At 40.1% G+C, this 67837-nt stretch overlaps 3 protein-coding genes and 3 long non-coding RNA genes across 7 annotated transcripts in view; 1 reads left to right on the top strand and 5 right to left on the bottom strand.

Moving 5' to 3' along the window:
• The window catches only part of LOC148100584 (uncharacterized), a 2920-nt gene extending 2156 nt beyond the window's left edge, over window positions 1-764 (bottom strand). Inside the window, exons 1-3 of the long non-coding RNA XR_015719786.1 lie at window positions 637-764; window positions 268-461; window positions 84-155 (exon numbers count right to left, since the gene is read on the bottom strand). This is a non-coding gene — a long non-coding RNA (uncharacterized LOC148100584). The remainder of the gene's footprint in view (window positions 1-83; window positions 156-267; window positions 462-636) is intronic.
• Window positions 765-2378: 1614 nt separating this feature from the next.
• LOC148100583 (uncharacterized) lies at window positions 2379-5731 on the bottom strand. Its single transcript, XR_015719747.1, has 4 exons — window positions 5372-5731; window positions 4337-4431; window positions 2503-4226; window positions 2379-2406 (listed from the first exon to the last, which is right to left on the bottom strand). It is a non-coding gene; the product is annotated as an uncharacterized LOC148100583 (long non-coding RNA).
• Window positions 5732-7091: 1360 nt separating this feature from the next.
• On the bottom strand, window positions 7092-19282 carry LOC118453413 (uncharacterized). Its single transcript, XR_015719746.1, has 6 exons — window positions 19242-19282; window positions 18774-18916; window positions 9750-9886; window positions 9158-9621; window positions 8095-9051; window positions 7092-7899 (listed from the first exon to the last, which is right to left on the bottom strand). It is a non-coding gene; the product is annotated as an uncharacterized LOC118453413 (long non-coding RNA).
• Window positions 19283-29145: 9863 nt separating this feature from the next.
• On the bottom strand, window positions 29146-32001 carry LOC148100582 (uncharacterized). Its single transcript, XM_087847834.1, has 4 exons — window positions 31269-32001; window positions 30586-30783; window positions 30207-30417; window positions 29146-29407 (listed from the first exon to the last, which is right to left on the bottom strand). Exons 1-4 carry the CDS (start codon window positions 31999-32001, stop codon window positions 29146-29148), a joined length of 1404 nt encoding a protein of 467 aa, XP_087703960.1.
• A 9045-nt stretch (window positions 32002-41046) lies between these two features.
• Window positions 41047-43305, bottom strand: LOC148100581 (uncharacterized). Its single transcript, XM_087847973.1, has 4 exons — window positions 42573-43305; window positions 41889-42086; window positions 41564-41774; window positions 41047-41296 (listed from the first exon to the last, which is right to left on the bottom strand). The coding sequence occupies exons 1-4, from the start codon at window positions 43303-43305 to the stop codon at window positions 41047-41049; spliced, it is 1392 nt and encodes a 463-aa protein (XP_087704099.1).
• Window positions 43306-58983: 15678 nt separating this feature from the next.
• arl4aa (ARF like GTPase 4Aa) lies at window positions 58984-62755 on the top strand. 2 transcript variants are annotated; one of them, XM_006791832.2, is made up of 2 exons: window positions 58984-59057; window positions 61334-62755. In XM_006791832.2, the coding sequence occupies exon 2, from the start codon at window positions 61436-61438 to the stop codon at window positions 62036-62038; it is 603 nt and encodes a 200-aa protein (XP_006791895.1). In that variant the 5' UTR covers window positions 58984-59057; window positions 61334-61435; the 3' UTR covers window positions 62039-62755. The 2 variants fall into 2 exon arrangements, with proteins under 2 accessions (XP_006791895.1, XP_006791894.1); XM_006791831.3 differs by lacking the exon at window positions 58984-59057 and adding an exon at window positions 59545-59770.
• The last annotated feature ends 5082 nt before the right edge of the window (window positions 62756-67837 follow it).

The raw sequence follows: 67837 nt of genomic DNA, 5'->3' as shown, positions 1-67837 counted from the left end.
GTGTCTAACACCCTCACTATCAACATCCAAACAACTCTGCTGTGTTCTTGTTGCAATAATAACAACAGCAGAAAATTAGTCACCTGCTCATCATCTTTAAGGGACGACGATGCCATGGGCACATCAGCTTGAGAACAGTCAGGGTGCTCTGAAACCTTGTGCAAGCAAACACAAAAGTACATTAACATCCATTCAACACAGATACGTTGAGACTATACAATACAGTTACGTAGCTACACTACGGTAAATGTAAATATAAATATGTACCTTTACTCTCCATGGCCAGTCAGAGTCACCGTAATTGTAATGTTATTTCTTCCACCAGCTTGATGTCCTTTATGGCAAATAAACAGAGATGAGGCTGTCCATTTACTGTGATTGTCCTCATTTTGCTGTTTGGGCTCACGTGATCGTGATTCACCAGTCTGGCCAAGGAGCCATCCTCTCTGGCTGCATCAATGCTGAAACAACAAAAAATGTAAGACACAAAATTACACAAGCTTTATAAAAAGGCCGAACAATTTGATTACATTTTTAATTATATGGATTTGTAACAAACTAGCAGTTTGTCTTAATGTGGTCGTCATAACTTTTGCAAAAAGTAGGCTGAAAAATGAATTAGTCTAATTTACATACCATAATTGTTTTCCATTGTACCGGAATTCAAAAAGAAAAACCTTTAAGGCGTCATGGTACAATCTTGTTCTCTTTTCATATTCCTTCTTGGTTACAACGTCTCCGCGATATTCCAGAAGGAAGTCTCCTTTGTTATACAGTGGGGCAAAAAAGTATTTAGTCAGCCACCGATTGTGCAAGTTCCCCCACTTAAAATGATGACAGAGGTCAGTAATTTGCACCAGAGGTACACTTCAACTGTGAGAGACAGAATGTGAAAAAAAAATCCATGAATTCACATGGTAGGATTTGTAAAGAATTTATTCGTAAATCAGGGTGGAAAATAAGTATTTGGTCACCTCAAACAAGGAAAATCCCTGGCTCTCACAGACCTGTAACGTCTTCTGTAAGAAGCTTTTCTGTCCCCCACTCGTTACCTGTATGAATGGCACCTGTTTGACCTCATCATCTGTATAAAAGACACCTGTCCACAGCCTCAACCAGTCAGACTCCAAACTCCGCCATGGCCAAGACCAAAGAGCTTTCGAAGGACACCAGGAAAAGAATTGTAGATCTGCACCAGACTGGGAAGAGTGAATCTACAATAGGCAAGCAGCTTGGTGTGAAAAAATCAACTGTGGGAGCAATCATCAGAAAATGGAAGACATACAAGACCACTGATAATCTCCCTCGATCTGGGGCTCCACGCAAGATCTCATCCCGTGGGGTCAAAATGATCATGAGAACGGTGAGCAAAGATCCCAGAACCACACGGGGGGACCTGGTGAATGACCTGCAGAGAGCTGGGACCAAAGTAACAAAGGTCACCATCAGTAACACACTACAATGGCAGGGAATCAAATCCCGCAGTGCCAGACGTGTTCCCCTGCTGAAGCCAGTGCATGTCCAGGCCCGTCTGAAGTTTGCTAGAGAGCACATGGATGATACAGCAGAGGATTGGGAGAATGTCATGTGGTCAGATGAAACCAAAGTAGAACTTTTTGGTATAAACTCAACTCGTCGTGTTTGGAGGAAGAAGAATACTGAGTTGCATCCCAAGAACACCATACCTACTGTGAAGCATGGGGGTGGAAACATCATGCTATGGGGCTGTTTTTCTGCCAAGGGGACAGGACGACTGATCCGTGTTAAGGACAGAATGAATGGGGCCAAGTATCATGAGATTTTGAGCCAAAACCTCCTTCCATCAGTGAGAACTTTGAAGATGAAACGAGGCTGGGTCTTCCAACATGACAATGATCCAAAACACACCGCCCGGGCAACAAAGGAGTGGCTCCGTAAGAAGCATTTGAAAGTCCTGGAGTGGCCTAGCCAGTCTCCAGACCTCAACCCCATAGAAAATCTGTGGCGGGAGTTGAAAGTCCGTGTTGCTCGGCGACAGTCCCAAAACATCACTGCTCTTGAGAAGATCTGCATGGAGGAATGGGCCAAAATACCAGCTACTGTGTGTGCAAACCTGGTAAAGACCTATAGTAAACGTTTGACCTCTGTTATTGCCAACAAAGGTTATGTTACAAAGTATTGAGTTGTATTTTTGTTATTGACCAAATACTTATTTTCCACCCTGATTTACGAATAAATTCTTTACAAATCCTACCATGTGAATTCATGGATTTTTTTTTTCACATTCTGTCTCTCACAGTTGAAGTGTACCTCTGGTGCAAATTACTGACCTCTGTCATCATTTTAAGTGGGGGAACTTGCACAATCGGTGGCTGACTAAATACTTTTTTGCCCCACTGTAGTTGCACCTACTAAACATTCCTTGACCTTACAAAGAAAATAGAAAATGTCAACATTGGTCTACTGCAATGGTTAAACTTATGACTGTGCCAGAAATCCTCAACAAGTATCCTAGTACCTCACCTTTTACTGAATTTATGAATTTCACTTCAAATCCATCTTTGTCCTGCCCCAAAGATGCAAATTTTACTGCTTCATCTTTCGGTTTAATTTTTGCTCTCGGGGGCCGCATTGCAATACACTGTCTCAGAAAAAGAAAAAAAAAAGTACAATTTATGTAATATTTCAGGAAAATAGTTTACAGTAAAAACGGATCCTTTACAGGTGTTCTAACCCTAACCCTAAGCTTAAATTATGTATCATAACTCTGGTTTTACTTGGCCTATAAACACATTTTAAAAAACTGTTATATACGCATCTTGCTGATACACCGTAAATTGGCCATATAATCCGCACTCCAGAGAGTTAAATGTTAGCTACCTCGGTTATCTGAAATGTCTCATTAATAACGTGTCACCTATATTTCAGCGTTGCTTAAAATTTGGAGGCAGTGGGATAAATAAATAATAACATCAGTATTTTCAAATACTACAGTTAAACTGAACTAAAAAGGTGTGCGTTAGACTAGGTATTTAACCTTGACTAATTAAATACACAACCATGTGTCATCAAAAAAAGCTAGCTTTAGCATGAGAATTACATTGAAATACAAAACTTAATCAAGGAATATACACCAAAGAAAAACCTCAACAAAACTAAATCTGACTGGTTGCTGGGCTACAAAGCTGGCAAAATTCTAAAGTTTAAAGTTACCTGTTGGCTTCTCCACACCAGCAAAGTGTTGCTACTCCTCAACTCGAAGTCACAAAGTGAGGGGGGAGGGGTGAAAAACAGCTCATTGGCTAAAAAGTGGTCAGGTGATGAGAGTTCTGACTTTTTTTTTTGATGGAATTTCAGTGAAACATTTACAGTGACAAAGGACCGAGTTTTATTGCATTTGTTTATTTACAGGAAATTCCTCTTTTAAAAAGTATTTAGTTATTTATTTGAAGCAAAGGCAAAACATGTTTCCTCACACACCACCAGCCAAGGTCCACCACTGAAGCAATGGTTTTACACTTGCATCTGCATATGTTAAACAAATCTGAGATTCAACCAACAACATAGTGTGACATATTTTAGATCCTTATGTTAAACCAGCATGTATCAAGATCTGGCTTTCTTCTGAAAAATGTATTTAATTATTATAATTTTGTTCTGATTTTTTTGTTTGAAGATACAGAAGGTGCATCCTGAAACCAATGAATTTATCACGAGCAATTATGGACAGTTTGAGAAACCAAACATTGTTTTGTTTAGCAGTAAAGAATAAATCAGATCATATGCTATGACTAAAAAAAATCTGAAACTAATAAATTCTATGGTAATTATACGGTGTAAAATTGGCTCTGTTTACAATATAGAACTGTTCAAACTTATAGCAGCTGCTGTATGAAGGCATTAACAGCTCCTCACCTAGTTACTCTCAGAGACTCCCATCTTACTCTCATCTTCAGAAGCATAGTCCAGGGTTATATAGATGGCTGCGGTTCAGTACCAGCAGCCATCTGGGTTTGGAGGAGAGAGACAGAGACACAGAACTACCAAAAGTATATTTTTTTATGTGATTGACTGTTGTTGTAATTCAAGCCCTGAGTGTAGAGCAGGTAAGATATAAAGTTGCATCCTAAATTCCATGCTTATGCAGAGTGTTTACTTTATGACTTTTTCACCTGGTCATTTCTTGATGAACGGATGGTCTTTTAGGGTTGACCAAGCTGGTACCCTGGCCACCTTGACTCTGTTCTCTGCAAGATGTTGCAAAAAACAAAATCATATGGAGACAATATTGGACACAAAAAATATATAACAATTTAGTTAAATGTAACATTAACTCATAAGTCTTGCTAAAGTAAACCTTTTATTCTGATTCATCACAGCAGCAGTTCAGTTGGATGATGTCAGCAACTGCAGCAAGTGTCTTGCTGACTGAATAATTTCATCTTGCATAATCTGAAACACACACATAAAGACAGAAACAATTTATAAATTAACGTTCGATAAAATCATTTATTAGATACCAATATGAATATGTCTACCATAAAACTTATACAACTTATATAAGATGGGTATGTATACAAGTATACATATCCATCTTGTACATGTTTTTTAATATTATTATTATTATTATTATTATCCTACCCAATTACATGTTTCTTTTAATCAGAGTATGCTGTTTTAATGACTTTACAATATCATTTACATTGTGTTCCTTACATTTTCCCTAATTGTATGTTATATTAATTCTGTATTTCCATTTTAATATTTCTAATGTTTGCCTTGTTTTCTTCACTGTATGGTCTGCCTCTGTCTTGCCTGTATGGATGCATTTACACCTAAATGTCCCAAACAAAGGATGTTTTAATTCACCACTATTCCAGTGAAACATGAGTCTCCCATGTTCCTGCTACCGGTCTTGAGTTTTTGTTCACCAAAGCACACACCAACTTCATACTGACGGACAGATCACTGCCCTTTTGCCGCCTTGTCTGACCGTGTTTTGTGGCTTTGGTTCACTTCACCTCACTCTTCCCCATTCTTGTCATTAAATCAGGCCGTTCTGCAACCATGGCAGCCATTCACTCTATGGCTTTATTCATGGTGTATTTTACCCCTTCACCAAAGGCCGTTCTCATTTCCAACATTATATTTGCAGTGTTCGTCTATCTATCAATAACTGCGGAGTATTTTTTTTAACGAGTATCCTATTTTCTAAAGCACAGTATGTAAAGGGTAGCTCGGTTAGCAGGATGCTAGCATGTAGCGCTTAGTGAGACACGCCTCAGACGAGTTGAGCAAAGACCCCGTCTGTGTACTTTATACGTGAGCAACGGATTTAAATAAAATTAACGTTTCAAAAGACAAACTTGAAGATAAAAAACAATATACTTACCGGAGAATCGCCAGGGATTGCCGCTTCCATCTTGCTGCTCCTAAATTCAAAACTGCCTCTGCAGACAGGCAGGGGAGGCGTGGAAATTGTCTTTGAGTTAGTCAAACGTTTACCTTAGTTCGAGTAGATGATGAAATAAAATAAAAATAAATGGGATTTTAAGTAGGACTAAGCGCTCTGTAATGATCTCTATTTAGGAGAAAAACTTAATCACTCACCTTTAAACAGGTCTCTTTTATGAGACACACTGCTGACTAACGGTGTCATGTGCGTAATTTAATTGGCTGAGAGCCGCTCGACTCGATCTAGTGCTGATTGCTCTGGCTTGGGTCATTCAAGTTCATCACTTTTGCGGTTGAATTTTTGCAGGTGAATTTTTTGCAGGTGAATTTTTTTGCAGGGAAATTTGGAGGATAAAAATTCAGTGTTATAAATTCAATGTCTAAAAATACTTGAATTCTGATGATACTATATTTCTTCCATAGTTATAAGCATTATGAACACGCAGAACAAAACCTTAAAGAAACATGCCATTTTCTTGCATTAGTTATTAGTTATAACGACAAACTTGACAGAGTAAATGCAAAACAGTGTGGGAATGATACCTCAGTTTTTCTGGGGGCTGGGAGAATTTGTGTTGTTGATTGTTGGGGAGAGAATTAGGTAAGTAAATACAGATTGTGGAATATGTTATTTGTATTCCAGGACATACTTCTGTCCCTATATTATCAATTATAATATGAATTACTATGGGTGGCACAGTAGTGTGGTGGTTAGAACTGTTGTCTCACAGCCAGAAGGGTTCTGGTTTAAAGCCTTGGCTGAGTTTGCATTTTTAATTGTGCATGTGTGCGTTTTCTCCAGGTACTCCAGCTTCCTCCCAATGACCTAAACCATGTATGTTAGGTTGAATAGATATGATAATTTGATAATAGTTATTGAGTGAGTAGTTGTTTGGCTGTGTGTTATAGACAGGGGTGCACATAACTGGTACGCAGGCACACATGCGTGACAAAAATTAGGAATGCGTAGTGACACTTTGCGTACTTGACTGTCTCATTTAACCTTACATGTCTTGCTTGTCACCAGCCAAATGTCCAAAAAACAACAGACATTAAGCAGCTTCTTTGGTGTGCCGCCACTAGCTAAGAAACACCAACCGGAGCCAGAGAAAAGACTTTTTTCAGAAAAGTGGCTCCAAGATGTGCCGTGGCTTGAAGCTAACAATGAGCGCACTGAAATGTGGTGCAAGATTTGCCACTCGCATCCACATCTAACAGGTGTGTTTTTTAAAGGCTCAAAGAATTTTAACCATCCTTTATTTGACAAACATGAAAAAAGTAAGGTGTCACGGTTCTGGGTCATTTTGACCCAGCATTTTGAGTTTTTATGTTTTGGTTTAATTTTGGATTGTATTCTGATTCTTGTGCTTTGTTGGTTATTAGTAGAATTCTATGTTTCTGTTTATTCTTGTTAAGGGATTGGTTCTTAGGTTTTGTGTCTCATGTTTAATGTAGGTTTTGTTCTGGTGCCCTCGTGATTCCTGTAGGTTTAGTTTAGTGTCTAGTCTGGGTCTTTGTGTAGTTGCTTCTTGTTTCCTGTTTTATTGTGAAAGTCCATGTCTTATGTGAATGTATTCAGTTTAGCTTCTCTTGTCTCGTCTCGTCAATTACTTCCAGCTGTGTTCCCCACCTGTGTATAATCTCCCGGTGTTCTTCTGTGTGTATTTAAGTCGTGTCCTCTCGTGTGCAGGTTGCTGGTCTGTCTGTGTTTCAACCGTGTGTTCATCTGTTCACCTTCCTTCATGTTTGTGTTTATGTTTGCTGTTCAGTAGTGATGGGCAGATGAAGCTTCGTGAAGCACTGAAGCTTTTCATCCAACTGGTTCACCCCAGCGCAAAGCGTCTTGAAGCTTCATTTGCTCTAGTAGGACATCTACTGGACGTAAAAATATTAGTTGGCATGAATTTGAAGAGTGTGGCATTTTGCACACAGCCTGTAAATGTCAACAACAAAAGGAGTGTGTAAAACATCTATATTGTAGTGATGGCAGTATACTGTGTATATTTATACTGGCAGTATGGAAAATGATTATTTGGAAATGCTTAAAATGGAAATGATCATTTAAGTGAGGTGAGGTGTGGTTGGGGTGTGGACAGTGGTTGTGCTTTTGTAACGTTGAGGTATGGACAGTGATTAGTGTTTAGGGGACACATCATTGGTTTTTATTTAAAAACAACAGTTTCTCCAATGTGGCAGGTTGTAGGCGATTTCCTTTTTTGGACAATATTTCCCCTGCTTTTGAAAACACTCGCTCACAGGGCACAGATGAGGCAGGGGTACACAGGTATGTCATTGCTAACTTATATAAGTGAGGATAGACATATTTTTGTCTCTCCCAGTATTTAAGGGGTCCTCCAGCCTTCCAATATTTGGCTCCATCATGGACCTCAATATTCACGTCTGCTGTCACATTTTGTGTCTGTGTCTGCCTGACACTTTCATCCAGGCGACGGCACAGGTTGTTACCTAAACAATAAGGAGAGTTTTATGTGATACTAACAATTCAATTTTCAATTCATTGTTATTTATATAGCGCCAAATCACAACAACAGTAGCCTCAAGGCGCTTTATATTGTACAGTAGATTGTTGGGTTTTCCTCTGTATCTATTATTGTACAATCAGTTTATATAAATGCAACTCAAATGCAATAACAATCGTACCGTGGGAAACAGCCTCAACAGTTTGTGACATTGATGGCTGTGGTGGTAGTGCGGAGGAAGAGGAGGTGGTGGAGGCCCTCATTACGGAAGCACATTCTGCTTTCAGTCTTTTTTCTGCTTCGCTAGCTGTTGCAGGGCTGAGTTTTCTGAACCTTGGGTCAGCAGTGTTGTAAGGAACATAATGCTCATGGTTTGTATTTTATCCAGCTTCTCTCTCAATAGCATCCTCAGCTTCTGAGCCAGAGAAGACCCAATGGATGGTGATTTCTCCATTTGTTCATTGAGGCAATGAACAAGCATAGTGAGCAAAGGTATGACCTTTGACCCAGACACTCTCTTTTTTTCCTGAGAGAGCTCAGTGGTTGCATCGTTAAATGGTGCTAGGACAACCAGACACGCGTTTCCGCAGGTCCTTCCTCCCTGCAGCTGTCAGACTGTACAATCAGAACTGCTCCCAACAAACATAGATGTTTACATCAGCGCTGTATCTTGCACTATTTTATCAACCGATTCACACTATAACCAGGGTTGCCTCTTATCTGTATTTAATTTTATTTAATTTAACAACAGTATGGTACTCAGTTTTTGGTAACCATTGTCCTTCATGTAAATATGTAAAAATTGTGTGTGTTTCTGTTCTGTGTCTTGTGTACTGTTTGTTTGTATATGTGTTTTCTTGCTGCTATTACACCCAAATCTTCCCTTGTGGGACAATTAAAGGATTATTCTATTCTCTTCTATTCTATTCTATTCTATTCACTCTGAAATTATACCAAATTCCTCAGATGAAATAGGTGGGATGTCTGTTGTGAGACTTGCCAAAGCAGCACCCACTGGCTCCCTTTGCTCGAACAGTCTTTGCAGCATATTATAAGTGCTGTTCCAGCGGGTTTCCACCTCCTGTATTAGTTTGAGTTGAGGCTTCCTTAGTTGTTCCTGCACCACTGAAAGCCTCTCCTTACAAAATACAATTAAAAAAAGCATACATTAGATTGTCAAGGGAGCAGAACTATACACTTAAGTAGCATTAAAGAAACTGTAATTAAGCCGCTTAAGAACTTACCTTTGCAGTGGTACTGCTCCTGAAATATCCCACAATCTTCCTGGACTTGGCTCGGATGTCAGAGAGCTCAGTGGTGAAGAAGGCCCTTGACTTAAGTTCAGGGTATGAGCTATGCATATGGCATGTTTAAGTCTTAGCTCCCTTGCACAAGCCCCCATATTGGCAGCCCCATCTGTTCCTAGGCATGTGACTTTGTCAGTAATTGTCCATTCTGTCATGAGTGAGCCTTTCACTTGTGCAATATTTTCTGCAGTGTGTGCATTAGGAAAATATTGCACTCCTAAAAAAACGGTGTTTAATGTGTTGGACTCATCAACAAAATGGCAGGTGACTGCAAGATAGGCCTCTGTGTTGATGGAGGTCCACATATCTGATGTCAGACTCACAGCTGCTGCCTTGTCAATGCTAGCCTTAGCTTTCTCATTCATCTCCTGGTACCTGGCCTCCACCATGACTTTCAGGGCCTAAAGGAAAGAAAAAACATTTTGTTTAAAAGTACGACGTGGCTGTGAAGCAGTGTGTAGGGTAGCTACACAGTCCTGCCTGTTCACATTTTATTCTGTAAAAACTAAATTTTCACTGCTTTTATGACCTTTTTAGTGGGGAGAACATAGCTAGGATTTAATGATTTAACAAATCTTTTGAATCCTTTGTCCTCCACAATGCTAAATGGTTTGGAGTCCTCAATCACCATGCTAACCAGGTCGTCATCTATTTGAGATTGTTCTCCTGAGGAAAGACAAAAACAAAGCACAAATATAAATATCACACACGCAACTTATTACAGTTGTGTAAAATTGCTCTATCGCGATAGCGCATGTTGATGATTTCTTCAAGCTGCGCCTGTTTTGGTCGAAAGCATCGCAGTGGCTACAACAATTATCATCTGCAAATTATGCCAGGCGACAGTCATAGCAAATAGATGAAGCACTTTTGAAATATGGGGAAAGCCAAAAACTGCGCTTCCTCCACTTCCGTAATATTGATTCATTAATGTTGAATTCTCTCGCAGCTGCTCTATTCCCATGTTGTTGCAGTATATTAATAACTAACCTCGTATTGTGGATGAATAATCTCAGTTGTTCTCCTGACTGAAGTTTGGCCCGTGTATAGCATCCTGCTATGCGATTGCATTTGTCCCTGACCACCAGAATCCCTCACGTTAACTTTTATCGAGTGGAAAAAAAGTTGGCGTTCATCCTCCAGCTTCACTGTGCTAATGTTATACTAACATAGCTGTGTCGCTAGCAATCGCGTAGCACAACATTATATACCAGGTAGTCCAACTTCAGTAACCCTGCAAACGCCACTGCTGTTTAATTTTCTGTCTTCATTTATGTTGGAAGTGGTGCAGAGCTGTATGTTTTAATTAGTTTCAAAAATCTCTCAGTCAGAACATGGTATTTCATGTTTAGGTGTAAACTAGCGAGCTAACTTCCAACTCCGTTAAATTTAATAAATTCTGTTTTCATGGATGCATGGATGTTAAACTTAATTGTTGCACCCAATAAAGCAGCAACGCTGATGATTTAATTAAAGATGAAAGAATTTAGACCGTTTTTTACTCTTAGTGTTCGTTTGACTTTGGGACCTGAAGTGGACGCAGTTTTGGACCCTGCGAAGCTCCTCACTATGGCAGCCGTAATGCTCTGACAATCCATCAAGCAGTGCGGCTTACCAAAGTTGTACTAAAACATTTTTAACAGATTTCTGCACACCAATATTGGTTCGAGGTCAGTAAGCACAACCAGAATTCATAAATAAGGCACACTCTCAATTTTTGAGAAAATTAAAGGATTTTAAGTGTGCCTTATAGTGTGGAAAATACGTTATACAGAAGAAAAGAATATATCGTGATATATATCGTTATCGCACATGCTTCAAATTATATCGCCCAGCCCTAATTGTATTGCACCATCAGTATTATGAAAATACATCTTCTGTAGAAATTTACATACCTTGTTGGGAGATATAAGATCAAAATGTTCCCACACAGAGGAGAACATCCTCCTCTTCTAAGCTGGCTCCATTCTCTCCTGACTTTCTCTCCTCACTCTCCTAAACCTCTAAACTCTCTCCAAACTCTCACTAACCACAACTCTCCATCAAACACCCACATTTTGAATGAAGTCTGAGGGGTTTATATCGCTGTCATAGCTCGCAGCAAAGTTCGAACCACTTCCTGAACCAGTCACATGGTACAGCCGGGCAGTGAGGCTTCGGACGTCATCATTTTCAGCTTAGCCATAAATGAAGCAAGTCTCGTTACGCGCATCGCGGAAACGCCCCCTCCATTACTCGACATGACTTTGGAAATGTCTTTGTAACCCTTCCCAAATGGATAGATGTCAATGACTTTGTTTCTCATATTGTTTCTTTAGATTGCAAAGTGATGCATTGGCTTTTTGAAATTTTTTAGCCTACTTCACTTTGTCAGACAGGTTCTGTTTTAGGAATTTCTTCATTCAGCAGGTCTGTAATAATCAGGTCTGAGTGTGGCTAGTGAAACTGAACTCAGCTTTACAAAAACTGTTAATTGATGATTTAACAAGAGGAGCAGAGCGGGGGGGCTAGGAGGAGAAGTTGGCCGTCCGACTGGGGTCTGGAATGTGGGGCCTCCCTGCTGCTGCGGAGTCGGGGAGGTCTGTTTCTCCCCACCCCAGGGAAAAGGGTAACACCACCTGGGTCTGGGTGCAGTTTCCCCCTCCAGGGGTAAGAGTACCTAGACCCAGGGCTTAGAGTACGCTTGGGGAGTGTGATTGTGTGTAGTGTCTCTCTATGTCTGTCTCCACGTTGGGTGAGTGTTGAGTAATTACATATGAGAGCATGAGGGTAAATGGTAAATGGACTGGTTCTTATATAGCGCTTTTCTGCTCTGTCCGAGCACTCAAAGCGCTTTATACAGCTAATTCATTCACCCAATCACACCCATTCACACAAGCACTTCTAAGCTTAAGTGCTAAGTATCTAACATTCATACACAGTCACACTCCGATGGATGCATCGGAGAGCAACATGGGGTTAGTATCTTGCCCAAGGATATTTGGCATGCAGACTGGAGCAGCCTAGGATTGAACCACCGACCTTCTGGTTAGTGGCTGATCCGCTCTGCCACCTGAGCTACAGCCACCCCAAGGTGGCTGTAGCAGGGGTACAGGGTGGGAATGGATGTTTGTATCTGTGTGTGCCTGGATGTCTGTGTCCATATGTCAGGTCGGGTATCAGATGCCACCTCTCTTGGAACATCCCAGGTTCTCCAAGGTATGGAGGCCCATCTCCCCCACCACTTCCCCTACCAGTGGCAGACGCCCTCAGACATCGGTGCGTTGGTGGTTCTTTGTGTCCGGGGATGGGCGTCCAGGTACACACTGGCTCACTCCTTGGTGGCTGCTTATTGGAGCCTGGGGTTCACTCGGACCACTTCGGGGGTCGGGTGCCCTCGGCCTCGGGCTCGGTCAATCTGGCACAGCTGGCTGCCGGCGATGCTCACGGGCACGTCACTGAAGAACCCCCCCCTGGCTTCTTCTCCGCGGCTGCTGATTGACCCCTCATCTGGGACTCTCGTCAGCTCTTTCTGGGATAGTGGCGCGGCTGCCCCTCTGTTGGTCTTCCTTGGTCTCTTGTGTTCTGAGGGCCTCTGAATGTCTGGAGTTTTGATCTCCTCCATACCTGCTTCATGCCCTGGTGGACGGGGCTGTGGCTCCCCACACCCTCTAGCAGATCATTACATGAAAGAACCTTTTAAATACAAGCGCGTTCATGCTCACAGGTGTATACACGGGTGCTCACACACACAAACTACACCCTTTTTGGCTCCTACCTCAAAGCACACTGTGCGCTGTCGATCTTACGTGCTGCACAATAATTTTTAATATTTAGTATTTACAGTTATATTCCCATATATCATCGTGATGTTGTTTATTCTATTGCTCTCGTTTTCTTCTGCTTGTTTTCTTTTTTTATTCTCAACAGGTGAAATTGAAAAGTATCTACTGTTATCTATTGTTAGCTAGTTTATTGTGATAGTGTTTTTTCATTATGTTGCTCTTTGTTGTTTGTTTTCTTTTCTGGTTTTTTTATCTCCATACAGGTGATCCAGGTGTTTTGTTTGTTTTTCTTTTTTTTTTCTTCCCCGCGGCAGCCGGGGAGAACAGAGCCACGCGGTTTTCCTACCATAGTAGGTTTTTTTTGTTGAGGATAAGTTAAACCTGACCACTCCTGTAAGATCAGCAAACTGTGGAATAAATTTTTTGTTACATCTTTTAACATCGGAGTCCCGTGGAGTTCTTTTTCCTCTTCAAACTAACGTACACGAGTGAAGCACAGGAAAACTGGTCTCACGGCTATACAGAATTCAATAAACAAAACTAAACAGAACCCAGGGACCATAGAATAAACCTTGGGAATAACAGGTGGACGTAGCATAATACAGAATGCCAAAAACGCACAAAACCCAAAACATTAGGTCAAAAGACCCAGGGCCATGACAGATGGATCTTTGTACTTACACCATGGATAGTGGCTCCAATGGCTCACTTTCTATTTTCTCTTTCACATGACTGTAATCTCCTGTGAGTAAAACAGTGTCAAAAAGCCATCCCATATGGAAAAGATATATATAAATCTTATACAGCTTGTATCTGTCTTGTGTGAAACTTGTATGAAAAGCATACAAGAGTGAAAACAGATATAAGATCCCTTGAAAAACTATATAAATGAAACTTGTATGTTTTGGATACTTACTAAAACTTTCATGGGTAAATCATATAAGCCTTATATGATTCACTATATGAAGTAGGCCACATCTGATGCAAGTTTTTCCTATTTCTTTTCCATATGGGATAGCATGGGAGGCATTGGGAAAGGTGACACGGGAGCACTGGATAGAGGGGCAAATATGTTTCTAGCACATGAAGAGAGAGGCTGCAAGCTACACGCTGAAGCAAAGAGCATCTAAGTAATACTAGATACTTATTAGTCTTAACAGTTTAGAAACTAAACATGCGGTTGTGAAATATTGCAGCCTAAGAAGACATTCTGGTACCAGAGAGGAGGAAGCCAACTCTTAAGAAGTCCTCACTGATGAATAGATTAATCACAGGTGCATTGTTCCATGAGTTATAATAATTTAGACTGCCTCTTTAACAAAGGAATGCTCTCCAGAGATTGGAGATAATCAAACAGTACACAAAAACACACAATCACGACAACGTTTATAATATAAAGGATTCTAAGAGCAAAATATGAAAAAATAAATGTTTAAAAATTAACCATCAAACAGTCAAGAGCAAATAAACCATAACTACAGTATCTATTAAGTGCTTGATCAAGTAGTTTAGTCATCTTAGTATCACTGAAAGTGGTGTTTTAATTTTAACAGAGGAGTTGTAAGGATTTATCTATAGCCCTGTTGTGAAACACAATTTTTAACAAAAACTATAACAATGGGTACCTTCCAACTGTCAGCCAGTCAGAACACAGAACTTTGCTTTGTAACACACAATCTTTAAAAAAAAAAAAAAAAAAAACCTTAATTAAAGGGACCTTCCGGCTGTTAGCCAATCAGAAGCCTTAAAAAAAAAAAAATACACATTGTGTGAATATTCATGAGCAGGTGCAGTACCCAAATCGATCTCCAGGGGCGCTGTGTTGATACACAGATTATACACAAAAGTTGAGTAATTGTGAAAAGTAAGGACTTTTTTTTGTTTTCACTGAAACTTAGAATTTAGGCTTTTGACACTTATACAAGCACCCTCCAATCGATTTTTCTTTCCATGAATTTGAGGACATCGGCCGATGTCCTCACAATTCCAAATGTCTTCTTGCAAAATGTCCTTACAAACCACCTCAGCGCGCGCACGCATGCGCACACAAAATAGAAAAAGCAAACACTAAGCTTAAAAAGCTTAATATACATTGAAGGGTTTATCATTGGTATAGAAGACTGTTTTGCTTGTATGACATTAGAACAGGGGTAGGCAACTCCAGGCCTCAGGTGCCAGTGCCCTGCAGGTTTTAGATATCACCCTGGGTCAACACACCTGAATCAAATGATTAGTTCATTACCAGGCATCTGGAGGACATCAAGACATGTTGAGGTGGTGATTTAGCCATTTAAATCAACTGTGTTGGATCAACATACATCTGAAACCTGCAGGACACCGGCACTTGAGGCCTGGAGTTGCTCACCCCTGCATTAGAAGAAAATAAGAAAAAAAAAAAAAAAAGGGTTAAAATCCATGTACATGATAATAAACCATGCACACCACAATATTTGTGGCACCCTGAGTATTTTAAGCATCAAAAACAAGTCTCAGAATTCTTGTTGAAGTTCTTTAAATGTGTTTTTGCCCCCCCGAAATCACCTTTTTTTGCTTTTGTTGTGACAATATTTTGTATCATAGCACAGAGCGAAAAGCTCATTTGCTCCCACCTGCTGTGGTGTTGAGGTGATATTTAGTTTTGCCAGTAGGTGGCAGTGGCGGCTGAGCTAAATGGGTGACTGGCAGAATAATCCCTTACAAAAATACCTGCAGGCCAGTTATTGTAATGGAAGCTGTCAGTAACACAGAACTGCTGTTTTGCTGTGTTTCAGCGCAATAAACCTCAATGTGCACCTGGATGAACCTTGTCTTCCTTCAGTGTATAACATCGTGTGCACCACATCGTTTTAACCGTGTGTCGTTTCTTTGCACTGACAAAGCAGCTTCTGTCCTCAACTGTCATCTTACCCTGATCCAGTTCAACAATTTGGTCGCTAACCAACTTCAATGCTGATGTTGTTTCTTGTTGGCTCGTTTTTGTTTTTCCATTTCTCTAGTCATTTCAGAGAAGAGCAAAAAATAACTGACCTTTTCGTGTGATTTCTAAATATTCCGTCAGAGCAACATTAATGTGATAACAGGTTAAGAGCGCCTAAAATGTCTTATTTGCTGATGTCAATATAAACCATTACAGAGAGCCACACAATATACCAGTACACTTCTCTAAAAGGAAACTTGACCTCAAAAGAGGATTTTCTGCCATTTCCTCGTGTTACATTTTAGTACACTAAAGTAGTCATCTCAGGCACTGAAATAAAGCCCTAGTCTAGGGTGACCAACCGTCCACTTTTCCCCGGACATGTCCATTTTTCACGTTGTGTCCGGGGGGATTTTCGAGATGGATGAAAACGTCCAGGTTTTCCTACAGGCCTACAGAGGACCCATATGTGCAATGTCATCCCCTTCTGGGATGTTGTAAGTGGTTGTTCCACGCTCACAGACCGGACCGAGCGTGGAGCGGCGCACTGAAAAGATGCCAAAGCGCAAGTGTATCTTTTCAAACAAACTGCAAAAGAAATTTCCCTCGTACCATCCCGGTCGGAACAAATGGGAGGTGTAGTGCACTGTGTGCACAGCTGGCACATAACGTTTGTGTGTCTAACAAAGGTGCCGGAAATCTTGTTGCTTACATGGACACAGAAAAACATAAAAAGGCTGTGCGAGGCGAAAATTCATCTAGTAAGTTGACTGAGTTCTTTGTTACACCTGGGAAAACGAGGATGCTGTTGTTCTGCAGCAGAAGGTGCACTAACGTTTCATGCTATGAAGCATCACAATAGCTACATACTACATACTAACAGGGAAAATATTCCCTGTTAGTATGACTCATACTTTGACTGGAAACAAAATGAATGCAAACAAAATTAATTGAGGTTAGAAACGCCAAATGAGACAGCAGAAACCATTGCAAAATACCTCACTGGTACCTCATTATAATTTTTCTTATACTGATTATTTCTGTAACATTATTTAATTCCAGAGGTTTTTAAGTTATCTGTTTTGCACTTGTTGACTTGTAAAAGCCTATATGACATTTTTTATTTCACCATTCATTAACCGCACAAAGAAGGCATGTTTTAAATTTAAACAGTATTATTAAAATTCTTCATGACTCGGCCAAATGTCCTCTTTTTTGGAAATCAAAATATGGTCACCCTATCCTAGTCTAAACTCGTAATCTGACTGTTCAATAACCCCACTGCTGTAACTGCTGCACATTTTTTTCCAGTACCATTGACTTTGACATGTCTGCATCCCAAAGCATTTTTGCCTGCTTACCTTTAGATTGCCAACAATTCACCCCTTCCTGCATCCAGCCACATTCTCAAAAAAGTCCCTGCAAAGACAGGTTCGGCCAGATGTAGCTATTGTGGTCACTGAAAATGTTAGAGCGCTATACAAGAAGCTGCAGATCCTTTAGTTGACAGAGGTCTTTCAGACACAGCAAGTCTGTCTTTGGTTCCTCACAGTGAAATCTACAGGAGACCACACAGAAAACTCCCATTTTAGACTGCTGATAATCAGCTGTGGTAGTGCGGGAGCAGCTAGAAAACAAAAAAACAACAACAACAAAAAACAAACCACCCAGGATAGTACCCCTATTAAATAACTCACAGTGAATCAGAGAACACGGTGAAATGAAATGAGAAAATGAACTCACAGGATTTTTCCTCAGTTTTCTTAACATCTTGTATGGCAGGGGTAGGCAACTCCAGACCTCGAAGGCCGGTGTCCTGCAGGTTTTAGATATCACCCTGAGTCAAAACAGCTGAATCAAATGATTAGTTCATTACCAGGCCTCTGGAGAACTTTAAGACATGTTGAGGAGGTCTTTTAGCCATTCGAATAGCTGTTGGATCAAGGACACATCTAAAATCTGCAGGACACCGGCCCTTGAGGCCTGGAGTTGTTCACCCCTGGGTTAAATGTCTATGCCTGCTTAGCAGTGATTGTTACATGCTGAAGGATTTGTGAGAGATATTTTATAAAACATACTTTTATTTTTTTTACTTTTTATTTATTTATTTACAGTATGACCGCGGTGAATAGTAATTTTGGCCAGTAAATTAGACAATCGTGATGTATTTAATGAGACTGGTTATTGAATATAACTGTGTCTTCATCCTTGGGACCCATAACACATCCAGCCTAAAAGAAACAAAACAACGAAGTACAGTCCTTACTTAAGCTCTCTGTACTATATGTAACCCAGGTCCCACGTAGCTATGGTAAAGCTAGAGTATATAGTACAATGAGACTGGGCCTGGGTTCGTAGTGCTACTAATAATGATACCTGATACCCTCTAATTGAATTAATAAGGACCACCACAACTGTATTTTATACAAATTAAATCTCTCACCGGGTATTTATTTAGACAGCAAAGAAATCAATAAAATAAACAGTTACTTTTATAAAATGAATTGAATTCAAATAAACAAACAAAAATACTGTAAAAGTGACTACATGGGTTTTCACTAAAAGATTATCAACACAAAATACCTCGTTCTTAGGTGCCAACTGTTATTTCAGTTACAACAGCTCACACCTTTAACAGGGATGAATTTCAACCTCTGATAATAACTTTGCTTACAACTACACACTTACTCAATTTAAACCAAATTTGTAAAAGTGGGCCCACACACACACTGTCCACACTACACCGGTAGCACAGTGCTTGTTGCAGGCCTGATTCGAAGTTCGGGTGCAGTGAGGCCTAAAACTGATGGCCGCTTCACTCAAACTGAGCCATAAACAAAATACGTGCACTTTAGTTCCAGTTAGTACTCACGAGTCCAATGAGTTTGTTAGTGGGGCAATCAGAAACGGGCAGTTAGTTCACCAGTAGTGAAGACAGTCAGGGGTGAGAAAACAGCAGGGTCCATCCGGGCAGAAACCTCTCTCTCCCTCTCCTTTCAGAGCGTCCCTCGGCTTCTAAACATATTAAAACACTTGAGCTACAATACCAAATGCTATCACATAACGATTTAGCATTAGCATGCTTTGACTAAAAATCACAGAGCTAAACATACAGCATGGCATCACAGCACATAACGCGGTAAGCTGCGCTAATTAGCAAGCCGCTAGTTAGCATCACATATCACGCCATTTTACCACTATAACAAATAGTTACAGTACAAATGTCAAGGCACACAGTCTCATTTATCTCTTGCAGATCACAAATAAGTAATATCAGGACTACGGGTAGTCGACCTCAATGATACACTTAGATGCAAAATCTACACCACGTTTGCCTTACAACATCTCTCTCTTCGGACTTAACTTCTGTGTCCGCTCCCACAGATTCACACAAACCTTACCACTCGTCCCGCCCCCATAACAGAGAACAGTGACATTGACTGGCTCGTCAGCACAAACAACCAATGACAATACAACATTGAGGTAACTGACATTAGATGGGTAAATAAAATTAGGTTACACCACGACATATTGATTCTGCACAGAAAATGAACTCTAAATCATGAAACCCTTTTATTTATTGGACTCTTAACTGTAAATGAAATTACATTTGTACCAAAGCATATAATTTTTAAACCTTTTATCAACTATTTATATTTTAACCATTTTTTTTATAACAGCAGACTTTTTCTTTATAGTGCAAGCCCGAATAATTGCAGACAGGGCTACATATAGAACCTGTTTAGTTTTGACCTGTTACGTGTCTGCAGGCTGCATGTTTTCTTTCCCTCTCCTTTTGTTTGCCGTTCCCTTAGGTCACAGACTGCAGGCTGATGTCAATCTGGGGCCGTCCAACTAATTAGAGGAGGGAGACCCTGATTGGACAATCCAGGAGTGCACACCTTGATATGGAGACTCACCTGTGGCTGGGCGTGGCCTTTGAATTATTTGGTACATGTGTGAAGTGTCTCTGCTGTCCTTCTTTTGTTTGATAATTGTGGTGGGAGTAAAGTGGACTAGGTAATTTTGGGGACCGCATACACTTACTCACGTAGAGTCTTTTTGTTAGCAACACTAGGTAAGTAGGTTGGTGCCACCCATGTCATTTTGAGCTTGTTTTGAGTTGAGGTTTAGGGTCTTTCCCTCTTGTTTTTGCTTTTCTAGGATAATAGCTCAGCTAAGTTTTGGATTTGTCTTTTTGGTGTTTTTTTTTTTTTTTTTTGGCACAACCTAACTGTCCCTTTCTTCCCCACATTTGTTGTTTGAATTTGGGTTATTTATTTTGTGAGAGCGTTGCCATTAAACCTTTTTCATAACACCTGTACCGAGTTTCCGGAGTTGTTGTGTTATCCCCTCCTGCCCTCGAGGAGACGTAACATGACCAAAACGTCCCAGGGAAGTCTTGCACTCAAAGTCAACTATTCAAGTTTGTAATATCAAATAACTCCATTACAACATGGCTTTAGTCCTGATGCTGAGGAGATTACAATTTAAAGAATTTACATTACAGAAACTGTTAAGACACAGTATGGTCTATAAATGTCTTGGAAATAGTTTTTATTTTAGCGTCTGAACAGAACCATGGTGTAATTAAACAGTGTGAGTGATGACTTTCAGCTTTAGTTTTATGTGTTTTAATGCTCCACTGGTGGAGGACATTTACACTTTGTCCGTTTATGTGATGTTGCTGTTTTCAGTTCCTTCAGTCTAAGAAGGTTAGAAATTCTTTAACTTACAGAAGTCCAGTTGTTCATCCACCTGGATGACTGAGAACCTACACACACCTTTCTTTACTTTTACCACAATTTGTACACTCCATTTAGAAATAATTCTCATGCAAAGGGCTCTATTGGCATATTCAAGGACAACCCACAAGATTTTTTTCAATATACAATACACTGTTAAACATTTTATTTATCCATCCATCCATTCGCTTCCGCTTATCCTTTTCAGGGTCGCGGGGGACGCTGGAGCTTATCCCAGCTGTCATAGGGCGAGAGGCGGGGTACACCCTGGACAGGTCACCAGTCTGTCGCAGGGCCAACACACAGGGACAGACAACCATTCGCACTCACATTCATTCGCACATTCACACCTAGTGACAATTTGGATTTTCCAATTAACCTATCCCCACAAGCTGCATGTCTTTGGACGGTGGGAGGAAGCCGGCGTGCCCGGAGGGAACCCACGCAAACACGGGGAGAACATGCAAACTCCACACAGAAAGATCCCGGCCTGATGGTGGAATTGAACTCAGGACCTTCTTGCTGTGCGGCAACAGTGCTAACCACCGTGCCACTGTGCTGCCCCTTTATTTATAGCTAGTAATAACTAAATGCCTCTTTGATTATGCACTTTAATCTTGCTGTGGACCAATGAGACAAAAAGTTGAACTTGGAAGGTTTGCAATTCAGTAAAATTGACAAGTGAAGAATTTAAAGAGTCACTTGCAGCAATGACAATTAATATAACTTTTGCATATATCCAGAGACTCAAAAGAGCTACAGATTCATAACCCCTGAACTAGCGGCTTATAAATTTAAATAAAATAAAATATTATAAATGAAGTGGGGAAAAGCACCGCATGCACTCATTTGCATAAATTCCTGATGCTGAGATTTTAACCATAAACCAAGCCTTTAAGGCACAGTGATTCACAGTTTTAGTCAACCAAGCCAACACGAATGCAATAAAATAATTTTAGTTCAACTATAACCATATATGTACTTATTAAATTACTAATTACACAAAACAAGTTTAACAGCAACAAATATAAATCCTAAATATATGTTGTCAATGGTATGGTAACTTTTATTGTCCCCGATGGGAAATTGATTTGCAATATGTACATACAGAGAGATTGGAACATGTTATAGGCATCAAGGATCCTGCCCTTTATTGGTTTAAATCAGGGGTCCCCAATCCCAGTCCACGAGGGCCGGTGTCCCTGCAGGTTTTAGATGTGTCCCCGGTCCATCACAGCTAATTGAAATGGATAAATTACCTTCTCAACATGTCTTGAATTTCTCCAGAACACTGGTAATGAACTAATCATGCGATTCAGGTGTGTTGACCCAGGGTGAGATCTAAAACCTGCAGGGACACCGACCCTCGTGGACTGGGATTGGGGACCCCTGGTTTAAATCCTACCTCTCGGGTAGGACTTTCTCTGTCATGATGGGCTGCTATTCGTCCGCCGCTGCCCCTGTTTGCTGTGGAGTACCACAGGGGTTTGTGCTGGGCCCTTGCCTCTGTAGCACCAAACCTCTGGAATAGTCTTCCTGCTACCATTCATGCCTCTGACTCCATTTAATCCTTTTAAGCACGCTTGAAAATTATCTATTCAACCTGGCTTTTCTGAATTCTCACCGCTCATTAATTGCTGTATCGTATGCTGATTTCTCCCTATCTCTACTTACTAATGTTTTTGTTTGTTTCTCTATTTTACCTTGTTTTAATGACTTACTGTTCAGTGTAATCCATCCATCCATCTTCTTCCACTTTATCCATGGCCGGGTCACGGGGGCAGCAGCCCAAGCAGAGAAGCCCAGAACGCCCTCTCCCCAGCCACCTCCTCCAGCTTAACCGGGGGAACACCAAGGCGTTCCCAGGCCAGCCGAGAGATATAATCTCTCCAGCATGTCCTGGGTCTGACCCGGGGCCTCCTCGCGGTGGGACATGCCCGGAACACCTCACCCAGGAGGCATCCTTGTCAGATGCCCGAACCACCTCAGCTGTCTCCTTTCGATGCGGAGGAGCAGCGGCTCTACTCTGAGCCCCTCCCGGATGGCTGAACTTCTCACCCTATCTCTAAGGGAGAGGCCAGCCACCCTTCGGAGGAAGCTCATTCCCCCGCTTGTATCCGCGATCTCGTTCTTTTGGTCACTACCCACAGCTTGTGGCCATAGGTGAGCGTAGGGACGTAGATCGACCGGTAAATTGAGAGCTTCGCTTTTACAATCAGTTCCCTCTTCACCACGATGGATCCGTCTGTCGATCTCCGGCTCCCTTCTCCCATCACTTGCGAGCAAGACCCTGAGATACTTGAACTCTTCCACTTGGGGCAGGAGCTCATCCCCGACCTGGAGTGAACACTCCGCCCTTTTCCGGCTGAGAACCATGGACTCAGATTTGAAGGTGCTGATCCTCATTCCCGCTGCTTCACACTCAGCTGCGAACCGTTCCAGTGCGAGCTGCAGGCCATCAGCCGATGAAGCCAACAGGACCACATCATCCGCAAAAAGCAGAGATGAGATTCAGAGGCCACCAAAGTGAAAGCCCTCCGCCACTTGGCTGCACCTAGAAATCCTGTCCATAAAAATTATAAACAGAATCGGTGACAAAGGGAAGCCCTGGAGGAGCCCATCACCCACCGGGAACGAGTCCGACTTATTGCCGGCAATGCGAACCAAGCTCTTGCAACGGTTGTACAGGGATCGAATGGCCCGTAGCAATGGGTTCAGTGTAATCATTTACCGTTATTCCTTACTGTGAAGCACTTTGTTGTACCCCTCTGCCTGACCAAAACTAATAGCCAGGTCAACTACCCCATGTTTGTGGCCTCCTTTGCAACTCTGCCATTCCATTCGCCCTTACTCCATAGTGCACTGGAATCCATAAAAACATAACTGTAAGTCCCATCATGTGTATTCTGAAAAGTGTTTGCTGAACCTCTGCTAGAACATCTGCTCTACCTTCTGAGTGACTACACTGTAAACTGACCAATGACGATGTTGAGTCTGAACAAATGACTGCTTTTAATGTCCTCATGTCTTCTACCCACTGAACAGCTAATAGTATTGTGTGCATTTCTGCAGTGTATACGGAAAGTCCATCATTGATCTTTTTCCCCATTTCAACCACAAACTCCGGGATCACAACTGCTACACCAGTTTGACTGGCTGCATTCTTTGATGCATCTGTATATATTTGAACATATCAATGTAAGCCTGTACTGTATGAGTTTGAAATAAATGCCCTATCCTTATTCTTCTTGTCCAATAATGTGAAATCTACTGTGGCTTCAGGAATTATCCATAGAGGTATTGCTGGTAATGGCACTCTTTGACTGAGGTCTACCTGATCCATTTCAAATTAACCAACCCAGTGTATATGGCCCTCAAAGACTTCCTATCTGCTCCCCAGTCCCTCCCAACTAAACACCTCATTATATTTAAATCTTTTTTACATTTATCCAACACTTTCTGAATGTGTACACCCCATGTTACCCTTTCATCAAACCACAAAACTTACATTTACTCACTCTAATTCTTGACATCCTCACCAACTCTTTCCAAAAAATCATTGTCTTGTCCTTATCAACTGAGAATTTTAAACCCGACTTATATCACCACTCTTCAACTTTTCCAATAGAGATTGAAAATGTGACGTCATTCAAGGGAAAAACCGCAAAGAATTCTGGGAACTCGTGGCAAGAGGTACTAGCGCACGCAGGCTTTCAATTGAAATCAGTTACACAGCGATAAAAAGAAACACAAAAAACTGTCAAGAAGCTGTTGTATTATTAACTGCAATAGCCGGTCGCATGACAGCCACGGGAAGCCGACGGGTAAAGAGATCGTTTTTTTTTATCGGATTACGTCGTTGAAGAGAAATTATTCGAGCCATGTTTCTGAAGTAAAAAGAGGCGACAGATCGCCTGGATTGCAGCCATTCAAAGACCAAATATAACGTCCCAGAACACTCCAGCTCACAGGTTAGTCTGCTCCAAGCATTTCCACAAAGGTCAGTGTTTTGTAGTAGTTAATACGTCATTTTTCATAACATAATTGGTGATATAGGTTACAAGCAAGTCTGGCGCTGAACAGAAATTGTGGCGCTATGCTATCACTAATTGCCCAGTACGATTACAGCATACAATATTATTGTCACTGCTACATTTCTGTAATGCGAACCAGAAATTATTTCCACTACTAATTAATTACCGTTGAGCTCAAAGGTCCTATTAATAAACGGTTAACGAATGTGTATTTATGAAGACGATTTGTGAGACTGGTAAACTTATGATAGGTACGATGGTCTTTCGTTCTACACGGTGCATTTTATGGTCCTGTACCCATCCGTCGGTAAACTGTTCCTGGGCTTGTTGCAGTGACCTGAAGTTACTGAACTTCATGAGTGTATGCACTCACTCCAAGAACCGTATAATTATAAATATGATCGTGGTGAAAGTTGGGCAGCACGCTAACGTATTTTGTCCACTCTGTGTGCTCGTAAGGGTATAACCCTTTCACTCCTTTGATTTTTTCCTCGTATCTTTTCTTTGCCTTTTCATCAAGTCTGTCTTTGTACGGACCGGAATTGTTCTCCTACGTTTTGTACATAACTTTTTTGGGGGGCAAAGAAAAAGCAAGAAGGTATTGGAACCGGAGAATGAACGTTTTGCGGTGCTGCAAATGCTTGCATTTGATGCGGTACTTGGATTGTTTTGCCACGAGTTACCGGCATGCAATGCGCGAAAGTCACGTGGTCTGTCAATCTCTATTGCTCCCTGCAGTTTCTTTACAATATACTCTACATTTTCCCTCTCTTCCATATTGCTCCATCATTAGCAAAAAGCAAAAGCCCTATCCCACCCTCTATATCAGGGGTGTCCAAACTCCGGCCCACGGGCCAACTGCGGCCCGCGATCCATTTTTAATTGGCCCGCAAGTAATTTTATAAATAGAATCGAATATGGCCCGCACTTCAACTTTTGCTTGAGTGTATTGCACTTCTTAGTTTTAACACCAGGGGGAGCTACTGTCGATCAAGGCAGCTGCTCCACCACAAAGGACAATCACAGAAGAAATTTACCCCAAGTTACTAAACATGGCAGAACCAAAGAAGCGAAAGGTAGAAAGTGAATGCAGAAAATTTCAGACATGGTGGGAGAGTGAATATTTCTTCAAAGAATTCAAGGGGAGGTGTGTCTGTTTGATCTGCACTGAGATTATGGCAGTTATGAAAGAGTATAATGACCGACGTCATTATGAAACCAAACATCAGGCCTATGCATCCTACACTGGTGCTGAGCGAGAGCAGAAAGTAAAGCAAAGGGTAGCTCTCCTGCGGGGTCAGCAACAGTAATTTTTTCGTGCTCAAAAGGTCCAGGAAAAGGCTACAATAGCCAGCTGTGAGGTCGCCCAACTCATCGCAAGACATGGCAAGCCTTTTTCAGATGGAGACCTCATAAAACACGGCCTCGTTAAAGTCACCGAAATAATGCGCCCTTGAAAAAGTGCAGGACTTCAACAACGTCAGCATGTCCAGAAATCCAGTTGTGCGACGCATTGAAGACTTGTCAGACAACATTAAACCGCAACTGTCTGATAAAGCTGTGCTTTTGATTTTTACTCCATCGCATGCAATGAGAGCACCGATGCCACAGACACCGCACAGCTGCTATTTTTTTGCGGGGAGTGGACGAGAGCACGAGCACTTTAGGTGAGTAAAAAATATATTCCACAGTACCCGTGTGTTAATGTGCAGGTACACATGCTTCAAATATCAGTAATGCGCATCAATTCTGTCACTACCCTGCTTTTGCGCACCACTTTCTTATATGCGCTTTTCTTGTTAACACACAGAGTACACACCGCTGTGCACAGAGCACGCACACGCAAAGTCAGCTGATCTCATCTGATGCAGATTTGCTCCTTGATCAAGTGACATTTGTCCGGATTTTTGGCACGAATGGCGATCAGCACTGCAGCTGGATGGCCCGATTTACATACCCAGCGCAGCTGATACTCACCAGAATAATTTACTAAAATTATATGCACTCCTGTTATTAAGTCCAGTTCAGTCTGTTAATGTTGATAACGGTTTCAAACGAACGTTAATAGGTGTGTTGCTAAGCCTAATAACTTAAATAACAAACTTGAAATGTACCCGTCCCATTTTCCCCTTCATTGTTTTTTCTCTGTGCTGTAAATCTTCTGTCTAAGAAGAAATCTGAGGCTGCTGTTCTGAGAATGAGCTACCAAAGCTTTTTCTGAATAAATCAATAAAGATCCATTTATGGAAAGCTGTGATGAAGGCAGTTTTTCCTCCACCAGTGGAGCATTAAAACACATAAAACTAAAGCTGAAAGTCATCACTCACACTGTTTAATTACACCATGGTTCTGTTCAGACGCTAAAATAAAAACTATTTCCAAGACATTTATAGACCATACTGTGTCTTAACAGTTTCTGTAATGTAAATTCTTTAAATTGTAATCTCCTCAGCATCAGGACTAAAGCCATGTTGTAATGGAGTTATTTGATATTACAAACTTGAATAGTTGACTTTGAGTGCAAGACTTCCCTGGGACGTTTTGGTCATGTTACGTCTCCTCGAGGGCAGGAGGGGATAACACAACAACTCCGGAAACTCGGTACAGGTGTTATGAAAAAGGTTTAATGGCAGCGCTCTCACAAAATAAATAACCCAAATTCAAACAACAAATGTGGGGAAGAAAGGGACAGTTAGGTTGTGCCAAAAAAAAAAAAAAAAACACCAAAAAGACAAATCCAAAACTTAGCTGAGCTATTATCCTAGAAAAGCAAAAACAAGAGGGAAAGACCCTAAACCTCAACTCAAAACAAGCTCAAAATGACATGGGTGGCACCAACCTACTTACCTAGTGTTGCTAACAAAAAGACTCTACGTGAGTAAGTGTATGCGGTCCCCAAAATTACCTAGTCCACTTTACTCCCACCACAATTATCAAACAAAAGAAGGACAGCAGAGACACTTCACACATGTACCAAACAATTCAAAGGCGGGAAGAGAGCCACGCCCAGCCACAGGTGAGTCTCCATATCAAGGTGTGCACTCCTGGATTGTCCAATCAGGGTCTCCCTCCTCTAATTAGTTGGTCTTTAATTATATTCAACAATATAACATATTCGACCACTTTTAAGTGATTTTTCTAACTTTAATACACTAAAGTTAAGGTTATATACCTAATTTCTAGTAAATGGCCCAGCCCCTCCTATATTTTTATGTATGTGGCCCTCAATGAAAAAAGTTTGGACACCCCTGCTCTATATCATTAAAAACATCATTTATCATTAAAATAACTAAGAACATAACACTATGCTCCCTTGAGGTGTATCGTTTTTGACTGGAAACCTCTCAGAGTAAGCCTTTTCAGTCCTCACTTGTATTTGTCTTCTCTTTAAAAAAAATCCATTATCCACCTGTACATCTGCCCACTCATACCCAAATTAATGATTTTAATTAGTAGGCCTTCTCTCCACATCATGTCATAGGCTTTTTCTATATCAAAAAACACTGCCCCGATCCTCTTAGTTTATTTGTGCTGTCCTGACTTCGTGTTCTAAACACAATACCAGATCCATTGAATTTCTCGCTCTTCTGAGCCCACTTTGATGTTTAGATATGTATTCTTTATTTTCTATATAGTAAATTAATCTTTCATTTATCATTCGCTCCATTACGTTACAGATATTTGATATTAAAGTTATAGGTTTGTAATTTCCAGAGTTTGTATCATCCTTCCCTAGTTTACTACCACTGCCTCCTTCCAGCTTTGCAGCTTGTGAAGACTGTGAGCTCTGGTCTTAAATCCCCGTAGACACAGGTGTTGCCAATCCAAGTAGACAAGGTGGAAGCACTGGTACAATGGAAAAAACCAGCACTCACCCAGACCATGACAGGGTCGTTGTGATTGGGTTTCTTTTTATTACTGTCTTTTTTGCTGAAAAAAGTGAACTGAACTGAATTTCCACAGCTAGACATGAGCGTGGCACTGATAATGTCCTTCTGAGGAGGGAGGCTTTCTATACAATCACTTGGAGGTTTGTATTTTGATTTGAAAGCTGTTGAATGAAATAATAACTAAATTCACAGAAAAACAATAATGCAGTTCTTCATGAAAAGTAGTTTTTATTTGATCGAAAAAAACATAATAAATACTCACAGAACCAGAGAATTTCTCATCGTAACATGGTTGAACCAAACCTTTAAAAAAACCAGTAGAATATTTCATCACATCATTTTAACTATGTCTAAAGTTCTCTGCAGCAACAAAGCAGCAGCTTCTTGCTCTGACCTTCATTTATTTTAAAGGTAGTGTTGCACGCATTGCGAGTCCTTGGGTTACCGACAGTTACAGAACTGAGGACCTGCTGTATCTACATGAAAGTCCAGTCAGTTAGTCACATGAGTCACTGGAGGAAAACTGTATAATAATATAATTTTTGTTTGTATTGTTCACTTTGCACTGCTCAAGATTAGAATCGTGTTTCCTCTCTTTCCCAAATGCAGTCGCATTCTTGCAAAACGTCCCTTTCGGGCATTGTGGTCATGATGCTGAACCTGTTCCTGGAGATCTCCCGCAGCTCCTTGATCAGTCCCTCCAAAGATGGACTCGGCCAAGTTTTGTTTTCGTCACTTATAAGAATGTATGTCTGTCTCTTGATCAGCTCCAGTCGCTCCAGGTGTTGCAGCTTGTTGAGGAGCAGCAGGTCTCTTGTTGGTTCCTCACGGTGGAAGCTACAGAAGACAAGACAGGAAAAAACGTCAGCTCTAGTTGCGTGTTGGCAACTATAGACCCATAATGGGAAATTGTTGACACGATTTTCTGTAGTGTTTCAGTTGTACTTAAGAAATCAAGACAGAGAAAAGCTTAATTTGCAGCAAAATGTAAATGATGCACCATCGAGAGCGTCCTGATGGCAAACATCTGCACCTGGTTTGGGAACAGCACGAAGCAGGACAGACGAGATCTGCAAAGAGTGGTGCGCTCAACCGAACGCATCATTCAATCAGAGCTCCCTGACCTGCTGTCCATCTACACCAAGCAAGTCCAAAGCTAGGAAGATTATGATGGACCTCTCCCATTCCAACAATGGACTCTTCTCACTGTTGAGGTCTGGGAAGCGCTTCCGCTTCCTTAAGGCCAAAACAGAGAGAGGAGCTTCTTCCCCCAGGCTATTTGGGCCCTGAACCAGGTGTAGGACTGGACTCTCTCACACACATCACAACACACATCACAACACGCACCACCACACATTTCTTATAATTTATAATCTTTATAATCTCTTTCTGCTATTTGCACATTTTTTACTGTAAATTTCTAAGTTAATTTGTAAATTTTGTCGTAACCTGTAAATTGTAAATACTGTAAAACGTTTTTTCTGTCATTTAATGGTCGGGCATTGTACAGCTACAAGCATTTCACCCCCATGTCATACTGTGTATGGTTGTGTGTGTGTGTGACAAATAAAATTTGAATTTGAAATGGAACTTTTACTTTGTAATAGTAATAAAAATAAAAATCTGCTGGGCATACCGTATCCTGAGAGTCTTGAGTTGAGGAAACAGTGTAGGAAGCTGTTTGCAGAGACAATCATCATAGCGGTTCTGATCTATGTCCAGATGCTCAACTCGCTGGAGCTGATATGCAATGGAGCTCATCTGGCACGCGCATATGGATGTTCGCAGTGTCAGACTGGTCATCTGGGATGGAAGGTCTTCCGCATAAGAGGCAAGAAAATGCCCTCCTATAAGGAAAGAAACGACAGGACAGAAGTTACAGAAAACAGTTTTGGCCTGGAGCATCACACAGCTTCACACAAAAACAAAAAAAAGGATGCATGCAAGACAACAGATTTTTGCTTACTACACACACTTACACACAATACAAAGATTAAATGCATGTTTTGACTCACCAATGATTGAGAGTGATTCCAGCTGTTGCAGATAACTGAGCCAGGAATACAGATTGCACTGCAGACCATCCCAGGGGTACCTGTAGTGGACAGCAAGCGACTTGAGTGAAGTCAGACCCCACAGCGCGTCCTCCGACAGGATGATTTCTGTGTAATTGACTAACTCCAAAGAGATCAGTTCTGGGCCGCCGTACTCTCCTACAGGATAAAAGAGGTGGTTAGTTAAACATTTAGTCTCTGTCAGTTAAGTTTAGCATAGTCACACAATACTGCACAACAGGCTGTGTGATCACAATACTAATCAGAATAATATGTATTTATGAATGTAATTAGAATAATAATCCCAAGAAATTATGTGGATTACAGTTGGTCCAAGATAGTAACAGTAATAGACTAAACTAATTAAATAATACAATATATTACAAGTACAATACAGTTTCCAAAATTTAAGAAATAGCACTAATATATAAATCAAGAATATTACAGAGGTGAAATATATGTGATCATGCAGCATGTGTGCAGCTCAACTGACTTCAATATGATGGGTTTTGTTCCAATATTAAGGCATAATGTCAAGAAAATATTGTATTTTCTTGATGAAAAGCTCTTGTCAAAGGTGTAAAAAGTGACTGTATTGGTTCTGATGCTTGCAAGTGTAAAATATAATCAGGAGACTGGCTTACCTGGGTTTTCTGGGTCCAGTGGGTAGAAGTAGTTGTTGGGCAGTGGCACTGGTGGCTCCCCTTTCATTCCCCAGGATAAGTGTTTGAGTTTCTTCAGGCTTAGCAGCAGGTTGTGGAAGACGCAAGAGGGCACTGGCCTCATCCTCTCAAGCCCTTCACTTTCCTGCTGGTGGAACAGCAAGTACTCCAGGTTGACCAAGCATGACACGCTGTTGATAAACGCCACAGTGTCGTCGCAGGACATCTGAATGTTGCAGACGCTGAGGTGAGTCAACCGCTCTGCTAGTTGCTGACTCTGACACTGCAACAGTAACGGCTCAACCCAGGTGGCGTTTTGTACCCCAAGACTCGTCAAGTTGGGGAATTCACACAGGTTGTCTAAGTATTTCATCTTGTAATACCGCCGTTCCCTCACACAGACAATGGTGTTGAGCGATGGGAGGGACTTGCTGAGGATTTTCCAATCTCTGGGTCCTAAATGTTGCACTGTGGCACGGCTGACCCCACGGCACTGCACGGTGTCCCAGAATCCAGATGTGTAGCGGGGAAAGTTGGAGAGTCCTGCTGTATAATCCTTCCACAGGAATGGGTGGTCGATGAGATCTCTGAAGTGTCTGCAGCAGAGGCGGGCTGTGTGCTTTTCCTCAGTGTTCAAGTAGCCGAACACCAAAACCCAAACTTCAGGTGGCAGATATGGTAGCTCCTGGACCTTCATGTTGACTGTTTGAGCCATTGCACCTCAATTCCTTACACAAATTCAACCAATGCAGAGGCAGCAGACCTACAATTAATAGTCCTTTGTCCCTGAGTAATAACACTGATTCGTTGAAAGGTAGGAGCACCTGGAAAGGGAACAACAACAGTTTACAACTCAGGCTAAACAAAAAAATGACCAAGACCTCACTTAAGCTCTTTTTTTATGTAAAAGGTGTTTATTTTTGCTCCAAACTATTCAGGCAAGCCTCACACCTCCAGCAAGACAGTAATATGAAATAACTATCCCAACGTCCTTGTGGGTTGCCATGTGAATTTAAAGAAATAAATTGATCTCTGACTCAGTCCGGCTTCATGAAATGTGGATATAAAAAGTCATATTATTATTAAAATCCTAAAATGGACACATTAATTCCCTACAGCCAGCCAAAAAGAAACAAATGAAGGATAATCTGAGATGTATTTTAACAGAAATACCACTTTCCCTCCCAAAATTACTTAAAACAGGTCAGTAAAGATCTATCAATGCTTAACTTGACAAAAATAGCATTGTAGTACATCTAACCAGCAGAGATGCTACAACAGGTAAACTTAAACTACACAGCAAATTATAGTTTGTTGTAGAGAATAATCCTTACCTTGCAGGAGTTTCTGAAAAGTTCAAATCCAGTAAGAAGCAGATGCAGAAGCTCTTCCAGCCTGCACACACACAGGGCCAAAGCAGAGTGACCATCCCTGGTCTGTGACCCTTAAAAAACTTGCTGGTACTTAATTAACATATGACTTTGTCTATAAAATAATCCCTGTATATCCTCTTAATTGTCTGCTGTTGACATCATCAATCAAGTGGGGTGTGTCAACAATTCTCGATAGGTCAATCAAACTTGAGGCTGAAGCTCATCACTCCATTGTTGTGTTCCAGACTGCTTGATCACATCACTTACATGTCTCCACACCCCACTCACTGTTTCATGTCCTTTCTCTTTCTAATACGTAACTGTTGGCTGCATCTGAAAGTCCACCATGACATATTGCTTTTGCTGCAATATGTCCACTGTGTTCATGAAGAATTTCTGTGTAAAACTGCTAAATAGACTTAGTAAACAACACCAGTCACACTGAGCCACCCATTTTTTGTCCCTTTTTCTTAGCTAAATAAAAATCAAAGTAAAGAATATTTTCAATGTTTCATTTAAAAGAGTTTATTTGAAGCTTGTAATAACTGAATGTTCTACAGCACCAAAGGGTTTGTAATCTCATCAGAGTTACAAAGATCTTATCTGCAGTCCATCCCTGTAGATCTGCTAACTCAGAGGCCTGCAAACTTTAAACTTTAAAAATCTGTTTTTAGCACAAGTTATTTTCAGCAGCCCAAAATCGGCATGGAGCCACATAAACGTGTGACTACTCTGTAGTAGGTTATTTTTTTATGCACTTTAACTTTATCCATGATCACTTACAAAAACAGTCAAATTAAAGTAAGAACTGATCTAATCTTTAGATGCTGATTAATTTCTTCCAAATCCTTTTGGAGCAGCTAGAGCGGGGGTGTTCAACTCCAGTCCTCGAGAGCTACACACCTGAATCAAATGCTAGCTTGTTATCAAGCCTTTGCCAAACTCGATGGCACGCTGAAGCACATCTGATTCAGCTGTGTTGGAGTAGGGATGCATCTAAAAGCTGCAGGACAGTAGCTCTTAGGGAATCTAGTTGAACACAGGAAACTCTCCTGCCTCCTGTGGCCCTCCATCCACGTCACACAGGTTTGGAGTCCCGTTATGCTCATGTATTGCAATGCATGTGTTTGAAAATGCAACACCAACGGGGTGCCCAGTCTGCCTTTTTTTAATGCTATAAATGTGTTGTTTTAATCTATCCAACAATGTTTGACCCGTCTCACCCACATAGAGACGATGGCATTTTTCACACGAGATACAGTAAATGATGTTTTTCATGTTCAAGGTCATTCTCTGCAGAATGGGTGGCCCTTCCTGTCCATGAGGATTGTACATAAACTGTCTTGGTTTGAAGGCCCAATGGTCAGATTTCACTGATCCTATTCTCCCTATCTGTTCCGGTAATTTAGCTCTAACAAGCATGTCCCTTAGGTTCTTGTTTCTCCTATGAGCTGAATTTACCCTGTAATTTTGAAATTGTATCAAACCGGAGGTGTACTCTTTAAAGTTTCTTTTAAATTGATGGTGTAACGGTAAATAGGGTCGTGAATAAGTAGTTACCAATGGCATGAATCTGCTCGGTTCCCCCAATTGGGCCTGATTATGAGTCAAGTTTTCCCCTGAATCATCTAAGGCTCCACCTGCATTCGTCGTGTTAGAGTTAAGCCCTGCAAGAGTACTGCTTTTAATTGCTCTAAGAAACCTTCTGGAATAACCCCTGTTTCCCAGACTCCAAAATAATGTACTGATTGATTCCTGAAGGTCTGAATCCTTTGAGGAGATTCCGTAGAATCTAATAATTTGCGATTTTATGATACCTTTAAAAGTGTGTTTTGGATGATAACTACTCCTATGTAAAAGGGCATGAGAATCTGTGGGTTTAAAATAAACCTTAGTAGAAACCTTTTTCAAATTTGGATCCAGTTGTTCCAAAAACACTGTGTCCAGAATGCAACTCATATTTGACCTTGATAGAGGAGTGATGGTTATTTAGGATGTCAATAAATTCAGAAAACTTTTCCTCACCGTGAGACCAAGCCACTATGATGTCATCCAAAAATCTAAAGTGGAATGTTAGTTTCTGAGGGCATTTTGCAAGGGCCTCACGTTCCCACTGACTCATGTATAAGTTTGCATAGGAGGGGGCATATCTATGCCCCATAAATATTCCGTCAGAGCAACATTAATGTGATAACAGGTTAAGAGCGCCTAAAATGTCTTATTTGCTGATGTCAATATAAACCATTACAGAGATCCACACAATATACCAGTGCACTTCTCTAAAAGAAAACTTGACCTCAAGAGGATTTTCTGCCATTTCCTCGTGTTACATTTTAGTACACTGAAGTAGTCATCTTGGGTACTGAAATAAACTCCTAGTCTAGGGTGACCAACCGTTCTCTTTTCCCTGGACATGTCCACTTTTCACGTTGTGTCCGGGGGGATTTTCGAGATGGATGAAAATGTCCGGGTTTTCCTACAAGCCTACAGAGGACCCATATGTGCAACGTCATCCCCAAACTGCTGTGTTGTAATTGGTTGTTCTGCGCTCACAGACAGGACAGAGCGCGCAGCGGCACACTGAAAAGATGCCAAAGCGCAAGTGCATCTTTTCAGACAAACTGCAAAAGAAATTTTCCTCGTACCATCCCGGTCGGAATAAATGGGAGGCGTAGTGCACTGTGTGCACAGCTGGCACATAACGTTTGTGTGTCTAACAAAGGTGCCGGAGATCTTGCTGCTTACATGGACACAGAAAAACATAAAAAGGTTGTGCAAAATTCATCTAGTAAGTTGACTGAGTTCTTTGTTACACCTGGGAAAACGAGGATGCTGTTGTTCTGCAGCAGAAGGTGCACTGATGTTTCATACTATGAAGCATCACAATAGCTACAGATCCATGGATTACACTATTGTGTTGCTAAAAATAAATATAATGATAATAATAATAACAATAAAAGCATTTCTCAGACTCAAGTAACCATGGAACTGGGAAAATATTTCCAGTCATACTTTGACCGGAAGAATGGTGACATGCAAACAAAATTGATTGAGGTTAGAAATGACATTGAGGGTTCTCGGGAGGGGCCGTGCTAACACCTGCTGCTCTCTGGCAGCAGCACCATGCTCTCCCATGTTTTAAATGCACCTTAGAACAACACGCAGCAACACTACACATGAGCGAGAGGAGAGAGGTTTGGGGTCTTCACACACCCCTGGCCATCGGAGCAGGGGGGCTGGGAGGAGGTGTTGGCCGTCCGATTGGGATCTGGGATGCGGGGCCTCCTTGCTGCTGCGGAGCCTGGGGCGGTCTGCTTGCCTCCACCCCAGGGGAAAGGGTAACATCTCCTGGGTCTAGGTGCCGTTTCCCCTCCAGGGGCGAGGGGACCTGGGGTATAGAGTTTGTTTGGGGAGTGTGATTGTGTGTACAGTGTCCATGTATGTCTATCCCTACGTTGGGTGAGTGCTGAGTATTTGTATATGTGTGCATGAGGGTGGGAATGCATGTTTGTGTCTGTGTGTGCCTGTTTGTCTGTGTTTATATGTCAGGTCGGGTCTTACACTCCACCTCTCTGGGAACTCCCAGGCCCTCCATCTCCCCTCACCACACTCCCTGCCAGTAACTGATGCCCTCAGGGGTCGGTGCGTTGGTGGTTCTTGGTGTCCGGGGCTGGGCGCTCAGGTATGTACCAGCTCACTCCCGGTGACTACTTGGCGGGGCCTGGTGCCTGTTGCTTGGTCAGGCCTCTTCCGGGGCAAAGGGGGCCTTCGGGCCTCCGGCCCAGTTCACTCTGGCACAGCTGGCTGCCGGCAGAGCCGGCAGGCACGCCACTGCAGCCCCCTCTGGTTTCTGCTCCGTGGCTACTGGGTGACCCCTCATCTGGGGCTCTCCTCAGCTCATCCTAGGAGGGTGGCACGGATGCCCCTCCGGTGGTCCTCCTTGGGCTCTCGCACTCTGGGGCCTCTGGATGTCTGGGGCCTGGATCTCCTCCATGCCTGCTTCATGCCCTGGGGGACAGGGCTATGGCTCTCTACATCCTCTAGCAAACCATTACATGGGGAAACCTTTTGAATACAAGCGCGCTGATCCACACAGGTGTGCACATGGGTGTTCACTGTTCATAGACATAAACTACACCTTTATTGGCTGCTATTTCCAAGCACATTGTGCGCTGTTGGTCCTACGTGCTGCACAACAACATTCAATATTTAGTATTTACTGCTGTTTACACTTAGCTAGATTAACATGATGGTGTTGTTGAACCAGCAGACTGAGAGACAGCTTTTTCCACCAGGCCATCAGACTGCTGAACACTTCATAAGACACCTCACCTCCACTACTGGAACTTCAACATTATGCACTACATACTGTACATTAATGCTACTGTTTTGCACATGTCTCAACCAACTCTGTATATTTTTTTATATATTTTATTTTATTGTTTACTCTATTTAATTTGTAAAATATGTATACACACACACACACACACACGCGCGCGCGTAGAAAAACATATTTAGTATACACATTCAGTAATGCATATACTATTATATACTGTACATATATTTATTAGTCTCAGGTTTAGCCATTCTTATATTTTGCTTGTTTTACGTTATTGTATTTTTGCACAACTCTGTTGCTTGTGAAGCTCGCACACAAGAATTTCACTCACATGTACTGTACCAGTGTACCTGCACATGTGATGTGACAATAAAAGTGATTTTGATTTTTGATTTTTTTTTTTTTTTTATCAGGTTTAACTTATCCTACGGTAAACTTACTACAGTAGGAAAACTGTGTGGCTCTGTCCTCCTCTGCTGCAGCATCTTGCCTACACTATACTAAGTTTCTTTCTCTCCCCCCACCTGCACCGCATGCACTCATTTGCATAAATTCCTGATGCTGGGATTTTAACCATAAACCAAGCCTTTAAGGCACAGTGATTCACAGTTTTAGTTAACCAAGCCAACACGAATGCAATAAAATAATTTTAGTTCAACTATAACCATGAATGTACTTATTAAATTACTAATTACACAAAATAAGTTTAACAGCAACAAATATAAATCCTAAATATATGTTGTCAATGGTACGGTAACTTTTATTTTCCCCGATGAGAAATTGATTTGCAATATGTCCATACAGAGAGACTGGAAGATGTTATAGGCATCAAGGATTCTGCCCATAACCCTTAAGAGCCCAGACCTATTTCTACTGTCATGAAAATTACGGGGGTCTTATATCAAATGAATCATATATAACCAATTCTCTAAGTGTAAAGGGGCAGTGACACCAGTGTCACTGTGGGTCCTTAAGGGTTAATTGGTTTACATCTCGGGTAGGACTTTCTCTGTCATGATGGGCTGCTACTCGTCCGCCGCTGCCCCTGTTTGCTGTGGAGTACCACAGAGGTCTGTGCTGGGCCCTCTGTTTGCCTTGTACATGCTACCCCTGGGTTCTATCTTTGACAAATATCAGATCTCCTACCACTGTTATCCTGACGACATTCAAATCTGTTTCCAATTGTCTGATGACCTGCCAGCTTCATTGAGTCTGACTGCTTGAAAGAGGTTACAGAGTGGCTGTCAGCCAATTCTCTCATTTTAAATGAGAAGAAAACTGAGATTATGGTGTTTGATAGTCACACTCCATGAGACCAGCTAGCTGCACGATTTGGTCCCTTTGCTTGCTTTCTTACAGATACTGTAAGCAATCTAGGTGTTTGCATGGATAGTTCATTTAAGCTGGATAAACAGGTTTCCTCAGTGGTTAAATCTGGCTTCTTCCAGTTGCGCCAAATTTCCAAGGTCAAAGTGTCTATACTCCCATCTGGTCAGTTACTTCTGGCCCAGCGCAGGCACCATCTGAAGACTAGGGGTAGGGGTGGGCGATATAAACGATATACGAAAGAAACGATATAAATTTGGCTAACGATAGAGATTTTGACTATACCGCTCTATCGTGATAGTGCATGTTGATGATGTCATCAAGCTGCGCCTGTTTTGGTCGAAAGCATCGCAGTGGCTACAACAATTATCATCTGCAAATTATGCTGGGCGACAGTCATAGCAAAGAGATGAAGCACTTTTGAAATATGGGGAAAGCCAAAAACTGTGCTTCCTCCACTTCCGTAACATTGATTCATTAATGTTGAATTTTCTCGCAGCTGCTCTATTCCCATGTTGTTGCAGTATATTAATAACTAACCTTGTATTGTGGATGAATGATCTCAGTTGTTCTCCTGACTGAAGTTTGGCCCGTGTATAGCATCCTGCTATGCGATTGCATTTGTCCATAACCACCAGAATCCCTCACGTTAACTTTTATCGAGTGGAAAAAAGTTGGCGTTCATCCTCCAGCTTCACTGTGCTAATGTTATGCTAACATAGCTGTGGTGCTAGCAATCGCGTAGCACAACATTATATACCAGGTAGTCCAACTTCAGTAACCCTGCAAACGCCACTGCTGTTTAATTTCCTGTTTCCCACTGAACAGCTAATAGTATTGTGTGCATTTCTGCAGTGTATACTGAAAGTCCATCATTGATCTTTTTCCCCATTTCAACCACAAACTCTGGGACCACAACTGCTACACCAGTTTGACTGGCTGCATTCTTTGATGCATCTGTATGTATTTGAACATATCAATGTAAGCCTGTACTGTATGAGAGTTTGAAATAAATGCCCTATCCTTATTCTTCTTGTCCAATAATGTGAAATCTACTGTGGCTTCAGGAATTATCCATAGAGGTATTGCTGGTAATGGCACTCTTTGACTGAGGTCTACCTGATGCAGTTCAAATTAACCAACCCATCTAACCAACCCAGTCTATATGGCCCTCAAAGACTTCCTATCTGCTCCCCAGTCCCTCCCAACTAAACACCTCATTATATTTAAATCTTTTTTACATTTATCCAACACTTTCTGAATGTGTACACCCCATGTTACCCTTTCATCAAACCACAAAACTTACATTTACTCACTCTAATTCTTGACATCCTCACCAACTCTTTCCAAAAAATCATTGTCTTGTCCTTATCAACTGAGAATTTAAAACCCGACTTATATCACCACTCTTCAACTTTTCCAATTGCTCCCTGCAGTTTCTTTACAATATACTCTACATTTTCCCTCTCTTCCATATTGCTCCATCATTAGCAAAAGGCAAAAGCACTATCCCACCCTCTATATCATTAAAGACATCATTTATCATTAAAATAACTAAGAACATAACACTACGCTCCCTTGACGTGTATCGTTTTCGACTGGAAACCCCTCAGAGTAAGCCTTTCCAGTCCTCACTTGTATTTGTCTTCCCTTTAAAAAAATCCATTATCCACCTGTACATCTGCCCCCTCATACCCAATTTACTGATTTTAATTAGTAGGCCTTCTCTCCACATCATGTCATAGGCTTTTTCTGTATCAAAAAACACTGCCCCGATCGTCTTTGTTTATTTGTGCTGTCCTGACTTTGTGTTCTAAACACAATACCAGATCCATTGAATTTCTCGCTCTTCTGAGCCCACTTTGATGTTTAGATATGTATTCTTTATTTTCTATATAGTACATTAATCTTTCATTTGTCATTCGCTCCATTATTTTACAGACATTTGATGTTAAAGTTATAGGTCTGTAATTTCCAGAGTTTGTATCATCCTTCCCTAGTTTACTACCACTGCCTCCTTCCAGCTTTGCAGCTTGTGAAGACTGTGAGCTCTGGTCTTAAATCCCCGTAGACACAGGTGTTGCCAATCCAAGTAGACAAGGTGGAAGCACTGGTACAATGGAAAAAACCAGCACTCACCCAGACCATGACAGGGTCGTTGTGATTGGGTTTCTTTTTATTACTGTCTTTTTTGCTGAAAAAAGTGAACTGAACTGAATTTCCACAGCTAGACATGAGCGTGGCACTGATAATGTCCTTCTGAGGAGGGAGGCTTTCTATACAATCCCTTGGAGGTTTGTATTTTGATTTGAAAGCTGTTGAATGAAATAATAACTAAATTCACAGAAAAACAATAATGCAGTTCTTCATGAAAAGTAGTTTTTATTTGATCGAAAAAAACATAACACTCACAGAACCAGAGAATTTCTCATCGTAACATGGTTGAACCAAACCTTTAAAAAAAACAGTAGAATATTTCATCACATCATTTTAACTATGTCTAAAGTTCTCTGCAGCAACAAAGCAGCAGCTTCTTGCTCTGACCTTCATTTATTTTAAAGGTAGTGTTGCACGCATTGCGAGTCTTTGGGTTACTGACAGTTACAGAACTGAGGACCTGCTGCATCTACATGAAAGTCATGAGTCACTGGAGGAAAACTGTATAATAATATAATTTTTGTTTGTATTGTTCACTTTGCACTGCTCAGGATTAGAATCATGTTTACGCTCTTTTCCAAATGCAGTTGCATTCTTGCAAAATGTCCCTTTCAGGCATTGTGGTCAGGATGCTGAACCTGTTCCTGGAGATCTCCCGCAGCTCCTTGATCAGTCCCTCCAAAGATGGACTCGGCCAAGTTTTGTTTTTGTCACTTCTAAGAATGTATGTCTGTCTCTTGATCAGCTCCAGTCGCTCCAGGTCTTGCAGCTTGTTGAGGAACAGCAGGTCTCTTGTTGGTTTCTTACGGCGGAATCTACAGAAGACAAGACAGGAAAAAACGTCAGCTCTAGTTGCGTGTTGGCAACGATAGACCCATAATGGGAAATTGTTGACACGATTTTCTGTAGTGTTTCAGTTGTACTTAAGAAATCAACACAGAAAAAAAAGCTTCATTTACAGCAAAATGTAAATTATGTCAGTTTCTCAAGTGAGATGATTTGATGCTGCAGGTCACACATAAACCATCAAATGGAACTTTTACTTTGTAATAGTAAAAAAAATAAAAATCTGCTTGGCATACCGTATCCTGAGAGTCTTGAGTTGAGGAAACAGTGTAGGAAGCTGTTTGCAGAGACTATCATCAGAGCAGTTATGATCTATGTCCAGATGCTCAACTCGCTGGAGTTGAGATGCAATGGAGCTCATCTCGCACGCGCATAGGGATGTTCGCAGTGTCAGACTGGTCACCTGGGTTGGAAGGTCTTCCGCATAAGAGGCAAGAAAATGCCCTCCTATAAGGAAAGAAATGACACGACAGAAGTTACAGAAAACTGTTTTGGCCTGGAGCTTCACACAGCTTCACTATACACACACAATACAAAGATTAAATGCATGTTTTGACTCACCAATGATTGAGAGTGATTCCAGCTGTTGCAGATAACTGAGCCAGGAATAGAGATGGCACTCGAGACCATCCGAGGGGTACCTGTAGTGGACAGCAAGCGACTTGAGTGAAGTCAGACCCCTCAGCGCGTCCTCCGACAGGATGATATCTGTGTAATTGACTAACTCCAAAGAGATCAGTTCTGGGCCGCCGTACTCTCCTACAGGATAAAAGAGGTGGTTAGTTAAACATTTAGTCTCTGTCAGTTAAGTTTAGCATAGTCACACAATACTGCAAAACAGACTGTGTGATCACAATACTAATCAGAATAATATGTATTTATGAATGTAATCAGAATAATAATTCCTAAGAAATTATGTAGGTTACAGTTGGTCGAAGATAGTAACAGTAATAGACTAAACTAATTAAATAATACAATATATTACAAGTACAATACAGTTTCCAAAATTTAAGAAATAGCACTAATATATACATTAAGAATATTACAGAGGTGAAATATATGTGATCATGCAGCATGTGTGCAGCTCAACTGACTTCAATATGATGGGTTTTGTTCCAATATTAAGGCATAATGTCAAGAAAATGTTGTATTTTCTTGATGAAAAGCTCTTGTCAAAGGTGTAAAAAGTGACTGTATTGGTTCTGATGCTTGCAAGTGTAAAATATAATCAGGAGACTGGCTTACCTGGGTTTTCTGGGTCCAGTGGGTAGAAGTAGTTGTTGGGCAGTGACACTGGTGGCTCCCCTTTCATTCCCCAGGATAAGTGTTTGAGTTTCTTCAGGTTTAGCAGCAGGTTGTGGAAGATGAAAGAGGGCACTGGCTTCATCCTCTCAAGCCTTACACTTTCCTGCTGGTGGAACAGCAAGTACTCCAGGTTGACCAAGCGTGACACGCTTTTGATGAACGCCACAGTCTTTTTGCAGGACATCTGAATGTTGCAGACGCTGAGGTGAGTCAACCGCTCTGCTAGTTGCTGACTCTGACACTGCACCAGTAACGGCCCAACCCAGGTGACGTTTCGTACCCCAAGACTGGTCAGGTTAGGGAATTCACACAGGTTGTCTAAGTATTTCACCTTGTAATACCGCCGTTCCCTCACACAGACAATGGTGTTGAGCGATGGGAGGGACTTGCTGAGGATTTTCCAATCTCTGGGTCGTAAATCTCGCACTGTGGCACGGCTGAACCCACGGCACTGCACGGTGTCCCAGAATCCAGATGTGTAGCGGAAAAAGTTGGAGAGTCCTGCTGTATAATCCTTCCACAGGGACGGGTGGTCGATGAGATCTCTGAAGCGTCTGCAGCAGAGGCGGGCTGTGTGCTTCTCCTCAGTGTTCAAGTAGCTGAACACCAAAACCCAAACTTCAGGTGGCAGATATGGTAACTCCTGGACCTTCATGTTGACTGTTTGAGCCATTGCACCTCAATTCCTTACACAAATCCAACCAATGCAGAGGCTGCAGACCTACAATTAATAGTCCTTTGTCCCTGAGTAACTGATTTGCTGAAAGGTAGGAGAACCTGGAAAGGGAACAACAACAGTTTACAACAACTCAGGCTAAACAAAAAAATGACCAAGACCTCACTTAAGCTCTTTTTTTATGTAAAAGGAATAACTATCCCAACATCCTTGTGGGTTGCCATGTGAATTTAAAGAAGCTTGTTGAGGTGAAATTTGCTTGTACCTGTGAGTCACTGAAAACAAGGCCTCCTTGCATTTATCTCCAAACAAATAAATTAATCTCTGACTCAGTCTGGCTTCATGAAACGTGGATATAAAAAGTCATATTATTATTACAATCCTAGATTATTTTCACAAAGTATTTCCTGCACATGTTAATTCTCTACAGCCAGCCAAAAAGAAACAAATGAAGGATAATCTGAGATGTATTTTAACAGAAAAACCACTTTCCCTCCCAAAATTACTTAAAATAGGTCAGTAAAGATCTATAAATACTTTATATGATTAAAAACAGCATTGCAGTACATCTAACCAGCAGAGATGCTACAACAGGTAAACTTAAACTACACAGCAAATGATAGTTTGTTGTAGAGAATAATCCTTACCTTGCAGGAGTTTCTGAAAAGTTCAAATCCAGTAAGAAGCAGATGCAGAAGCTCTTCCAGCCTACACACACACTGGACCAAAGCAGAGTGACCATCCCTGGTCTGTGACCCTTAAAAAGCTTGCTGGTACTTAATTAACATATGACTTTGTCATTAAAATAATCCCTGTATATCCTCTTAATTGTCTGCTGTTGACATCATCAGTCAAGTGGGGTGTGCTTGAGGCTTAAGCTCATCACTCCATTGTTGTGTTCCAGACTGCTTGATCACATCACTTACATGTCTCCACACCCCACTCACTGTTTCATGTCCTTTCTCTTTCTTATATGCAACTGAAAGCTTACCATGACATATTGCTGTTGCATGTGTTCATACAGAATTCCTGTGTAAAACGACTTTACTAGCACACTTAGCAAACAACACCAGTCACACTGAGCCACACATTTGTCCCTTTTTCTTAGCTAAATAAAAATCAAAGTAAAGAATATTTTCAATGTTTCATTTGAAAGAGTTTATTTCAAGCTTGTATTAACGGAATGTTCTACAGCACCAAAGGTTTTGTAATAGTTACCAGATCTTATCTGCAGTCCATCACTGTATATCTGCTAACTCAGAGGCTTGCAAACTTTAACATTTAAAAAAAAAAATCAGTTTTTAGCACAATTAATTTTTTCAGCAGCCCAAAATCTGCATGGAGCCACATAAAAGTGTGACTACTCTGCAGTAGGTTATTTGTTTATGCACTTTAACTGTATTCATGATCACTTACACAAACAGTCCAGTTAAAGTAAGAACTGATCTAATCTTTAGATGATGATTAATTTCTTCCAAATCCTTTTGTAGCAGCTAGAGCAGGGGTGTCCAACTAGATTCCCAGAGAGTTACTGTCCTGCAACTTTTAGATGCATCCTTACTCCAACACAGCTGAATCAGATGTGCATCAGCGTGCCATCAAGTTTGGCAAAGGCTTGATAACGAGGTAGCATTTGATTCAGGTGTGTAGCTCTCGAGGACTGCAAAAAGCTACACACTGTTCAACAAATTAAAGGACAGAAGTGCATGTGAGAAAACCAATTTCAATCTGCCAATTTTTGGACAGACAATAAAGTCTGTCCAAGGATGACCAGCAACAGCTGACATGACCTTTTCATCTCAACAGTTCCAGGAACGACCCCCCCTACTGTAACACAGGCCATAAACAGACACACAAAGAGACTTCAGAGAAACAACAGAGTGTCACACTAACAGAATAACCTAAACTAAGTAAAATAATGTGAATGATCATGATCACAATTATCTGGCTAATATATTGATCTGAACAACAACAATCTATTTAGATTTATTTTCAAAGCTTTTATTTCTGAACCTTATAGAATGTAATTCAATAACAGGCTCTGAGTTATTTGTGATGAGGCTAAAATCAATATTTTTCACACAAGTCTGCCTTAAGCCGAACATCCCGCAAGATTTTGCTGTTTTCTAACAGGTTATTTTCCCAGTGTCCAATCATAAATATTTTAGTGGCTGCAGATTTTTAGCATTTTATAATTCAGATAAGAGAAGCTCAAAACTGTTCAAATTGCTCTCCAGGGCACGGATGCTTGATTTCAGCAATTTCCTGCTTCAAACCCACATTCACATAAGGCTGAAGGTTTGAAAGTAATAGTTGTTGGGAGCAGAGGCTGCAGGCATAGGCAAATGTTTGGAGGCCCCGGGGTAATGCAGAGTGCACAACAGCTGCATGAAATAAATGAATGGATGAGAAATCTGAAGTTATAGGTGCAGATTGCAGAGGCAATTCCTCTCTACGTGCAACTAGCTGATGAGGTTTCTCTTCTTTGCACCAGTTTAGAGATGATGGGCAAACATGTGTTTGTTGCCAGAGCAGCACCCACTTTCTAAAGTCTCTCCCCCCCCCCAAAAAAGCCTTTAACTGCTTTGGTTAAACACATTCTAAATTACAGAAACATTTGAGTTTAGAATGTTTTTGTGAAGAAGAGATAAAAAAAAGTTTTTCACTGAGGGAAAAGCACAAAATGTCATATTTAGTTAAAAAACAATTTTTTTTTTCATGTAAATTGAAAAACATATTGAAAGGAATTTTGCATTATCAAGCAAGTGTAGAAGTACGTGAACAAATAATCAAAAAATAACACTTAGTACAAAGTAGCTGCTACAAAGTAGCTGCTACAAAGTAGCTGCTACAAAGTAGCTGCTACAAAGTAGCTGCTACAAAGTAGCTGCTACAATGTAGCTGCTACAATGTAGCTGCTACAATGTAGCTGCTACAATGTAGCTGCTACAATGTAGCTGCTACAATGTAGCTGCTACAATGTAGCTGCTACAATGTAGCGCCCCATATGGTGAAAGTTACTCAAGGGCCTGTGTGAATAATAATGAGGCCTAATTTTGAGAAATAAAACTCCAAAAATGGCTATTGATTACCTTATAAACCCTCTACAAATGCCTTTCTCCTTGAATCTGCAGAATCTAAGTTCCAATGACCAGTTTTGTTTACATGTAGTTTATCACTAATGCTCACAGAAAATGTACAAAATGAGCAGTGGTGGTCAACCAAGCTAGAAAGTGAATAAAGAGGTGAGAGAACAGCAAAAAAAGTGATGAATAAGACAAAAAAAAAAATCTAATTATAAAACACTGTATCTGTGTATACATATTTCCTTGAATTTTTTTGACAGTAGTGTAACCCAACTGAAACTGGGTCCAGCTGAAACTGAGGAAAATCTCCAGCTCTCTGTGGACTCTTTCTATAAAGAGTGCGTCCAGCAAATTTAAATGACTTATTTATTAGGTCTGGGGAGGATTCGATTGGGTTTTGCAGAAATAACAAGTTGTTAATAATCTGAACTCTTTTCAATACAACCTGAAGTTCTACAAGCTACATCTTTATTAATATCGATGTATTAATAGTTTTTTAACTACAGTACAATTTGCTCAACCAAACCCAATTTTATTTAGTATTTGTGATATTATTTTTACACAGAGCATTTGTGTTGCACAAAGAGATGTGATATAGGACTGTACTTTTTATTTTCTGTAACTGTTTAAAAAGCGGACAGGTGCTACAGCTTTCGTTGCAGAAATAAGAAAACATATTTTCCAAAGGTGAGGTTGTCATTTTGTGGTCACTGTTTTGACCACACTCCTGCTGTTTAACAGATGACAGTAATTTGCATTCATTTAAGCTTCTGGAAAAGTCAGTGTTTCCCTGGATGCACGAGAATTGCTCTTTATTTTCTGAAATGGAAAATAAAACAGATGATCAAATACGATATGAGTTATGTGACATGTTATAGCATGAGCATGCATGGTTGAAAGTGGAACCAGGTTACTAGTTTAGTGATGATGTGACTGCTGATATAAGAAACGGGACGAATTGTGCACAGGGTTGTACTCTCTGCTCAGATTCAGCCAAATGCTGCAAAACTGGACCTTCACAGACAAAATGATAAAGGGTAGCTCATGCTTTCAATGAGGTTTCAAGGCTTTTCATCCAAATATTAAAAACAATTGTTATTTTGTTAAATTTACAACTCTTGATGAAAATGCACAACCGCCCAAAATTGTCATAACACGACTGGAGCAAATGATTAAAAAATAAGCACACCGAATTCACACCATGATATTCTATTACATCATTATAACCACATCTAATGTTTTACTTCAAAAACAAGGAAGCATCTTCTTGTTTCCTTTGTTCTCATTCCCTTTTTGTGAACAAAGGCATTCTAAAAATAACTGACCTGTTATAAAAATCGTTTTACCTCCTCACAGTATTTCTAAATATTCAACCAGTTGATTCTGAAATGTTTACATCCCAGTATTGTTTTAGTCCTGTGTCCTTACTCCCCCCAAACACAGTCACATACTCAAAAAATGTAACTTTGCTGCATTATATTGTTGATCAGTTGACAGCTCCCTGATTGGCCTCTGCAAAGATTGACTTGGTCATGCTTGGCCTTGACAGTCTCTGTGAAAGCACCCCAGCTCCAGCTGCTCTAGTTGTTGTAGCTCAGTGATGCTGAAGTGGTCTCTTACTGGTTCACTACGGTAAAATCAATGGGAAGGGGACAGAAAACAGTTTGGTTGTATTCAAGAAGTGAGCACAATAAAATGTAAAATATGCAGATTAGGAGGAATAAAGAAGCAATATAATGCTTCTGTTAAATAACTAACGGTAAATCAGAAAAGTGCTCAGAGAAGTCACAGAAAAATTCTTTAGCCCCATTTTGCTGGCACCCTGTATTTGGAATGTAGACACTATAAAAGATGGATTATAACCATTATGACATGCTCCAGGGGTGTGTGACATTCCATTATGAATCGTAGAAATTAGCATTTTTGCCATGTTGGTGTTTTTTCTAACGATGTGATGAGTGAGAGAGTGGATTGTGAAATCACATGCTCAATGGAATAATGCTTCCATGATTTGAGTCTTTAAAAACATTTTTTTTAAAGTAAATCAACTATTCATTCTTAAGTGAGGAGATTTGATGCTTGGGATTCTTAACCATATGTCAGACAACTGAAGCGACTTAAAGTGTAAAACAAAATAAAATAAACAATGTTTACTTACCTGGTGTCCAAGTGTCAAACTGTAAAACAGTATTGCATGATTGTACTTACAATTCTATATACACTTTGCCCAGATAATCATGATCATGAGCATCCTAGATCTCACCCATGGTTATTCATACTACAAAATAATTAAACAATTGAATAAAAGTTCCTCACACGATGTGCTTAGGAATTAAAGTAATAAAATTACTTTTATTATCATTAAAAAAAAACAGGTCACAGTAAAAATTAAACAGGAACTCGAGTTAGCAGAATTTTCTTTGTTATATTTATTTATTTTTTACAACTTAAGTCCAAAAACTTGTAATAACTTTTTTTTTTTTTAAACACTGCATCAGCTTTTTATCCTCTCTCCTCTCTCAACGTTTCTTCAAATGTATATTAGAAAAATTACTATGGTTTAAAAGCTCAGTTTATTTTTCCACAACTTTTACCAGGATGTTATGATCATAGTGTATAGATAAAATGTTTTTAAAAAATTATTTAAAGAAGAAGACGGTTTTCACCCAGTAGGGCAATAACTACAAAGACCAAAAATAAATTCATGTTCAAAGTCAGATTTATTGAGTCAATGAAAGAAAAACATTGACTCAATAATGTTGAGTCAATGTTAAAAAAAAGTAAAAACAAACACTACGCTTAAAAAGCGTAATTGTGACCCTTAGAAAATGGGGTAATACATGAAGTGTTTATCATTGGTGTATTAGACAGTTTTGCTTTATAACATTAGAATAAAATAGTTAGCCAAAAAAGGGTTAAAATCCATGTACATGACAATAAATGCAGCTCACATTGCAACTCACAAGGTGAAAAAGTTTCATTATAATGTGGAACATATTTTGAGAAAACCATTCTGAATTAACACCAGGATATTGCACCACATACAGTTCATCAATTTGGTCACTAACCAACATTAATGCCAATTTTGTGGGGGGGTGTTCACTTGTTGGTAGTGGTTGAAGCAAAACGTATAGTGAGGGTGTGCTGGGAATGCCTGGCAGAGGCCCAGTCTGCAAGATCTTCAATACATACCTCCAGCAGAGCTTCAACAGCATTCCGAGGGAGAGTGGAGACATTGAGTCCAAATGGACCATGTTCTGCACCTCGACTGAGAAGCCGCTGCACTGAGCTGTGGCCGCAAGGTGGTTGGTGCCTGTCGTGGTGGCAACCCCCGAACCAAATGGCAGACACCAGAGGTGAAGGGAGCCACCAGGCTGAAGAAGGAGTCCTATCGGGCTAGGTTAGTCTGTTGGCTTCTGTTGACTTCATCAGGTGGTGGCCTCCAGCTCGCACTGGAACGGTTTGCAGCCGAGTGTGAAGCAGTGGGAAAGAGAATTAGCACCTCCAAATCTGAGGCCATGTCTGAGGCCATGGTCCTCAGCCTGAAAAGGGTGGAGTGCCCACTCCAGGTCAAGGACGAGTTTCTCTCCCAAGTGGAAGAGTTCAAGTACCTTGGGGGGTCTTGTTCATGAGTGATGGGAGAAGGGAGCGGGAGATCCACAAACGGACTGGTGCTGCAGCTGCAGTGATGCAGTAGCGTAACAGATCCAGCCTAAAAGAAACAAAACAACGAAGTACTGTACTTAAGCTCTCTGTAATACAGAACCTGTTTAGTTTTGACCAAAACTTCCCAGGGAAGTCTTGCACTCAACGTCAACTATTCAAGATTGTAATATCAAATAACTCCATTACAACATGGCTTTAGTCCTGATGCTGAGGAGATTACAATTTAAAAAATTTACATTACAAAAACTGTTAAGACACAGTATGGTCTATACATACGGTACATTTCTTGGGAATAGTTTTTCTGTTAGCCTCTGAACAGAACCATGGTGTAATTAATCAGTGTGAGTGATGACTTTCAACTTTAGTTTTATGTGTTTTAATGCAAAGTTTTGCATCAACTGTTTAGGATTAGGTTAGAACTTCTTTAACTTACAGAAGTCCAGTTGCCATCTTTTTTCCAACCTCCTTAGACCACTATGACCTGGATAACTGAGAACCTACACACACCTTTCTTTACTTTTGCCACAATTTGTACACTCCATTTAGAAATCATTCTAATGCAAAGGGCTCTACTAGCATATTCAGGGACAACCCAAAAGATTTTTTTTCAATATACAATACACTGTTAAACATTTTATTTATAGCTAGTAATAACTAAATGCCTCTTTGATTATGCACTTTAATCTTGCTGTGGACCAATGAAACAAAGTTGATTTTGAACAGTTTGCAATTCAGTAAAAGCAGGAGACAACTGAAGAATTTAAAGAGTCACTTGCAGGAATGATACTTAATATAATTTTTGCATATATCCAGAGACTCAAAAGAGCTACAGATTCATAACCCCTGAACTAGCTGCTTATAAAGTTAAAAAAAAATAAAAATTATATATATATATATATATATATATATATATATATATAAATGAAGTGGGGAAATTACTGCATCATGGAAGCCAAAGCATTACAAGGCAACCTATAATACCCCATGAAGTCAGTGCAAGTGGCATGGGGCATTTGGCTCACTGACATTCCTATATAATACCAACTCAGTCATAGGGGTATTTAAGCATATCATTACCAACTTACAGTGTAGATATTGATGTGCGCCCGGTTTGTTTCTTGAGGACAGCCTTTTTTCCTCCCCCAGACCAGACCTTGATAAATATGCTGCACTACAAAGCATCATCCTGATTCCACCAAGTACCAGCAGATGGCAGCACTAGATCATTAACATCTCAGACTATCCTTTTGAGTTAGTCGAAACTTAAAGTACTGCATGGGATACACAAAGGGCACTGGGGCCAACATCCAAATCTCCCATACCCAACTATTCAGAATAACCGATTCATTCATTTGTTTTTTGGCACTACCACAACCACATCTTTGAAATACGCCGTCCAGTTTGCATTTATGCCAATATGTTAAGGAGTTTGTAGTTCGTCTGCATTTCTTTTTAAAAATCAACGTGTTTAAACATGTCAGTTTAAACATGTCAGTTTAAACAGTTAAATCCCAAAATTCATGACAACACTGTTTAAGTGCTGAATTCTTCTTTCCTGAACTGAACTGGCATACAAAATATATAATTTAATATTTAAATTAATACAGGGACCTAAAAAAAATTTGTAAATAATTTGTAATCCAGACTTGTGTGCCACAAAACAAGCACTTATTTAAACTTTGTAAACATTTTTCATATTTTAAGCCAATTTAATTACGTAATGTACATTTCTAAATCATCATTTCCTTTAACTCTAATCATAAGCAAACAGTCAAGTTCCAGATTTTAAGACCCATCCAAGTAAAACCTTTCCAAGGTGTACACCATGATAATGCAAATGACAACCTGTTGCATAGTCCTCAACTTTACCTTTTATGCCCAATATGCCTCAGTGTAGATGTCTCAGTAGACTCCATAACTGACAGTGGATTAAGTATAAGAACACTTATCAGCTATTCAAACATCCTAAAAGCACTACTTTCCTAATTAAGAGAAGATCCCACCCTCAAACTAAACATAACTTCAAGTAAACAGTCTAAAAATATCCACACATCATCTAGTTTTTAACAGAAGGCATGCATGCACTGTGATCTCATGATGCCCACTGGTACAGAGGCAGCTGTTCATTCACTATATGAAGAATTATAAACATGTGAAGCCGGCACATGTTCCAAGCATATCTGAAATAGCTGCACATATGCATCTAATGCGTCATCTGTGACTTTGCATAACTCAGACTAAATATAAAATGAAAAGGATATCAATCATTAAACCACAAGAGCAAAGGTGTTTAAGCTCTTGATATTCTTTCAAGTACCAAACAATGTTACAGAACCAAACATCTGGGGGGGGGAAGGCATTGCTGTACTGAAAGTATTTATGCAGATATTTTTTTAGGGAAGTAAACACACTGCAACTTCAGTTACATGTCATGGTCCCGGGGTTCCTGACCGCACTGTCTCTACCTAGTTACAGGATTTTGAGTGTAATGATAAATCCCTAAAATGTTCTCTCATTTGTCCCATTAAGCAGTGCAAGGAGGGAAAAATGGATCTGCACAATGTCAATTTTAATTCACAAGTGCATATGATAAACAACACTCAGAAAACAAGGAATGATAAATAAACACTTAGCCACTTTATTAGGTACATCTATTTAGCTTCTCTTCACAAAAAAAAAAAAAGCTACTCACGTGGCGGCAACTGCAGGCTGGTCTAGGCATTTCAGAAAATGCTGGTCTATTTATGGCTCTCTCTTTTTCGTTATCCAAATTGTCAAAGATTGAGATGCCCCGGCTCATCTCCATCCAAAAGTGGACTTAACATCCAGCCTTTTTGTGGTTTAATCAAAGTATAGTCAAGAGCAAACCTAATCAATATTATTAATGATAATGTAGTTTGAGTAATGAAATAATTTTGTTGCCTGATTTTTTCAACTCGATTCCAGAAGCATTGTTATGGCTACGGTACGTCCTTGACTTGCTGTGTGAGCAAGAGCACTGAGGAAAAGAAAGCGTGAGAATCTGACTTTACTCCATATTACTTTAATCATACTTGATATAGTGATTGACAAACAATCAGAGACAGTATATTCAACAAGTGACTCACAGTGGTGAGAGGAGGTTGGACCGTCTAAAATATGACTTGGAGGCCACAAGTAGACCACAAGCATGATGGAGTATCAAGAGCAAGACTGCGGACTGGAGGGGCTACAGTACATCAGTAGTCATGATGTTCAGTCTTACCAAATAAGATCATTTAAATTCTTAGGTTTAAATATCTGAAGTTTCTAAGAAGCTGAATTGTAGCATTTTGCAAGAATATACTGAAAAGTTTGATTTTGTTTAAGTAAAATTAAAACTAATATTTATTGTAATGAAGAATGTACTCTTTGGGGGGAACATGAATTAGCAATGTTGGTCAAAATCACGATATCAAAATAGTGCAAAGCTGTTAAAAGTTCATGTAATGTGCTATGGATGTTGATTGATGTTCAAGTAATAGGTTTGGAGTTTATAGTAGGTGCTGTGGACATTCCCCTTGAACGGTCACTCTACTGTGATAACTTGGGACTTTAATGCAATGGCAGGCTTCATGGATGATGTTGGAGTTGGATACTACTATAATTATTAGGTTAGGATTTTCCTTATTTGAATAGAGTTCAAATAATTCCAAATGCAAGTTGAAATCATTAGGTAACTTTATTACGATAACAATGGTAAAATGCTTATTGAATTTTGCCAAAAACTTGATTTACATATAGTTAATGGCAGATTTGGGAAAGATCTGGGTACTGGAAAGAAAACGTAATGATAGCGGTACTAATGAATATGGAATTATATCAATGTATTTTGGATAAATTAGTAAGGAGAAAGAAAAATTCAAAAATAATGGGGAATAAGGAATATTGCTTGTCCTGAAGAGTTTATTTCATTGGTTACCAAATTATTAAGTTGATATAATTCCTGTCTTCAACACCAATAAGTTGGACTATAGGGAAATAAAGGGTAAAGGTGTTAAGGCCTGTACAGATAATCATAGTATTACTACTTAGGTGTATTAGAAAATGTGTTACTTCAGTTATTAATGACTACTTATTTTACTGCAGTGGGTTTTCTGGAAGACGAGCGAGCTGGTTTTAGTGCAGGTTCCTCAATTGATCATATAGTTGTTTCTCATAATGTGAATTATATTTAAACTATAGGAAACAATTATACAATTTTTTGATTATGAAAAAGCTGCGGAATTAGTTGAAAGTGTCTGTTATAGAGAAAGTTAAACATTGCAGACATAAATTGGAGAATTTTTACAGTTGTGTATAATTTAAACCAAAATACCAAGTTGTGTGTGATGGCCTGAAATCAGTGTTGTTGTGACTGCAAGATCGGGGTTTGACAGGGTGAAAATTTATCAACTCTGCTCTGTAAAAATTTCTAAATGATTTTGCGTATACAAGTAGTAGAGATAACGGGCTGGGATGTGGGGCCTCCTTGCTGCTGCGGAGCCTGGGGCGGTCCGCTTGCCTCCACCCCGGGGGAAAGGGTAACATCTCCTGGGTCTAGGTGCCGCTTCCCTGGGAAGCGGGAACCTGGACCTGGGGTATAGAGTTTGTTTTGTTTGTGTGTACAGTGTCCATGTATGTCTATCCCTATGTTGGGTGAGTGCTGAGTATTTGTATATGTGTGCATGAGGGTGGGAATGCATGTTTGTGTCTGTGTGTGCCTGTTTGTCTGTGTTTATATGTCAGGTCGGGTCTTACACTCCACCTCTCTGGGAACTCCCAGGCCCTCCAAAGGCCTATCTCCCCTCACCACACTCCCTGCCAGTAACTGATGCCCTCAGGGGTCGGTGCGTTGGTGGTTCTTGGTGTCCGGGGCTGGGCGCTCAGGTATGTACCAGCTCACTCCCGGTGACTACTTGGCGGGGCCTGGTCTTGCTTGGTCAGGCCTCTTCCGGGGCAAAGGGGGCCCTCGGGCCTCTGGCCTCTGGGCCTGCGGCTCGGTTCACTCTGGCAAAGCTGGCTGCCGGCGGGCACGCCAGTGCAGCCCCCTCTGGTTTCTGCTCCGTGGCTACTGGGTGACCCCTCATCTGGGGCTCTCCTCAGCTCTTCCTAGGAGGGTGGCATGGATGCCCCTCCGGTGGTCCTCCTTGGGCTCTCGCACTCTGGAGCCTCTGGATGTCTGGGGCCTGGATCTCCTCCATGCCTGCTTCATGCCCTGGGGGACAGGGCTATGGCTCTCTACATCCTCTAGCAGACCATTACATGGGGAAACCATTTGAATACAAGCGCGCTGATCCACACAGGTGTGCACACGGGTGTCCACTGTTCATAGACATAAACTACACCTTTATTGGCTGCTATTTCCAAGCACATTGTGCGCTGTCGGTCCTGCTTGCTACACAACAACATTCAACATTTTGTATTTACTGCTGTTTACACTTAGCTAGATTAATGTGATGGTGTTGTGTTTAGTATGTTGCTCTGTTTTTTTTTTGTTTGTTTGTTTTTTTGCTTGTTTTCTTGCTTGTTTTCTCTTTTTCTCTCAACAGGTGATCCAGGAGATTTTTTTTCCTTTTTTTTTCTCTTCTTTCTCTTTTTAAGTGCCCTCTCTCACTATCCCTCTTCCCTTCTGTTTTTCTTTTCCTTCATCTTTCTTTCTCCCTTTCCTATCCCTCAGTCATGTCTGTCCCGTCTGTAACAACTGAAAATAAAATTAAATAAATAATAAAAACAAAGGTCGATCAAATGGACCAATACGGCAATGCCATGATGATCCATTTGGCAAAGTAAATCCATTGGGTATCCTTGTTGGTCTTCAGACAACAATTCTGACGGCTAAAGAACCAAATGGGACAGGCAAAAAAAAAAAAAGAGAGATAACGGGCTATCATTTCTGGCTGAGAAATGAGTGATGACAATGTTGAGGTCTAAGACTTTGTGCTTCTGTACACAGATGATACTGTAGAATTGTCAGAATGAAAAAAAATAAAAAAGAACTTCAGAAGGCTTATTTAGTAGAAAGATATTGTTGACTGGAGACTGTGTGTAAACCCCAATAAAAGTAAAATAATTTTTGTAAGAGGCAAAGTAAGAACATTCTGTAACTTTAAATTTGCAAACTCTGTATTACAAATAGTGGATGTTAACATTTAATTAGAATAATCACTTGAGAAGTTCAGAAAGCTCTCTATAGTTTATTAACTAAATATAGATATAGTTACAGTTGGTTGACCAGATAGATGGTCTTACATGTATTGTTGTATGGGTCATAGATGTGCGGCCATGAAGACATTTTATCTATTGATGCTTTCCATGTTAAATATTTTCTCCAATTAAATAAAATCGTTGCAAATTGTGCTCTACATTAACAATTTGATAGATTTAAGTTGATCAAGTAAGAATGTAGGATGATTGGTTTCTGGTGTAGATTATAGAATGAAAATAGAAAGAAATTCTCTCTTGTGTTTACTTTTCTGAAAAATCAACTCATGTTAGCCAGGTAGTTCAAGCTGGCTAGCAAATATAATTAAATTCAAATATAGTTAAAGTTACCAATAACATAAAATTGCACAACAAGTGAAGTTTACTCTAAACTTGCTGTGTACAGCGTGCATCCTGAACATTGTTCTTCCGTTGCATTAAATTTGGCATTATGTTTCTGAGCACTGTGGTTAAAAAGCAAACAATGGAATAATAAAAGTGGAACGAAAATTTACCATGTATAAAATCCATCAATAAGCATTTCAACATTTTTGGTAATGTTTTTAGGGCCTACATTAGACCCTCCATTATAGAATGTTTCGGGGAATTATTCAAAATTACATAATTTTAGAAAGCACCATCTTTTTCCTCAATAGAAATAGAAATCCTTTTTTTAAATTATAGTTATTTTTAATTTCTTTGGACTAAAACAGAATGAGAAAACACTGCTTTGTCACATATACTTTATACAGTTATCAAAAATTTGTATTTTATTTTGTAAGGTACACAAAAGCTACTTTGAGTAAGGAGCTTTAACAGAGGTGTACCTTGTCAATTAGACTTACACAGAACAAAAAAAAAAAAACCCTAACTCTCCAGGGACAATTGCAGTAAGATTATGCTGTTTAGAAATATAAATATCACCCCGTGACTTTGTCTTTAAAATAAACTGCTAAAGGTTCCTCACTGCCCCCCCCAAAGTGAACTTGTTCCTTGAATAAATCCAAAATTTCAAAAGGCTCTCAGAATTCTAAGTGCAGTGTTTCAGTTGGTGATTTGGTTCATACCTTGATTTTATTATTCTAGCCTCCCCACTGGTTCTGCCTGGTTTCGGTGTTAATGTGTTTGTGCTCCTGTATTATCTTGTCTTTTCTCGTTTCAAGTGGTCTCTCAAGTTTCAATGCCTGTTTTACTTTAGTTTTCTGTTGTGTCGCTTTGCAGTCCTGTTTTCCCTCCTTTGTGATTGTCTGCCATGCCCTGATTGTCTTCACCTGTGCATAATTAGCATAATTACTCTCACCTTGTCAGTAGTTTCACCTGTCTGCTGTGCCAGGTATCTCAGTATGCAATCAGTCTCCTGAGTATTTATAGCTCTGTCTTCCCCTTTATCTGATCTGATGGTCTGGCTTCTTTCTTGCTAGTTGCTTTAACCTAGTTTAACTTTTATGTTGTATTACTTGTGTATAGTAAGGTTTCTTTGCACGGTAAGCTTTCACCACCTTGCATTGAGAAGTTACAATTAAAAAAATGAAAAAGAAAAAGCTTGCAATAAAATCTAAAAACATTAAAAATTCAGCTCCTTTCTTGACAAATTTTTGTGAACACTAAATAATAATAATAATACTATTCTAAGTATTTATGCCTGCTTATAAAAGAGATTATTTTGACACCTAAAATTGTAAATGATGCTTATTTCATTTTGGAAAAAATATACTATATAGATTGATGCCCAAAATATGCTTCTTCTTTTGGCTCCTCCCTTTAGAGGTAAATAATCTGCCTCCATCTCACTCAGTCCCTAGCATCTTCTTCTGTCACACTAACGCCCTGCATGTCTTCCTTCACAGCATCCCTAAACATCATCTGAGATCATATTCTTTTTATCCTGCCTGGAAGCTCTGTGTTTCCCATTTCTTTGTCCGATACATCCGCTATCCCTCCCTTACACATGTCCAAACCATCTAATTTTGAATTGAAGAAAAAAGGTTAGTCCCTGAATTAATTTTTGCTATTCAGCATGCACGTGATTAAGATCAACTCAGAAAAATGGCTCTAAACTGGCTGGGTAAGTTGCCTAGTAAATCCAAGGTCAGTAGTTTGATCCTTAAATCCTGCAGTCCACATGCAAAAGTGTCCTTTGGCAAGATTCTTACACCTAATGTTGGTGAAAGGGTGAAAGGAATATAATAAATGACTGCATGATTCTCTGCATGAATGAGCAAATGTGGCTTGTGGTGTGAAAGTGCTTTGAATGTTCAGTAAGGACTAAAGTACTATATAATATACTATGACAGCACATTGGCTGCCTTTTATAAATACAATTCATTGAAAGCAAATTGCCCATCAATACTTCCCTCTTCCAGCAGTTGTGCTTGAATTTTGTGCCATTTTTGGGGAGGTGTGCTGCATATTGTAGCTATTTATATGGATACATACCATATGGTGCTACCGGATTCTGTGTCCAGTGTTAGGCTGTGTATTCTATTATTCTGTCTTTGTGGGTTTGTGTGAAAATAAACAAATCAAAGGCGCTAAAATAGTCCAGCACAGACTGCTTATGCAAGGCAGTGGCTAAGGGCCAAATACTGTTTGTTATCCTTTCTGAGCGATGGCCTGCACTGAGAGAGGCGCTTTTCCTGCCCTCTGACCAATCATTTCAAACAAAAACACGCGGCCGAAGGGGGCGGTGCAGTTTCTGCACACACACACACACACACACACACACACACACACACACACACTGATCTGGCGCGGTCATAAAGGGAAAGTACACTGCCTGCATTAGCTGAATCAAAGGTAACTCTCAAATTTTATTTACAATGGTTACTAACCTGTGTCTATTCGGGTCATCATTCATCAAATTCCCTTAATGTTAATTGTTTATAAAGGCTAAAATACCGGAAACAATAATTATTATGATAAATGTTTAGGGTTGTAGACTTGACAGAGCTTAGAAACGTATTTTGAGCTCTTCGTGAACTGCATTTGCTTGACAGAATAGATTTCTAAATGCAATAACCAGCCGTATGCATGTTCTGTGGAGTATTTTTAAATATAACCCTAAATTTGACTTGACGCATAATTAGTACGTCTTACTGCGGATCAAGAATCAAAGAATACTGACGTCCGGAGTAAAATGGTGCGACGGGCAGTCAGAGCAACAGGTGATCTGCGTTCCCGGGCAGAAACGTGATTGACAGCTGTTTTAGTCAATCGGCTGCCAGAGGAATGAGGGCACGGGCCAATTGCGCGGTCCCGCAGTGTCAGTATGGGCGTTGTTCCAGGCTGGGCGCACACACAGCGGCAGTGTCATCAGCGGTAGAGCCATACGGGACACTGAGGACAGACGGACATGGTGTGTCAGTTTCTGGCGAAGGCTTTGCTGCTGTCTTTGCGGAAATAAGAGAGGAAAATATACCGTGAGCTGAATTTCAGACGCTGTAGATGCAGAAGAGGTCCGCGTTTCTGTCCAGAGAGATTAGCTGTATTATCTTATCGTCATATGAAGGGTAGGTGACACATTTTCTTTTTTTTACTAGAAATAAAAACGTATTTTCTTTTCCTTCGATTTAAAGACCTTACCACTGCAAAATTAGTGGAGAATCATATCGTGATAAAGGGAAGTATTAAAATGCAATTAGGGATCGAGTATAATACATAAATACCGTGTAATGAAACATGAGTTGCAGTAATTTGAACTTAAGTACCCCTTTGAGCTCCATTATGAGGGACTTCAGCCAGTATGCAATGTAGTAATTAAAAGTTATCATCTTTAATTCACTTTACATAATAATGCTTTGACTCTGATACACCGCAAATGAACGTAATAATAAATATAAGCCTATATCTATACATCTTAAAAGCCACATTGTCATTCAGTGAGTAGGCACTTATGGATAGTGAGGGTGAAATAAAAAGTGGATTTGCATATTTATTATGTAAAAAAGTATTTAATGTTAAAATAAATTGGTAGACCATGACTAAGCATGGTCACAGTTTCAGTGTCACCATAATAAAAATAAATAATGAAGTATATTCTTTTTAATGCTGATTGTGAATGTTTTATTGATAGCTTGAATACTAATAGTTTGGTAGCATTCTCACTATGTAAAGCAAATGATATAGTCTTTTATATTCTCATATTCAAGGTTTGCATTTTGCTTGTTTTTTTTGTTTCCATTTGTCATTTGTTGGGGTTTTTTGGCCACTTGGGGGCAGCTGAACTGAAAGCACTAGCTGACCTTTGCACATTCAGTAAGCATTGATCAGCATTGACATCAGCTGGAGTCAGTCCAACTGACAAATACAAGTGTAGTGCGTTAGCTTTTATCTTTGTTTTAGCCTTGACAAAATATTTTCCAGTTTTGTTTGCTAGAAGTCACTATGTTCAGCATTGTCCAGTATTCTGAAACTGGAAACGGGTATACCAGTGCTTAACCTGCTGGCTAAAAAAGTAATTATAAGCTTTAAGTTAAGCTCAGCTAAGGTTAGACAGTTTGTGTGGTTTTTTTCTGTAATATTTGTTTGCCTCCTGAACAGGGAAAACTATCCCATTAAGGACATTTGAGCCATTGTGTTTTGTTTTGTTTGTTTGTTTTTTCTTTTCTTTTTCAGTTAGTGGTCCAACTTGGGAAAAGTATTCTTCTTCTGACTTTGGTGCATTCCAGTTTAAAGATGTGTTGGATTTTATTGCTTGATTTTAATTTTTTAACTTTAAATGTATTTATTTTTTGTACCTCGGAACTCATGAACCAAAGTTCACCATATGTTGACCCCAAGTGAATTTACTATAATAAAATCCTATCTTTGTCCCCCGCCCTGCCTAGTTCAGTACGTGTAGGAGTTCTGCTGAAACAGGCTGACTTGGTTTGATATGATCAGTAATAGGTGACTTAAATTAACCAATAAATAGAATTTGTTATGTAACTTACACCATTCAGTTTGTTGACTTTTTGACTCTTGTTTATTACTAAGTGACTAGATTGTTATATTACTGACTGAGCAGTAATGTCTTTGAACCTGAGAATCCTGGGAAATCTGATGTAATCTTTGTTCCATCCATGTGCTTTCAGGTACTTGGTGCCATCATTTTGGAATCTAAACAGCTCTTTGGACATCTGTTGGACAGTTGGCTCAATCCTTCCAAATTCACCTGCCTTTCCCCATGAGAAAAGATGGGGAATGGATTTTCGGAACAACCTAGCTGTCTCTCAAACATCCCGTTCTTCCAGTCTTTCCACATTGCCATCCTTGGACTAGACTCTGCTGGAAAGACCACTGTCTTGTATAGACTGCAGTTCAATGAGTTTGTAAACACTGTTCCCACCAAAGGTTTCAATGCAGAGAAAGTCAGAGTGCCACTGGGAGGCCACAAGACTGTGACTTTTCACTTCTGGGATGTGGGTGGTCAGGAGAAGCTGCGCCCCCTGTGGAAGTCATACACGAGATGCACAGATGGCATCATATTCGTGGTGGACTCTGTGGATGCAGAGCGCATGGAAGAGGCCAAAACAGAGCTCCATAAAATCGCCAAGAGCTCTGAGAACCAGGGAGTTCCCCTGCTCGTGGTCGCCAACAAACAGGACTTGAGGCACTCTCTGGGATTGGCTGAAATTGAGAAACTGCTGGCTTTGAAAGAACTGGGCCCTGCTACACCCTGGCATCTGCAGCCAGCCTGTGCCATCATAGGAGAAGGACTCAGGGATGGCCTGGACAAACTCCATGAGATGATACTGAAAAGGAGAAAAATGCTTCGGCAGCAAAGAAAAAAGAGATAAACTTTTCATGAGATAGACGTTCCTGTTGTTTCGTATGAAGGAAACCTAAAAAAAGGAATTTGTCCTGTTAAGCTTCAGGTTCAAATTCAGTATGCTGAGTTTTATCAGTCAAAACTGAGCTTTAGGATTCCCGGTCTATGTTTATGGTCTTATGTTTATGCTGTTGATCAAGAAATGCACATAAAGGAATGCAGTATGAAGATGAGAAAGTTTCAGATATGTGTGGATATGTTATAAAGAATTTATATGGATTGCAAAGTATTGAGGGTTTGGGGTCTGGAAGGGCGATAGAAGTTGTTTTAAGGATGTCTGTTCCAAACAATATAACCAAAAATAATTTAAGAAAAGACTTGGCCTAGATGAAGGGTTATTTGGTGAACGGCTGAACAATGATTTATTTTACTATTTCATGTGTTGTTCTGACTTGTTTTGTTGTTTTGATTTTGTTTTGGTTTTTTTACACTGGACTTTGTGAAAGAAAAGTATTATGTTTTTATTGTATTATTATTATGCGTGTGCTTGCTGTCTTATATCGCTCTGTTTTCCGAAGCACTTTAGGTTATCACTTCCTATGGAGTTTTTAAAAAGATAAAGTTATGTCAGATTTTACAGAAACATGTACAGCAAATGCTACTGAACAGTAGTTGGTCCACATTGGCCTCATTGTCTTTAGACTGGTTATGCAATATGTTTTATTGAATAAAACATGTAGAGCAATATTGACTGCGATATAGTGGCTATTATTTAAGAGTTAATATTTAAACAGCAGCCACATAAAGGCTCATTTATTCAAATAATAGCAACACTAAGCTTTAAGGAGCTGGTTTGAGTCTCCAGAAAAAGATTATTAGCAGTTTGTTAAACAAATCTCCCAACAAGGCATTAAAGCATTCAAGAGCTGCTGACTAGCTGATGTTACAAGTCTAGTGTTTGCATGTGATAAGGAGTGTTTCCAAAATGCATGCTCAGCCAACCTGACCTCTAATTGTCACGTTCTTGTTGGGTTTCATTTTTACGCAGCCTGCACACTAATTGTGTGGAACAGGAACACACCCAAAGGTTGAAGTTCCATTTATAAGATTGTGTCCCGGGAAACTCAGACATGTCTTATCATAGCCTGTATTTCCCTACAGATTGTCAGTTTCAGTGTTTTCTAATGAGCTAACAACACAGAAGTCAAACCTTCTGTAAAACTGACAGTAAAATCGCATTAACATCTTGGCCCCAAATTGTCATCAAAAACACAAACCAAATCTCTTTAGTGGAAAAAAAGAAGTTTGAATGTGTTTTTGCTTTTGCCTACTTCAGTGCAGCGGGATAAAGAGTGCACTGATGCGTTACTGCTCAGACATGTTGTCCTCAGAGCTTGAAAATGTTGTCAGGGCAGTCTGGAGGCCTGACCCAGTACAACAGGCTGGGGAAGGAGACTGTGAAGCCAGGGGCATTACTGAGTATTTTTGGACTGGGTTGGCGAGGATATTTTGTCCACTGCATTAATGCCATTTGTTCTCTCATTCCTTTGAAACAATTAATGACTGTAAGCCCAGCAGGCCAGTGTAGAAGCAGCTGGCTTTCTAAAATAGCTGTGTGATGCAGATTGGTAGTTTGCACTCCGCTCTGACTAAATCACCAAGTTTCCTCACCACATAAATATCTGTTCCAATTAAATGTCATAATTATAACCTCAATGTGGGATTTTGATGCTGTTTCCCAGGGGGCCTGTCACATATAGAAGGATAAGCTTATGTCCTTAGTGTGGGATTTTACACATTTGTATAACTGAAAGGCAACAGCAGGAAGTAAATGAAGGAATACTTTCAGTAGGTTTCAGTATTTAAAGGCAGAGGGGAACAGGAACTAATGGGAAGACAGCGAGGAGGAATAAATGCAACAATGGTACACAGTGTTTTGGTTACATTGTTGTCAGGTTGCCAGAATGACTCATTTTTGTCAAATGATGAAGCATGTTTTTGTATTTAGAAGCCCAGGTGCCTCTTGTTTGCCAAGGAAGGAAACTCAAAGGGGCACAGACATTTTCACACTTTTCCTGATTCCACTTCCCTCTCTCTGCAAGCAAGCCACGTCAGCTTTCTGTGTGTGCGCAAGTCAATTTTACGTGTCCTATCTTGTTTTGTCTTGTTTTGTTCCTCAGGTCATTTCTACTGAAGCACTCACCAGAGAATTCTAATAATTACTGGTTCTACACCAAGTTGCGTATCAGTTTTTGGGACACAGTTTAAATGTCCATAAGCACATGTTGACTCTGGTAAGGATAAATATTGTGGTTATAGAAGCTTATTTTTTAAAATTACTTTTTGGATGAACCAATAGTTAATTATACATACTTTTAGTGTATTTCCAATGGGCTCACTCTGTCCTGTTCTTTATCCATTCTTATTCCTGTACACTCAGCAAAAAAGTATCTGACTGTATCTTTATCAGTATAAAGTCTTGTGAATGGCATTCTACACAGGCAGTACTTAAGTGAAAACAGTTTGAGATCATTTGAACTTTGTGATATGACTTGTTATCCTGCTGATAGCAGCCATCAGAAGATTGGTACACTGCGGTCTTGACGCGATAGAAAATGTCAGCAACACTCAGTGTCTGTTAAGTATTGTTTAAACAATACAGCCTGCCGAAGAGGCTCAAAATTATTATAAAATTATTATTATACCACCCCCAGCAGTCAAAATGGTTGATACAAGACTGGATGGATCAGTGCTTTTATGCTGTTTACACTATTTTCTGACCCTGTCATTTGAATGTCGTCCGACCAGGCAAATATTTTTCAGCCCTCTATTGTCCAATGTTATTTAGCCTGTGCAAACTGTGGCCTCAGTTTCCTGTTCTTGTGTGGTCTTCTGCTGTTGTAGCTTATCTCCCAGATAGCAAACAGTAACTATGTTAAATCAACATTGGACTGTCAACCTAAATTTAACTGAATCAAGGTTGAACACTGATGTTTATTTTAATCAGTTTTGCACACTTGTTTGATATTAACCCTTTCACGCATGAATTATGACAACCTCAATCTGGATTTTCTTTTCTTAAGTATTTGTATTCATCTTTAGGCATGAAAAAAAAAATTGAACTTCATTTTTTCACACATGTACTTTTCAAAGAGTTTTTTTTACATGTCCACTTAGGTGGACAACTGTATGGAGTGACACATCAGTGTCCAATGTAGTGGTTTATGTGCAAATATACCATCAACACTAACACAAATACAAGGAAACAGCCTTTGAATAGCTGTCCGCTGTAGTGACCACTATATGTGAAAGGGTTAAAACAACTTTGAAAGATAAATAGAATTTCAAATTGACCCTTTTGTACCCTTAATTTATATTGAAACAGCACTTACATGCTTCAAGGTACATTGTCTTCTGCATTCAGAGATGCTCTTCTGCATATCTTGGTTGTAATTAATGGTTATTTGAGTTACTGTTGCCTTCCTGTAAATTCAAAGCAGTTTGGTCATTCTCCTCTGACCCCTAGCATCAACAAGGCATTTTCCCACAGAACTGCCGCTCACTGGATAGGATATACCTATAGGGTCAGAAATGGACCCTCTATTTGTAAGAGTGCTGTGTCCTCAATGAAAAGTGAATTACGGTGAATAGATGTTCTCTTCATGTATGATTCATTAAGCATTTAACCTTAGATGGTGTGTTTGACACAAAAACACTCACAATGTATTTTTAAAAAAGCACACACTGCAATACCTCATCCATACAACACCTCCCACTAATTTTTGCTTTTATACTGGAACCATATCAACTGCCTGAGGCATGATTGAGATTGTCAGTTGTTTTTCAGCTTGGGCGGCATGAAGCTGAACATGGTACAAAATGTTCTTCCACGTGAGAACAGATTTTTCTACAACCAGTGACAGAAGCAAAGTGGGAGGAGGTGCTGGTTTCAGGAGGATTTCTCCACACTGTAAATTCTCGTGTCAAAGTTTGCTTTTAATGATATGCTCAGTGTTGCTAAACACAGTCACGCCCTTGAAACACCCTCAACGTAGGAATGCAAGTTGTCGTGGAAACTCCGACTCTTTAACTGTAAGAGGTTTGTACCTCCTTTCTAATACTGTCAGCTTTGTTCCTGTGATACTTCCCATCATTTTTACATAGGTGATTGTAAATACTGCAACAACCAATAGCCACAAGGTCTGTTGAAGGATGAGGCTATAGTATGGAGAAGAAGATATGCCTAAGATGAAGTAAATTATTTTTTGTTAAAGGTGACAGTAAACAAAAAATCACACCATAGTTGCTCAAGGATTTTGATCTTTCACTAGATTGTTTTGATTAAAATGCTTCTTTCAGAGTTACAGTTGGCCAGAAAGTCTGTGAAGGTTCTCAGTCATCCAGGTCATCGTAGTCAAAGGAGCTTGCAAAGAAAAGCGTCTGGACTTCTTTAAGTTGCTTGAAGACGTTTCACCTGTCATCCGGGAAGCTTCTTCAGTTCTAAGGTCAAATGGTGGGGAGTCCCAGATTTAAACCTAGTGGGAGTATCCCCCCGCAGAGGGACAAAAGGACCCCCTGATGATCCTCTAATTGCCTGAGCCAAGGTGTGAAACTGGGTGTGTGTCCCAATCAGCCAGGGTTTCAGGTGAGCTCGTTGTGAAACCTGGCCCCACCTTATCATGCGAATTCCTGTGGTCAGATGGCCCAGGATGTAAGTGGGCGTTAAGGCGTCTGGGGAGGGAACGTCTTCAAGCAACTTAAAGAAGTCCAGATGCTTTTCTTTGCAAGCTCCTTTGACAAGTTGGCCAGAAAGTCACATAAATGAATGACCACCAGTATTCCCCCAAAAGTTGATTTTGTGGGAGAACGCTACGTCCTTTCCTGGATGATTGAGAATGCATCAAGACGACCACCAGTATTGATAAAATGTTCTGGTTGTTTGAGGTCTAAAACACATATAAATGATAGAGAAACATTTCCTTTTTATGTTTAAATGTTTGGATCAGAAAGTCACATTAACATTAACTTTAGCTAGACTACTATTGCCCAGCAGCAGTTTTAAAAAAAATATATAAAAACATGTTTAAGCCATTTATAATATATGTAAATTACATTTCTCATGGAATTTTCTCTCATTGTGTGTTGCATGATGAGCTTATTTGTACAGGTCTCTGGAGGCCCATATGCTAGAGTGTTGGGGTGGTGAAGTGGTTAGCAATGTTACTTGACAGTCCGAAGGGTCTGTTTTTAAATCTGCTGGCAGTCTGTGGAATTTGAAGAGATGTTAAGGATTAAGAGATGGCCTTTACTTTCAAACCATTTTAGACATAAAGGGTCATTTCAGTGACATGAAAAAAAAAGCTTTAAACATTTCACTTTTTAACCTAATCCCAAAGTTGTGTATATATCTAGTAGTCATACTTTCAACAAGTTTTAACTGGGTGGGACAATTCATAAATGCCGAATGACCAAAATATCTCTGTACATGATTCACAACCAGTTGTAACTCCTACATTGTGTGGTTAACCATGCAAAAGGCTATATTTAATCCAAACCTAACCATCTAGTTTTGGTGCCTAACTCTAACCAAACAATGACAGAAAGAGGGACAGCTATGCCTGATTTGACTATGATTTATGTACGTGTCCAAAATGTGTGGATTTCCCACATATTTCCCATAAGTACTCAGACCCTAGGTAGATAAGTACTGTAGATGAATGGAAAATAATTCTTTAACGGTTCAACTAACAGAAAGGCTGATCTTTTTAGGCAATGTTTGAAAGCTTTAAAAGATGATTTTTTTCTATATTTCAGTTTGCAACAAAAA

The sequence above is a fragment of the Neolamprologus brichardi genome, chromosome 11 (assembly GCF_056152115.1).
Source record: "Neolamprologus brichardi isolate AB-2024 chromosome 11, ASM5615211v1, whole genome shotgun sequence".
NCBI classification, from domain to species: Eukaryota; Metazoa; Chordata; class Actinopteri; order Cichliformes; family Cichlidae; genus Neolamprologus; species Neolamprologus brichardi.
The sequence above is the reverse complement of the archived record's forward strand: the minus strand, read 5'-3'. Positions and strand labels throughout refer to the sequence as shown.

Bases quoted from the DNA above. Each gene is read 5' to 3' on its own strand.
- LOC148100581 (XM_087847973.1), bottom strand. From the start codon at position 43,305: ATGGCTCAAACAGTCAACATGAAGGTCCAGGAGTTACCATATCTGCCA. The intron at 41,775-41,888 runs GTGAGTCAAAAC...CTTTCCTTATAG, and splicing joins GGAATCACTCTCAATCATTG to GAGGGCATTTTCTTGCCTCT. The intron at 41,297-41,563 runs GTATGCCAAGCA...TGTCTTCTGTAG, and splicing joins CTCAAGACTCTCAGGATACG to ATTCCGCCGTAAGAAACCAA.
- arl4aa (XM_006791832.2), top strand. From the start codon at position 61,436: ATGGGGAATGGATTTTCGGAACAACCTAGCTGTCTCTCAAACATCCCG.
- LOC148100582 (XM_087847834.1), bottom strand. From the start codon at position 32,001: ATGGCTCAAACAGTCAACATGAAGGTCCAGGAGCTACCATATCTGCCA. The intron at 30,418-30,585 runs GTGAGTCAAAAC...CTTTCCTTATAG, and splicing joins GGAATCACTCTCAATCATTG to GAGGGCATTTTCTTGCCTCT. The intron at 29,408-30,206 runs GTATGCCCAGCA...TGTCTTCTGTAG, and splicing joins CTCAAGACTCTCAGGATACG to CTTCCACCGTGAGGAACCAA.